General features: G+C 49.0%; 2 protein-coding genes across 3 annotated transcripts; one reads left to right on the top strand and one right to left on the bottom strand.

Moving 5' to 3' along the window:
- Positions 1-5200: 5200 nt before the first annotated feature.
- Positions 5201-25902, bottom strand: GLTP (glycolipid transfer protein). The gene is made up of 5 exons (XM_081036608.1): positions 25570-25902; positions 11417-11475; positions 10229-10362; positions 8318-8468; positions 5201-6407 (listed from the first exon to the last, which is right to left on the bottom strand). Exons 1-5 carry the CDS (start codon positions 25670-25672, stop codon positions 6225-6227), a joined length of 630 nt encoding a protein of 209 aa, XP_080892734.1. The 5' UTR covers positions 25673-25902; the 3' UTR covers positions 5201-6224.
- Positions 25903-39524: 13622 nt separating this feature from the next.
- TCHP (trichoplein keratin filament binding) lies at positions 39525-53371 on the top strand. 2 transcript variants are annotated; one of them, XM_081036828.1, is made up of 13 exons: positions 39525-39711; positions 40958-41151; positions 41941-42151; positions 42709-42765; positions 44455-44523; positions 45178-45351; positions 46277-46389; positions 46561-46627; positions 47629-47801; positions 48604-48685; positions 50026-50211; positions 50881-51024; positions 52053-53371. In XM_081036828.1, exons 2-13 carry the CDS (start codon positions 40958-40960, stop codon positions 52083-52085), a joined length of 1503 nt encoding a protein of 500 aa, XP_080892954.1. In that variant the 5' UTR covers positions 39525-39711; the 3' UTR covers positions 52086-53371. The 2 variants fall into 2 exon arrangements, with proteins under 2 accessions (XP_080892954.1, XP_080892953.1); XM_081036827.1 differs by lacking the exon at positions 52053-53371 and having other exon boundaries at positions 50881-51282.
- Positions 53372-59169: the final 5798 nt, after the last annotated feature.

Here is a 59169-nt window from a genome sequence, read left to right as displayed (position 1 = left end):
TCTATAAAATGGGGCTAGTACCAGCCCCTACCTTGCACGGAGGCGAAGATTAAGCAATAGTGCTCATGAGGGTTGGGCAGTGCTGGAAATTTGTCACTGCTCAGGAAGTAGCCCCATGAGGTCACTGCACTTCCCCAACCAAGACTAGCGAACATCCCCTCCAGAGTGCTCTCCCATTTACACAGCCTTCTCCCTTACACTACGAAACATCTTCCCAGCTTGTGAAGTTGGCAGTAGTGTCCCCATTTCTCATCTGTCCATTTTACAGATGAGAACTACTGAGTCAAGACAGCAAGCATCCTGGCTCAGCTCTACCCCACACTCCCAGGCAGAGCTTCTTTTCTCACCCTCCCCAAGCCCTCAGAGGGGTGGGTCTTCTGCAGCCCCTTTTGCAGATGGACAAACTGAGGTTCTGCATGTTGAAAGCCCTTTGCCCAAGGTACCTGTTGGTGGTACAGTCAGGATCTGAACTCAGGACCATCTGTGTTCACACAGCACCCTCCAGCCCCTATAGCAGCCACCTGGCACCGCTCCATGTGCCTCAGTCCCCTCACCTCTGATGTGGGAAGCCCTCCCACACCCACCTGGATGAGATCAGGAATGTGGGGTGGTGGGGGTGAGAAATTCTGCTTGGCCTTTTTGCTCTTTCTCCAGTGAGTGCCACAGATGGGCTCAAGTCATGAGGAGAAGAAGAAACAGGAAACACTTGGGGAAAGTGGATGGGGGAAGTACAAGGGCTAGTATGTCTGCCTTTACGCAGCACTTGCTGAGTGCCAGACGCTGTGTAGGGCTTTATCCTCAAGGTTTCCTTCCAGCTACAGGAGAGGAAGCACAGCCAGGGAGGTGAAGGAACCTGCCTAAAGTCACATAGCCAGGAGGGCGTGGGGTCTGACGATCTTCCTCTGGGATCCTGCCCCAATAGACAGCAGCGCTCTCGCCCCTCCGAAATCACATCCCCCCACATTTACAAAGAAGCCATGGAGACAGGATACAAAGAGGCTGGAGACAATCAGCTGGTTTGTCTACCTCTGTCCTGCAAATAGCTGGCCTTGGTCCCAGAGATTGGAGGCCCGCTCTGCCAGGGACCTTCAATGAGGCTCTTCTGGAATTCTCCCTGGGGCAGAAACCTGAGGCCAGGTGGAGAGGAAGACTTTCCCTCCCTCAGATGACTGTTGTCACGGGCACAGCCACTCAGCTGCTCAGCCACTGGCTGATTCCTGTTCTTTGGGCAGCAGGCCTAGTGGCCTGTGGGTGTGGCCGGCCCCCAGCTGGTCATGGGCACTTCAAAGATAGCCTTCATCTGAACTTGTGGCGTAGAGAGGGAGGGAGTTCCTAGGCCTTGGTGCCAGCAGGGTCCCAGTAATTCAGGGCTTCCTGGGTAAGCTATTGGGGGTCCATGGAGACCCCTAGAGTGGTGAGTAAAATTGTAAGCGGGGTCAATGAGCACTTTCTTGAAGCCCATGATTTGCACAGCACGTAAGTAACGAAGGCTTGATTTTCCCAGACAGGAAGAGGCAGACGTTGGATCAGGGTGTGGAGACAGCCCCTTTTCTGAGTGCAGGGTCCTAGCTAACAGCTTTTTAAATTGTGATTTGGCTTTGTCCCCCTCTCCTCATAGAGGCTTCTGACTTCCCCTGCTCTTAGAATAAAAAGCGAACTCACACTGGCCTCAGCCTCTCTAGGTTTCATCGCTCACTGTCCTCCCGCATTATCTCCAGGCTCCATCCACTTTGGCCTCTGTCTGTCCTTAGAATATGCTGCTTGCTCTCCTGTCTCAGGGCCTTTGCACTAGCTGCAGCCAGTCTCTTGCCATAGCCTGTTCTTTCTCCCTCTTCAGATCTTAGCTCAAATGTCACCTCCTCAGAAGCCCTCTCGCCCTCTCCCATCCAACCATCTCCCAGGGGACCACGAGCCCCTTGGCAGGTGGGATCTGACCTGTCTTGGTTCTGCAGGAGCCACCTGAGCCTAACCCAGGGTCTCAGACAGAGCAGATACTCCGCTAACAGGAGTGAATGACTCACCTTCCAGACAATCCTCTCTGGGTATGAACGAGAGGTCATTAAGGATTAATCATCATCACTGCTGCCCTTTATCAAGCACCCTGTAAGTGCCAGGCCCTTTGTTAAGCATTTTGCGTATGTGGTCCTATTAGATGTCACAAAGAGAGATGCATGGCCCTGCTTGGGGATAAAGTGTTGATTTCAGTGGAATTATGAATACAAACCAGGGGCTGGTTACGGTGACAAGAGGTGTCCATTGCAGTGTCAGAGCTGGGAGGGAGCTTGAAACTGTCCAATCCCCTGATTTTATAGATGAGGAAACTGAGGCTCCAAGCGGAGAAGAGACTCACCCAGAGTCACACAGAAGATCATGGCAAAGTGAGGAGTAGCATCCAGATTGCATGTCCTTTTCTGGGGTGTTCCTGTTGATGTGTTGACATGGGCCCTGCCATATCTTTAAGAGCAAGGAAGGAGTATGTGAACATGCTTTGGTTTAACCGCATTTGGGGCAGGGGTGCTCCTGCAGGAGCCGTAGCATCATAATACATACAAATATTAATAAAAGCCATTTATTGAACATCTTCTATGTGTTGGGCATTTTACACACAATATTTTATGTAATCCTACGAGAGGTCCTGTCCCATTTTACAGATGTGGAAACTGTCCCATTTTACAGATGTGGAAACTGAGGCTCAGAGTGGTGACTTGATCACACAGCTACAAAGTTACAGAACTTGGATGTGAACCCAAAAATTGTTAGGTGGTGGTAGTGGTAGCAGCAGCAGCAATAGTAAAAGTAACAGGACACACCTCTGAAGTCCCTTCACAGAGGCTGGCCTAAAGTCAGAACCCCAGAGCACCCGTTTGAGACGCTTCAAACTTTCCTAACAGTGTTCAAATAGGGCTCCTCGTTTAGCTCTTGGAAACCACCCCGAACATGTCAAGGGGTAAAGCCCCCGTCCCCGCCCCCAACCAACACACACACCTCGGGTGCAGGTAGTAGGCTGGGGGTGCGAGGAGGTAAGGACCAGCCGAGCTGTGGCGGGCTCGGCGCAGTGCAGACAGCGCCACCTACTGGGCCCTGCGGGAGCGGCAGGCAGTCAGCGCGCAGGCGCGAGGGCGGTTGGGTGCTCAGCTCGACGTGGGGCGACGTGAATCACGGGAACCCAACTAACCAGCAAACCCAAGGATGTGTTCCGCTTCCATTCTCTTATCCCCTCCCCGCCGGAAATAATGATTATTGGGTCAACACTAAACGATTATGCAGCCGAGCGCCTGCCCAGGCAGTTTCATGGACTCTCTGCTCGTAACAATTAGAATCCCCATTGTACAGATGAGGAAACTAAGGCTCAGAGACGTGAAGTGATGTGTTCTAGGCTACTCAGCTACTGAGTAACAGAGCCAGGACTCCCATACTTGATCACATCACCATACACCCCACATCACAGACATATATCTGTGCAATCCTATTTAACACTAAGACAGCTTTCCATGCTTCAGAAACTTCTAATTGCTTTACCAATAGTAATGTTTAAGCCTCACAACCTGTGAGGTGGGCATTAGCAAGACCCACACGTTATAAAGAAGGAAACTGAGGTTTTTTCACAGTAAAGTGAGCTTCAGTTCCTTGTCTGCATATTTTAATGGATTTGAACTATTGCTTTGTGAGGCTTAAGTGAGTGAGCTAAAGAGTAAATAAATAAGTCAACCCTTGTCAAATTTGGGAGCTTCTTTGGCTTTCTGTGCACTCTCAGGTTAACGTGGGTCAGATATGGTGGCTTCCCACAGTGAGACTGTCCTGGCTGGAAGGTGGGCTCACTGTCCTCTGGCACAGAAGTGGACCTGGCTGAGGGGAGATATGGAGTCAGATGTGAGACTCCGGTGCCCCTCAGTCCTGGCTGGGTCACCTTGGCTGAGTCCCCTTGCCTCACCCACAGACGATTGTTTCCTCCTCTGATAAATGGGGTTCCTGATGCCCACATCTCAGGGTGATTGTGAAATGAAGTGTGAAATGAAGTAAAGTGCTTCTGCAGGGCCTGGTATACAGCCGGCACTCAATGTGTTCCTCCCTGCTGCAGGCAGAACTCAGCCCCACTTTGATGAGGATAAAATAGGAAAGCTACCCAATATGCTCCCAGGGGGCTGGTAGGTACCAGCACAGAAGGCAGCTGTCCTGGGAAGAACCCGACCTTCCACAAGGAAATTGTCTTCTCAGTCTCATTAATGTTAGAGACACGAAGACAAGCTCTTTTTTTAAAGGAAGATGCAGAATTCTTTTAATTTGTTGGCAGAATTTTATATTTCTAGAAAACCCAAAGGGAAAAATCCTAAAAAGCACTTGGGGCTGAGATCAGTAGCATTCCTACTACCAGCAAAATGAGAAAATATAATGACATCAGACAGTAAAATCTTAGCTCAGGTGTCCATCCCTTGGCCATGCCAGAGGGAGCCTTCCAAACTGGATATCTGATTGGATTGTGCACAAGATGCTTGAAGGTGTTCCATAATTTTCAAGGTAAAGTTCAAATCCCTTGGTAGCATCACACACACAAACCTACTCTAGGTCAAGCTACCAGGTCTTTCCCTTTCCCTGGAAGTGTCCCCTTCCCCTTCTCCTCTGTCAGGCTCCCTCCTGACCCCTACCCCTTCCATCAAGGCTCCGTGCAAGCCCTGACTCCCTAAGATGCATCCCAGGATATGGCCCCTCAGCTATGGCCCCAGGCTCCCACTGGGCACGGACCACTCTCTATGGTCACTGTTGATTTATTAGTCCATCTTGCCTACTAGACTATCAGCTTTGTAGGAGCAGGAATGAAGTAAAATGAATATTCCCTCGACATTTAACTCTAGTATCAGAAAAAGCATCAGCCCATAAAAATGTGCAAATAACCATGGAATCACAAGCGTGGGGAGGCAACAGGGATTGGTAGAGACTGAGGCAAAGTGAAGAATATAAGCACCCACTTACCCTGTCTAGCCAAGGCGGCAGTCATCTTTCAGCTCCTGCCGGGCAATCTGATTTTTGAAAAGATGCTAGAAATCAAGATTTTTATGTGAAATTTCCCGTTTCTCAATGTGGCAACCAGTTCTATTTATTTAAACCCACAAAGGCTGGAAAACTGCTCCTTGGCTGGTCCCCAGTTGTAACCGCTAATCCAGGAAGAAAAAAAAGACTTCAAGAACCAAAACAGCACACAGATGTGATTTCAAAATAGAGATTTATTTATTAAGAATTATTTAGTTTCTGCATAAAAATCACCAATTATTCCATGTGGGTTTTTAACACACATCAACTCTTTGGGAGGGGGGGTTTCCTGTATTCACCCCAACACTTTCAAAAATACAGCTCTTTTTAGCGCCAGGAAGGACAGTTAAGGCAGCGAGGCGTTTCCTTGGGTGTCGGCCTTTGGAGGGGTTCGTTGTCTCCCTCTTGAGAGAATACATGATAGGTAGTTTCTTAGGTTGGAAAAGCTGTCCCTGAAGAAAATAATTATTCAGAAGAATGCAAATACAGTCATCTCTGGTCAATTATTTGTGCCCGGTAGCTTTAAAATCAAGTCCCCTTGGTCATGGTCATCAAAGGCTTGCTGGCTGTTTTCAGCTATAAAAAAAGTTGTCTGGAAACAGACAGTAAGAAAGAGCAGGGTCTGTAATGACAGTGCTGTCAGGCTGGCTGGGCAACCACATGAGAACACATACCAGTTTGCTTTAAAAAAAAAAATCCCACAATAGGGGTCCTTTATAATTTAAAATCAAACTCCCCATGGTCCTTAAAATACCCCAAACATCTTTGAGCCAGATCCTCAGAAGGACACGTGTTTATTTTTAAAGTGAGGTGTATGACATGGCTCCCCCAGAGTCATGCTCCGCGTGGGGGGGGGCGGGAAACAAAAACAAAAAAAAATCGTAGGACTTGATTTATTAGCCACGTCAATTGATTTTTACCACACTGAAATGAAGGTATAAAGTCAGTCTGTGCTGTTGTGAAATTCCAAGGTGATTCAGAAGTAGGCCCATTATTTATTGCTCCATGTGGAAAGACCCCAAAAATGACTTTAAAAAAACCAGAGCCGTCCCCTGCAGACCCTGGTCGGATTCTAGGACGCACTGGGGGTCGCAGGCAGGCCAGGGGCAGCCCGCCAGCTTGATTCACAGTGATTCAGGTTTGTCTGTTTCTGCGAGTCGGGGGAAGGGTGGCCTGAGTGTGCCCGCCACTGGGCACACCTACACCTTATAGTTGAGGTCGGCATTCATCTTGGTGTACATCTCATAGATGACATCGATGGTGGCCGTGTAGTTGACCAGGAAGAGGCGGATCTTCTCCAGGCACTCCTCCTCTGTCACGGTCTGGCCCTTGGAGAGCGCTTTCAGGAAGTCAGACTTATAGGGGGCCGCGTACAGCGCTGCCTTGAAAGGGCGACAGGGGAGGTGGCAGAGTTAGTAGGGGCCCGAGCTACCCAGCCAGGCACGGTGGGGCTCTGGGAGGGGACTTCCCCTGAGTTCCCTGCCGGACTGGCGTCTGCACTCTTCATGGCATTGGAAAGGAAAGGATAAGGCAAAGGGCAACGTGTGTTCCCTTCTACCCCCGTGAGGGACAGCAGGGTGGACACCAGCTTTGGGGACACACAGACCGGGGTTCAAATTGCAGCTTGGACCACTGACTAGCTGTGAGCGCTGAGCAAGTTACTTAGCCTCTCTGAGCTTTAGCTTCCTCATCAGCAAAATGGGGATGATCATGGCACCCATTTAATAGGGTGGCTTTTGTGAGAATTAAGGAGATCGTGCAAAGCGCTCAGTACAGCACCAAGCACACAGTAGGTGCTCAGCACAGTGCCAGGCACACAGTAGGTGCTCAGCATGGATGAGTCTCTTCCCTCTAGGTTCCCTGCTCTGGAGAAAGTAAACGGCTTCTTTGGAAAACTTACTTTCTGAGCAGGGCAGAAAGCTGTTAATCTGTGCTGTGGCCTCTTTGGTCCTTCAGGGGGCAACACTTCCCTAAATTTCAGGCTCTCCCTGACACTTGACAAGATCAGAGAATTACAAATTCACAGAATTTCAGAGCTGGAAAGAAAGAGATGCAACTGGATGGAAAGGCTACAAGTTTGACAGGGTGAGAAGATTACAAATAATATTACTGCCATTAAGAATGGAAATAGTAAATAGTTTTGATATACTGAGTGTAAAGCAAGTGCCACGCCCTGGATATACATTAACTTGTTTAATCTTCGCAGGGGTCCTCGGAGGCAGGCCTATTTTTACACCCATTTGAAAGATAAGGGTACTGAGGTTCAGGGTTGTAGAATCCCAGCCCCCATCTTCTTCCTGTGTGACCTTGAGAAAGGTACTTAATCTCTCTGAGCAGGTTTCCTCATCTGTGAAATGGGGATAAGGATAGTACCCACCTCATGGTGCACCGATGAAGGTTACAATCAGGGCAGCCCACCTAGGGCCAGGGACACAGGACATACTCTTCCTACTGAGGTGGTGGTTGTGAGGCCTTCACAGGGGCAACACATTCCCGGGAGGGCAGGGCTTTTGTGATGCCCACCCAGGACGGGCCCTGGCCCTGCCCTGCCAGGGTGGATGGTCCAGAAGTGGCCATATTTCCCACCTGGTGACTGGCTCTTCCTGCCCACAACCTGTGCCGTGTGGGAAAATTTGAGGATGGGCAGGCGGGGTTGCTGCCATGACAGGCTGGGCGAGATGGGGAGGCTGGGAGAGGCAGGGCAGCCAGCAGTGGTGCACAGGGCACCCTGAGGGCCTCGTGACTTCTCCCTCTCAGCCTGGCAAGCCTAGGGGCCCTCAGGTAATGAGGCCAGTGCTGAAGCCTGTTTCCAGGAGCCCTGACCAATGTCACTCCAACACAAGCCACCAAGAGCCCTCTGGGTCCGTGTCCTTTCAGCAGACACCCCCCCACGGGCACAGGGGTCCTTCTTCCGCTCCCTACTCAGGGTGAAGATCTAGGCCGCATCTGAGAGGCCAGCCAGACCAGCCCACCATCAATCTGAGGTCCTCAGAGCCTCTGCTGGGGTTTCTCCCATGGCCCCCCAATCTGGCCTCCCAGGATGAGGCACAACAGAACAGCATAGAGAATGGAGGAGGACACCCGCCATGGCCACCGGTGGGGCTGGGCAAGCACAGGTGAGTGAGAGGGCTCCTCAGTGCACCAGCCTCCCTCCACATGGACAGGGGAGCCCTTCCTGAGCCCAGGGGGGCAGACACAGCCTCCACGGGGCCACAGCTAAGAAGTGGCAGGGCGGGGAGCGGACCCCCCATGCTAGTGATTCTCCTGGGCCTGGGGACAAAACGGGGCTCACCTGGAAGATCTTCTGCACGATCCAGCCGTGGTACTTCTTGAGAGCCATCTCGTAGGCCTTGGTGGCATTGACGCGGATGTGGTTGGGGTGGCTCTCGTCCCGCTCCCCATCACAGATGCTCTGGAGAAAGACCTGGATGAAGCGGAGGCCCCTGCAACCCAGAAAGGAGACAGGTGGCTTTAGCACACCACCCGCTCCCGCCTGTGGACCAGCCAGCACCCCTTGCACGTGACAGACCCTGACGACTCTGAATGAAGCACCTACTGTGGGCCAGGAATATGTGCACACAAAAAGAGATGATTATTCTGTAGCTGTTATCTTTCCACTCAACTTCCATGCAATGTGACCACGGGCTCCATGCAGCACCTCGTCCACACCAGGCCTGGTGCCAGCCCCTGAGCACGGTCCCTGCTGGACTGTAAGGTCTACAAGGGCAGGGTCTGGGCCTTCCTTATCCATTTCTGTGTCCACGTGGTCTCCCACCGGCCAGCACGTGGCCGGCAGCCATCGGTGCTTGAGAACTGAAGCCACAGTGCTGGCACTAAATGGGCTCATGGACCGCAGACCACGGACACACTGGGCACACTGACGAGCCTGCCCCGGGCCCAAGCTCCCCACTTCTACCCCTGCCCTGAGCCACTGTCTATATCCTCCAAGGCCACTTGAGCCCTTCCTCCAGGGCTGATGCTTTGAGAGCCAGAATGGGTGGGGCATGGCAGGACGACCAAATTGAAATTCGGATCAATGCAAGTCCTTTAATCCAAATCATCTCATCTGCTCCCCTTAGACTCATGAACCTCAGCTCAGCACGATCTGCCCATTTCACAGAGGAGAACTGAGGTACTGCCCGAAAGGCTGTCAAAGGCTGGGATGTGAACAGACAAAGGTGGGTAGCTCGGTGGGGCAATTCCTAAAACATGCTATAAGGGGGTCAATTACAGGCCACCTACCCCAATGCCCACACGGCCACACACTCCAGGGAGAAGACCTTCCGTGTTCTGTTTTACCAAAGTACATGTTTAGGGGGAGGGAGGGCCTAGCTTCAGGGGAGGGGGACAGAGACAGGGAGGAAGTGGGACATCTATGAGGCAGAAAATGGGTCCCCAGCTTCACAGCTGCTGGGGGCTGTGGTGTTTGCACAACTAATGGAGCATTCTGTAGCTGGTTAAGAGCAGCCTGAGCTAAGAAAACAAGCTGACTGGCCTCTCTGAGCCTCGATGGCCTCATCTGTAAGATGGGAACAATTGCATGTGGCTTCACATGTTTGCTATGGAGACAACAGGTATAATGTTTACCAGCAGTGTCAACTCTGAGGTAAGATCATCCGGGTTCAAATCCCGTATCAGGGTACCCTGCCCCCAGCCCACAGGACGAATTTGTGCAAATCAGAGTTCCTTCTCCTCGAGATGCTATTTTTCTGTCAACACATACAAATCTACCTTGTGCATGATATGATGTGACGAGTCCTAGACAGGACATCTCTGTGCAGTGCACAACCTGTACAACTGTGCTCGGCCACTCGGTCTCAGCCCTGTCCCTGTAACCTGGGCCTGTGAGTTGGTCTCCTCTGTGAGATGGGGATAACACCACACTTAACTCACAGCACGTGAAAAACAATCAGGCTTACAAAGAGCTTGGCAAAATACCCAGAGTGTATGCTAGCTTCCTTGGCCTCTGATGGGACTGGAAGAAGGAAGCGTCACCATCAGGCAGTCCTCAGCCCCTGAGGTACTTTTTCTCAGACACTAACTAGCATCCCACAAGAAGGAGCGCCTGTGTGAAAGAAATGAAAATGACCTTCCTTCCCCACCACAGCAGACACAGTGGGGCAGTGGTAGGAATGGTCCGTTCTCTGCAGTGCAGACCCCCAGGCCCAACAGCCACCCACACCCTGCCGCCCAAGCCCATCACCTTTTCAGCCACATCAGTGCCAGTGTGGCCCCCACTTTGGGCCACTCTGCTCCATACATTTCCTTCTCTACCTCCAAGATGTTCTGCAGGGTTCGGAACTTGGCCGGGTCGGTGTCATACACAGCTTTGATTTTCTGAAATGGAGCACACGGGTTTTCCCCTTGGAAAGGCGGTCCACAGACGGCCAGCCTGCACGCTGAGTGGGGCACCCCGCCTGGGCCTCCGTCTCCTTCCCACCAGGAACCCCAGGAAGGCAGTAGGGCTGGTCGTAACATAACTACCATGTTCACATTTATGGAGCTGGGACATGCACAGTGCTTCGCTAGCGCTGCCTTTATTGGATGCTCACGGCAACCCGGATGTTGCTCTCTCATTAGCCCAATTTGCAGATGAGGAAACTGAGGCTCAGGGAGGGGCAGGGATGTGCCCAAGGTGACACTGCTGATATTGGTGGGAGCGGGGTCCCACACAGGCTAGCTCCAGAGTCCAAGTTCTCCAAATGCTCATAATAGGACATCAAAAACCAAGTATCTGAAGTTTTGCTTTTGTGGACAAGTAGAAATAGGCTCTTAGGGTTCAAAAACATCCAGGAACAAGGCACCTGAGTCGAGTAAGGCAGTTTGGGTCTGAATCCCACCTCTGCCACTTCTGTGCTGTGACTTCAGGGGAGTCCTTGAACCTCTCTGAACTTCAGCTTCCTCATGTGTAAAATGGGGATGAGAACAGAACCAGCTTCAAAGCGCTGCTGTGCTGAAGAAATGAAATAATGCAGTGGAGCCAAGCCCCCCCAGGCCGAGCCCTAAGTGGATCCACAGGGGGAGAGACTCAGTGCTGGGGGACAGTACCAGGAGCTCCCAGGATGGGGGAAGGGAAGGGCCAGCCAATGCACCCGGGGGCTTCAGAGTTACTTCTCATTTGGTGGGGTGGATGCAAGAACCAGTAGGTTCCTTCTCGGGTTGATCCTCAGACTGTGGTCCCAGTCAGGCTGTGACAGGGTGGCATGACCACATAGGAGGACAAAGAGCCAGGAGCCCCGAGTCAGGTGAGCTGGGGACCAAGCCCGTTTTCCAGGTCTCCTTCTTGATCCTTGGCCTGGGGAGCTTGTGGTGGGGAGCAGGGCCCCGGTGACGAGGGCGTTTAGATTCCTGATGCAGTACCAGGGCTGCAGCTGCCGGGCCAAGTACGTACCGTGATGTTGCCACTTATGTCCGCCTTGATGGGAGTAAACACTGGGGACCCGAGGCAATCTGGGGACAAAACAAGAGAGATTTAGATACCCAACAAGGATCATCGAGGCCTGGGGACAGGAGGAGAGATCACTTGATGTGCTTGGGGAAAGGCAGAGCTGTGTATAGGTGTTAAAAAGGTTCCTGGGCAAGTACATTTGGTGTGCTAGGCTCCAGGTAAGACCAGTTTCTTACTTCAGGACTTGTCAGAGCCTTTACAGTGTAACTGGGCTCTCTGGGGGGGCAAACCCTTTTGTCCACAGCACCCTTCCACACTAGAACTGTGTTATCCCCTAGAGCTTTCTGCAAAGATGGAAATGTTCTGTCTCTGCAGTATAGGCCAGAGGTGGCTACTGAGCACCTGAATTGTGGTAAGACTGAGGCACTGAATTTGTAATTGTATTTAACTCTCATTTGAATTTAAATAGCCACCTGTGGCTGGTGGCTGGTGTATTGGATAGTACAGCTGTGCGGTATCTTGCAGAACTAGTGGTCTGAGAAACCCGTCTTGGCCAACAAGGCAGACCACTACTAACCGACTAATGGGTGAGGAGGCACACTCTTACGAAGTGGGACTAGAGGGGCCAGATTTATTAAACATGACCTTCTCATTCACCGGCTTCTACAGAAGAAATGAGCTGACGACTCTGAGCTTCCATGGTTCTGAGACTCTGCGTAAGAGCCCAGGAGAGCACACCAGCAATGGGATCAGTCACTTAACAGAGTCTGAATGTGGCCTTCACACCCCACTCTGCACACCCTGGCTGTGTGGGCTCAGGCATGTATCCCTTTGCTCTCCAAGCCTCAGCTTTCCCATCTAGCAAATGAGGCAATGGAATCAATCCCCAAGGTGCTATGAGGATGGCTTATAACAATCCACTTCCAAGATGCTTATTGTGCTCATCTTTGGAATCAGAATGATCTTAATTGGAGGTGTTTTTCATTCCTTGGTGGTTCACAAAACAATAGGGTATCTTAAAACGGGTGACACATTAGATTTAATGAAATGTGGGCCTAGAAACTGGCAGTGCTTGGGAACTCTGGGCGCTGTGAAATGTGAGCAGCCTGTGGCCTGCCTCTGCTCCTTTCCCTCCTTTGTGACGGGTCTGGCAGGCTGTCACAGAGACCAGAGACATCCCAGGGGTCAGAGGTCCTTGCTAAGGACTTGGCACTGAGGAACCGCACACAGAACGGCCGGTTCTCTCCTGGGCTGGCTCAGTGTGACTTCACCTTCAGAGCCTTAACACAGACGACATCTGCTCACTATCTTCACTGCCGAATCCAGAGCCCATGGGACAAAGATGCTCGAGCAGGCCACAGTGGGTACCAAACCCACAAGAGGGAAATCCAGTGCCCACTTCCCCTGGCCTGCAGGCCAGGTAGGGGTCTCGGTGTGCAGGCCAACTGACCACATGGGAGTGGAGGACTAAGGGAGAGACATCTGCGGGCCAAATTCCACCCAAAGTGACGGAGCACACCTGACTGGCCATCTGGAACATTCTAATCGCAGCTGTTAAGAGAGGAGGATTGGGGAAACAGCATTAACACTATAAATGAAATGCCAGAGAGAGAGAGAGAGAGAGAGAGAGAACAAAATAAATAAAAGGCCCCATAACCCAAATGGCAAACGAGTGGGTTAGGGATCCCGACAGACTGGGCTTGACTCCTGGCCCGACCGTTCCCCAGTTGAACAAGTCTCCTCACCTGTGTGCCTCAGTGTCCTCCCATGGCAAATGCGGTGGTAATAATACTTTTTCATGGGCTTGTGGTAGGAATTAAAAATTGTGCCTTGAACGCATTTAGCAGAGCGCCCAGTGCATAAACACTCAATAGACAGACTTCCATCATTTTCGTGACTTATCACAACTAGGGTCAGGCTCCATGGTCTGGAAAATGTCACCCAAGAGCCACCAAGCTTGCTTGGAAGCCACCAGGCCCCCCAGAACCACCACTGAGTGGGAACACACTGGCCTGTGCCCCCTGCCACCTCTATTTCCCTCCTTCCTGAGGCCCGTCGTTGGGTCCAGGGCTCCCAGCACAGAATCCTCAGTCTGAGCAGTGGGCCCTCTCCTCTCAGCGACTGGTCTCTCCCCCATGCCTGTGGGGGGGCAAAGCTCACTCCTCGGGGCAACATTGGCGTCTCCCCTAGGGTGCCCCAAGGAGGTAGGCTGTGGCCACAGGCGGCCTGTCCCACGTAATCCTGGGCACTCTGGCTTTCCAGACAGGCCTGCCAAGGGCATTCGGGAGGTAACTACTCCCTCCCACTCTTGAAACTTGCCTGAATGTGTCACTGATCTCATCCTTCAGAGGCCAACCTGGGCAAGTAGTACCATTCGCTAGCCCTGGAATGTGTTCTGTCCTGGGACACTTACCATGGGCTCCCCCAGCGGTCATCACATTCTATCTAGACTTCAATAATAAAGCACGAGAGCCAAGATTTTCCTCCTCCAGTGACTATTTCCCTCCTGACTGTGCAGCGAGAGGTCAGGCAGGTGCCATGGATAGACTGCGTGGGGACTGGCAAAACCCTTCCAGAGAGATGGCTGCTCTTAGCTCCAGCCGATGGCTTTACATCCTCAACTTTCAAAAACATACACTATCCTTAGATATAAGGGAGATTGATGGATGGCTCCAGGGATACGTGGGTACAGTAAGATATTAGTGGTAGAATCTAGGTGGTAGGTGTATAAATATTTACTGTAAAATTCAACTTTGTTGTATGTTTGAAAATTTTCATATAAAATGTTGGAAAAAATATCAGGGTTTTTTTCTGCTCCTAAAAGTCATACTTCTTCCTTTTACTTTTTTTCTCCACGTCCATTTCAGTGTTACAGCGATTGTAGTTACATGTGTAACTCTGTTTTCCGTCTGTCTCCCCCACAAACTTAAGCTCTGAGAGGACAGGGACCAGGTTGCCTGGGTCCCCCACTGCGTCCCCAGTTTCTGGCACAGAGCTGGACCCCAGTGGGTGCTTAGATGACATCTGTGGCATGGATGAGTGAATGACTTGGGGAAAACGTAAATCTAGAGGTGTTATTTCCTGCCAGGCACTTTTTTCTATCTACTTTCCCATAGTTCGGATTGACCCAAAGCACTGGTTCTAAGCACCCATGCTTAGATGACAGAGGATATGGGAGGGGGCTTGGGCCTCAGTTTCCCTGTCTCTAAATGAGAACACTAGCAGAACCTCCCCTGTAGGGCTGCTATAAGGGGGGGGGGGAGGTGTCCTATGAGCAGAGAGTGCTCGGAGAGCTGGCCACAATTGTCACGACCACTACGGGCTGATTTTCAAGTAAAGCCTTAGACCAGGGCTTGGTAACCGTTCACCACCGGCCATGCGTGGCTGGTCTCTCAGCAATTCCTAATGACTCAGGTCATGCAATGTGCATTTCTGAGATGCAGGAAAATGTTATTTGGCTTTCTTGGCTCTGAAAACAGCTCTTGGGCAGTTCTGAGCAGCCCTGCCCTGATGGCGAGGAGAAAGGCTTTTTGTTTTGTGTTTTCCTGACAGTGCGTTACGTGGGTCACGAGGCCACCGTGGTCAGCGGGAGCCAGCCCAACGGCAGCTGTCATTGTATCGTGGCCACCATACAGGGACAGAGCTTCTGCTCAAGGGTGGGGTAAGAATGGGGGGCCGAAAGCATACTTCTGGAGCTAGGAGGGGAGCAGAAGCAGAGAGGGGCGTGAGGTAAGGAGGGTGAGGTGGACCCTAGAAGAGGGGGCAGTGAGGCCAACCCCAGACTTCATTTCCAAGCAGCACCCAGAGGGAGTTGCCGGCAGGAAAGGCACTTCTGTGTGCACATAAATGTGCACGCTGACGTCAGTCTGGAGTGTCTGTAAGTGGGCCACCTGTAAGTAGGGGGAAAGCAGTGCAGTGCTCTAGAGTCTGCCAGTCCCGGGTTCGAGTCTCAGCTCTGATGTGACTTGGACAAGTGCTCTTGGCTCAGGCCCCTCACTCCCCGCAGCCGAGAGGTGCAGCGGAGCTGAAACCCGCTTCAACGTGACCCACTGAAGGCTCTACGCTTAAGTTTGTCTTTGGTGCAGTCCAAGGCTACCGGGCCCAGAAAAGCCAAGTGACTTGGCCAGGACTACACAGTGAGAGCCAGGCACCCAGACACAATGACAGAGTCAAGGCTGGTTCCCCTGCTCCCTCGCTTTTCTTTCCAGAATATTTCCGTCTGTTTGTGTAAACTGCACAAAAACAAGAGGACTCTGAGAGAAAACCCAGAAGACGACTTTACTACCCAAGGAGATGGTGGCCTTTCTATCAGTTTAAACTCACGCTGACCCCTACTCTGGATAGAGCGTGACAAGTTTCCAGCAGGCTATCCAGCCGTACCTTTCATGCAGAATGCAGCGCTGCCCTAATATTACCTTTCTTGTTTTACCAGTTTTGCAGTTACCCCACACTTGTGTTTTTTTTACTGATGTCAGCAAAACAGGCTCTTTAAAATACCACCCAGAACCTGCCAGGAGGGCAGGAAGATGGCTTGGATGGTTTTCTAGTTCCCTCATCGTATGTCCAGGGAAAAAGGAAGTTGTCTCAAAAACAAACAAATGAAAAAGTAAAATCAGAAAACAAAAGAAAAATCAGATACAATCCTACTATCTTACTTCATAGAACCAACTCTGATGGGCACAAATTCTAAAGAATACGGTCAAGCCATGGTGATCTGGAACATGTGGCAAATGGCCCCTTATTTAGTGTAGGTTTTCCTAAGCATGCTGCTCAACCCAGAAGGCATATGAAAAAGCAAGAAATCTGATTACAAAACCCAGAAACTTTCTATATGGGGCAGAGGGGAAGAACCGTCACCAATCAAAGCCAAACGACAAACAGATGGTTGAGGGGTTGATCTGTGTCACAAAGATCACAGACTAAAGGCTCTTATCTCTAACATGTAAAGAGTGCTAACAAATCAATAAGGAAAAAAAACCCTGTAGAAAAATGGGCAATTCACAGAAGAAATGAAGACACTTAATCTCAATAATAAAAACAAAATAAAACAGTGAAACATTTTCCATCTACCAAATTTTATGACTGCACCAATGTCCTCTAGTGTGACCGTTCTGGATGGAACTCATCAAAACAGAACAAAAATGTCCCTGCTTTCGTACAGCAAGCCATTTGCAGTTTTCTAAACAGGGCTATCATCGAAAATAGGAATTATGAGAAAGGTGTGACCCAATAACATCACAAGCCCCCTCAACCCTTCACTAAATGGCTCCACATGGCATGTTTTCAGATTTTTAACACAGCTTTGTGTAGTTTAAAAAAAACTTCCTCACAGGTGATGGTCACTTCCTCCTGTTTTCATTCTGCTAGATACTTGGAAAACAAATAGCCAACTCTGTCAGCGTTACCTATGAAATACGGAGACAGGCACCAAGCAAGCATTTTGTGCATGACCTCTGTGACAGTTCTGACTGGATAAGGGACACCTAGTGCTTCCTGCCTGGACCTCTGCCATAGTTCAGATGGGCGAGGCTGCCCAGAGAGCAGAATTCTCCCACAAGCCAACCGTCACCGAATGCCACACAGAATCACCCATTTCCTCTTTTTCTGGCTTCAACATAGTGGGAAAGTACCGACCGTTATGCCCTGAGCAAGACCACAGCACACAGCTGGACATTCCATCCAACCTGCTCCTCAATGCTGCTCCTTCACACAACCATCGCCCAACACTGGGCATCGAGGTGACCAAATCACCCCTTCTGTGGCCCACCCTCTCATTTCACCTCAGGACTAATTTTCATTACAGAACAAAACGCATTTCGTTTTTTAAGATGCACAGCTTTACTTTCGGACTGTGTGATTCATAAATACTTATTTCAAAAAGGAAGTCCAGGATGCCTGGGTCGCAATGCTAAGAGCCTGGTGTGAAGAGGTTCTATTTCAAATTCAGTTTTGTTTTTTATTCCCAATAGCTGGATAATAAGGTTCCATTGTGAAACACATGGGGGCAGATTAACTTTACAGGTCCTGGGTTACAGAGATCATAATAGAAGGCACTCAAATTACAGCTGATGGAGATGAATCATTTATTAATCCACGGGTACGTGTGTGTGTGTGTGTGATGGCTCAGTTTCCAATAAAACATACCTAAAGAGGAAAGAATATTCACAAAAGAATCCAAAATGTTGCTTTTAAAAATCATCCACATGGCATGCCAACTCTCTGTCCCCTTTAGTAAAAACCAGCCTTGAATCAGGAAGGAATGCAGTAGGGAAATGATTTCTCTTACTTGCTGTGTGGCCTGGGAGAACTTAATTAAACTCTCTGAGCCCCAGTTTCCTCATTTGTAAAAAGATGATAAAAATGGACCCCATCTCTTAGGCTTAAAGGAGGTTGTATAAATAAAGGGCTAAGCTGTTTCTGGCATCTAGTAAATGCTCAATAAAAAAGAAAGTATTCTTTATGCTTTCTATTATTATAAATTATATCACCATTTTCATCTTTAATAGGCAAAGCTTTTCTTCAGAGACGAAATCCAGAAAAGAATGGTTCCAATGCTTAAGACATCAAAGGAGAGAGAAATCAAAAGAGGTAGGGAGAGAAAGCATTATCGATCAATTGATCGATTGATTGATATGAGTAAAATTAGCAGGAATCCTCTGTCATAAAATGATGACCTCAAATGTATTCCAGACCATTAAAAAAAAAGATCTCAGAAGTGGAGTAAGGAACTTGGGGGAACAGCAATGCAGAAAATGAATCATTTCTCAACATAAAGTGTGAGTTGGCTGCCTAACTGCATGGTGGAGAGCAGAGGTTTTTATAGGACCCTGAAGAGGACTGATACACTGAAATGACTTTTAAAAGCTTAGATACAGTTGACACTGTAACAATTAAAAAAATAGGCCCTGATGTAAGTAACACTGGAAGAATGTAACAAAAGGAGTTAACATCTACCCAGGCCCTTTTTAAACTGAAATAATAAAATCTAAGAATAGAGACCAACATTTCCATTCTAATAAGCTCATTGAAATAAATAAGCACATTGTCTTGCCAGATGGGAACTTCCTATCATTCCCCCACCCCCACAAACAGCATGAAAGGCTTTTTCTGCCCTGAAAGACTTCCAACATCTGAGTGTGCTCACCTCCTTGGTTACAGGGTCAGCCTGCTTCAAAGCCCTCTGGGCCACTTTCTAGCTGTGTGACCTGTCAAATCCCTTCACCACTCGGAACCTCAGTTTCTTCTTCTGTAAAATGGTGCCAATTCACCCTAATTCATAAGGTCATGATAAGGATTGGAAATGAGATATCAGTTATTTCAATGATTGGCACATGGGAGCCATTTAAAACAGGGGTTATACAAGCTATGATCCGGGTCATGTATTGTATTTTCCAAAGCCCTTTGTCATGCATTCTTTCCATTCCCTTTCAGTTCAACATTGGCTGGGCACCAGGCTCTGCCAGGAGCATTGCTGGGCTGTGGGAGGGCCCAACTCTGTCCCTAAGGGATTGCGGGGGGGGGGGGGGGGGCCCTGTTCCTCCAAGCAGCCCTGTGCAGTGGAGGCCACACAGATAAGGGACGGAGGCAAGGGGCTAGATGAGCTAGCAAGATACAGAGTGGACACTTGGGTCTTTTCCCTCTTGCTTCTCCACCTATTCCCTCCAGGAGCCGAGACCAGGCTTCTCAGCCCCTAACCTCAGGAGCAGACTTTTCTCAATACAGAGGATCAAGAGAATCTAATCACCGTCACTTGGGGGACAGAGCAAGTAGGTGCCATTGGTGTCATAAATGAAGGCGCTAAAGCAGTTCTCAGACTTCACCAGCCAGGCAGCTGGGCTGGCAGTTGGTCCCTAAGACCCACAGGCTACTTCTTTTTGGAAGTTACTTGTTTCCAAACGGCTGGGTGGCAAGAGGGGCAGTTTCTAAAGGCCTGAGGCGGTCTGTCCTACCTCTGCCAAGATGAAATGATTCCAGGCTTTAAGCACCAAAATCATTTGGGGAGATCACCTCCATTGGCCCTCCTGGGACGCCTGGCTTCCCTGCTTTACAGTTGGGGCACAGGCTCAGAGAGGGGAAGAACTTGTGTGTCGACACACAGCGTTGACCCCCCAGAGCCAGGACTCCAGCTCAAGCTGGCCCAGCTTGATGGATTGCCCGCATTTCTTTCCGTTTGTCCACAGTATTCAGGGAATGGAGTGCAGTGGACGACTGACCCAGGTCCAGAGCGACTTCTCCCTGCTGAGCCTCCAAAATAGCCTACTCACTTCTGGCTGTTACACAGACGGACAGCCTAACCCAATGGGGCCAGCTGGCGTCCTCTCATCAGCTGTTACTCAGATCTTGCTCAGGAAAGAAGAGACCATGAGTGTGAAGCACCAGTATGACATCAGGCACACAGTAGTTGCTTGTACAGGCTAATGAATCCTCTCTTAGGACTTGCAAAAGCATTTCCAACCGATGACAGGAGTCTGCAGGCTGTTTCAAAACGGCAAACTCCATTGCAGAAAGTGTACATGTGGCTTTTTTCCCCCGTAGAACATTGTTTCTTCCTCCTAGCAGTGTTGCCCCCCAGGCACACATGTCCCATTGCGAAAGACTCTAGCTCTTAACAGACACGCAACCAAAAGGATAACTGACCTGCTATAGGAAGAGGGTTCGTAGCTTCTTGTTTATCTTTCTTCAGGTATTCTCAACAAAATGAAAAATAAACATGTATTTGTAGAAACGTAAAAACAAAAACACTGCACAGATGTAACTGTCGGCTCCACGACCTGGGAGGTGCTTGTTGCAATGGCGGGAACAACTTCCCTTGAGGAAGGGAACTTCTTACTCATGGACCAAGAAGTGCTGCTGGGGCTGGTTTCCAGGCGATTAACATGATGTCCCAATGAAAGGAACACAGACTTGTTTGGGCCTTCCCACAGATGGCTTCCACACCCTCGTTACTCAGATTTGCATTCAAACATGCAGGAGTTAAGGGCCCAGCTAAGGGCCCAGCAGGAGTTACGGGCAGGCCAAATATGAGAAATATGAGGCACCCGCCTCAAAGGAAACGTGCATATCTTATCTGTGGCTCCCAGCATCTTGGACAAGTCGCTGCGGGGCCAGCAGGACCACTGGACTTCTTCAGTGGCCAAACAGGCTGGCTCCAGTGGAGGGCTTCTTCTCTGCTGGACAGGAAGCCAGGAAAGCAGGCAGGCACAAGGGCAAAAGCACTGCATGAGGAAGGAGTCCAGAGGCCTGAGTTCTAGTTTGGCTCTATGGTCACTCACTGGCTCTGTGAGGCTGGGCGAGTCACCTAACCTCTCTGGCTTCGGTTTCTTTGGCTGCATAACAAGAAGGTAATTCTGTGCTTCTGGGCTGCCATTGCCCCCGCCCCCAACCCACCCCCCAACAGTGCAAGCACTGAACAAAAGTGATAGAAAATCACTCTTTTGGGGGTTACTCGAGGACTAATTAAAGAGTGCCAGATACCTGTAGGCCGAATTCAATGATCATCCATTTAATTAAGCTAAAAAAAAAAATCACTCCCTGGAATTCGGATCTCAAGAATTCCGGATCTCAAGGCGGTAATGGAAACGTTGCCTTCAACTCCTGCTTCTTTGGTTTCTCCCTAAACACTGAGCGCAAACAGGTGTCATCTCACACATCAACTCTAACTGACCTGGAGTGGTTGGGTTAAGAAAGACACCAACGCTGTGTTTACACTCAAAGGGGAAAACAATATCATGATTGACTAATGTGTGTCATGGGTGCAGCATATGAATTATGCATTGTAATTTGGTCGCATATTTTAATTTAGGAGAGAGAAAAGCAAAACACTTGTAGAAAGAACACAGAAAAAAAATGGGAATGGAACGAAAAGCATTCACTCAGCAAATGGGGCACTAAAATAACTCAAAAGTCACAGAAAGCGATAGGTTCTATGGGAGTCAGGGAAGACTTTCTGGATGAGGTGACTCATCCAGAAATCAGCTAAGCTGATTCCTTAAGGATAATGGAAACCCAGCCAGGCAAAAGGAAGGTGGTGGGCTGCAGAGGAGTGGTACACCAGGCAGAAAGACCAACACGGGCTTCAGAGGCAAGTGATGGCCTAGTACCATTTGTGGGGCTGCAAGCCATTCAGAAAGGCTGCAGCACACATCTCAAGGTGGTACCCAACCCAACGGAGAGCCACTGAGGATTCTAGGCAGGGTGTGACAAGCCTAAAGGACATTTAAGTCTCTCCCTCCTTTTCTCCCCCTGCCCCCTAATTGGTCATGCTCTAAAACAGCTGGATAATTGACCTAACAGACAAGACAGCAGGCATCACAGAAGTCAGACGCAAGCTGATAGATCAGAGGTGAGATCCAATTACTAGGTCAAGGTGGAGAAAGAAGATGGACAAAGGACTGGCGTCTGAGTGGACACAGTAAAACCTGCACAACTTGAGCGACTCAGGCTGGAGATATGGAAGAAGGGCTAGCCCAAGATGTGGGTGCTCTAAACCACATCTGACCTGCACCCATAAAAACAGCATTCATCCAACCCAACCAACTCTGTCACAAACCACACCGGACAACAAGGTTTGAGAAATGTGGTTGCTCTAATGGGATAAAAGCCTTCACACCTTTTGGCCTGGCAATTTCACTTCTAAAAATTAGAAATAAGCAAAGAAGTATGCAAAGAAATGTACACAAGGATGTTTGCTGTAGTGTTGTTTACACTACAAAAAAGTGAGAAGCAATGTGAATGTCCAACAGCTGGGGACTGGTTAAATAAATTACAACCCCATTCAAAGAATGGGATTTTAAGGCAGCTATGAAAAATGATGATTGACATGGAAAGATAGTCATGCTATACTGTTAGGTGCAAAAAGCAGCCTATACATTCTCCCTTAAAGATTGATAAAAATGAGTCTGGAAAGAAAATACTCTGAAATGTCAGCAGAGAGTTTCTCTTTACAAAACACTACCTCAAAGGTTGTGAGACGATTAAGTGAACTAATCCACATAGAATACTTAGTATATAGTAAGTGCTCAATTAATGACAGGGAGATTTTATTTTTAATATATTTTATTGGGGAATATCGGGGTACAGAGTGTTTTTCCAGGACCCATCAGCTCCAAGTCAAGCCATTGTTTTCAATCTAGTTGTGGAGGGCGCAGCTAGCTCACTGGCACATGTGGGAATCGAACCTACGACCTTGGTGTTTTGAGCACTGTGCTCTAACCACTGACCCCACCGGCCGCCCCCTGACAGGGAGATTTTTCTTTATCATTCCTTCTTGCTCAATTTTCCTTCGAGAAACAGATCTTCCTTGCAAAACTAAATACTTTTCAAAAACACAAGCTTTCAGCCCTTTGTCATAGTTATATCGAAAGCAGTGGTTCTCAACCAGGGCGATTTGTCTCCTTCCAGATATTTTTGGTTGTCACAACTTGGGGAGAAGAGATGCTATTGGCATCTAGAAGACAGAGCCCAGGGATGCTGCTAAGCATCTTACAATGCACAGGACAGTGCCCATCCTAAGAATGACCCAATGCCCAGTGTCAGCAGGGCCACAGTGGAGAAAGGCTGATTTGGAGGAAACTGTCACTGCAATGCCTTTCAGACGTCTTCCATCCGTTATCCCAGACCTCCTCCATTCAAGAGACACACGCACCACCCAGATCACCCAGGTGAACAGACACTCCCAGGATCTAGACAAAGCCCATGTTAGACCTCATGGTAGATCTCACTTGACTCTGAGTCCCAGAGAAAAGCCACTGGTGAGAACATCCTTTTCAAACTGAAACTCTCAGGACAAACGCTCTCCCCAGAAGAGCGGTTTCTGGAAAAATGGCACTTCTGTCAACAGATGCGGCGCCCCAAAGCACGTGGCTCGCAGCAAAGACAAGGGTCCTTTGAGATCAGGGAAAGGGAGGAGGGGATGCTCCTCAGCCCTGTCACCAGGTCACTGCTGGTTCCAGCAGCCACCATCCCCTTTCCTCTACAACTAGCCCGATAATTGCGTCAAAGGATGGTGTCCCCAAATGCAGAACGGATGGGCAACCTTGCTGAAGATAAGGGAGGAAAAGGCACAGAGCTTATCTCAAGGTTTCTCCACCTCGGTCCTGCTCACATTTGGGGACACGGGGCTGTCCTGGGCCCTGTAGGATATTTGGCAGCATCCCTGGCCTCCACCCACTAGAGGCCAGTAGCATCTCCCACACCCACACATCCTGCCCTCAATTCAGAGCCACTAGCTTAAACATTCTGAATCCTTGTCCTGGGCAAGCTGGCTGTCCTGCAAATGTTCACAGAACCAAAGAGGGGAGAAAAACTGTCACAAAAATGAACCACTCATTCATGCTCAAGCCAGTTAGCTCCCAAACCGCTGCCTGGAGATTCAGTATTATTGCAACACTGTGACACCAATAATAGGAGTGTTTTGTACATTTAGCAAGTACTGGCTGAGTACCTACTATGTGCCGGGCACTGTTCTGGTACTAGGGATGGAGCAGTGGACAAAAGCGGCCAAGACCCCGCTCTCAGGTTGCTTATCCAGTTCTGAGAATCATACAGACGTGGCATTTGCTCCAACATTGATTAATCATCTACTATATGAAGGAACAAAAACTGGATCCAGTTATATAATAAGACAATACCCCCACACACACACATATCAGCCCCGCTAAGATCTATTTGGCACTAAGGCCTCAGACCCTTATAAACATCACTTCATTTACTCCTTACAGCTAGCCCTGGAGATCAGCATCCCCATTTCACAGATGGGAAAGCTGAGGCTCAAGAGGTGGAGAGAGCTAGAATCCGACTCCAGGTAACCACAATTATCCCAGAGCTCACAGCACTGCAGGAACTGCTGCCCACAACAAGCCCTGATCACCGACTAGGGGTAAAGTGAGTGACTGCCCTAGAGGCCAAATCTTGTCAGTCTGAGTCGGTGTTAAGGTTCTGTCAGTTTGCAGATTTCAGCTGGACTCTGCCCTGGTGACTAGTATCTTCCTGCAAGGCCACCAAGTGACCTCACAGGTCAGGGCACAGGAGAAGCCCACATGGAAGAGAAGAAAGCAGAGGCTCAGGTTGCATCTTTTACCCGTGAGCCAAAAGGCAAAGGGCATGCTACTGTCTTCTATTTCCCATTTTCCATCCAGAGTCTGGGCTGGGTTGAAGGAGGGGAGGAAGGAGGGTCTGAACCTGGCTTAGGGACCGCCTTCCCAGTGCTCCTGCAACCTTCCTGGACAGGACATACGGGGGAGGGAGCTTCTTCTTTCATAGCTCATGCCAATCACCCCGTGTCTGACATCACCCCACAAAGCAGACCCTGTCCCTAGTCCTGACTCCTGTTCTAAATGGAGAAAAAACTTTAGGTGGTTCCCTATAGAGTTTTGTGACTCATTTTCAAACCGTCCCCCTCCTCATCCTGCCAGGCTTCCGGCTTTGGAGTGTGTGTGTGTGTGTGTGTGTGTGTGTGTGTGTGTGTGTGTGTGTGTGTGTAGGGGTAGGGAGGGGGGCAACGGGTGTCTTTGGTCTGAATTGGGGGGATTCTGAGGGAAGAAGGGTGCACCGGGCCCATGAGGGAGACGCTGGGAGAATATAAGGAAAAGAGAGGGTTTATGAAAGGAGGGGAGTCATTTTCAGGGGAGGGAGTTGAAAGCCATTCTAAAAGGGCACAAGGGAGTGATGGGGTGAGGGATGAAGGACTTTGGGGGAGAAGCGGTGGATGCTTTCTGGGAGAAAGGGAATTGGGGATTTGGAAGAGTAAGAGGTGTTTGGGGGAGATGGACGACTGAAAAACCAAGGCAGTGGAAGACGGGGCGGGTGCACCTGATGGATACGGTGGAATGTGAGGTCTCTGAGGAGATGGAGGGTTGGGGTGTTTGGAGACGAAGACCGCAGTGTTTGGGGAAGATGAAGGATTTGGGGGTGTCTGGGAAGAGACGGAGGATGTGACATGTTGCTGCGTGGCGGGGAGAGGATTTGGGAGCCGTCCGGGGTAGGGAGAACCCGGAGTGCTTGGAGAGAAAGAGGGTTTGGGGTGCCTGGGGCAGTAGGATTCGGGGTGTGCAGGGGAGGGGTGGTTTGGAAACGCTCGGGAGACGCGGGATTCGGGTGCATCTGGAAGCGCTCTGGAGCAGAGCTGCGGACCGGCTCCCCCCTTCACCCCGGCTCACCGAAGAAGGGCGGCAGGTGGGACACCGCCTCGAGGAAGGGCCCGGTCTCGATCTGCTTGTCCGCGGGGAGCGGCTTCAGCAGGTGCTCCGCCAGCAGCGCCATTTCGGGGTCGAGGCCCGCGGTGATGCCCCAGCCGGCACCGCGGGCATCTACGCCGCCCCCTCGGCCGCCGCCGCCGTCAGCGCTGGGGCCGTCACTGCCGCCCGCCGCAGGCTCTGGGGACGCCAGCGTCGCCACTTCCGCTCTCGCAGCGCCCGCGAAGCCGAGCGCTCAGCGCCGCCAGCCGGCGAAGCCACTAAGCGGCCCGCCGCCCGGCAGCCCCGCCCCGCCCCGCCCCGCTCCGCCCACCTGCGCCCATCTCCGCGGACCTCCGCGCCCCTATTGGTCAGGGGGCGGGACCAGCCAGCACGGGGGCGGGACCAGCCAGCCCTGGCGCGGAATCGCAGACTGGTGGTCCAGGTCCGCCCGGGTGAGCCTCTCCCAGGTGACTCCTCCCCAGATGTGTTTCCCGCCCTCCTGACGTGGTCCCTCCAACCCGGGCGGGCTGGCTTGGACTAGTTCCTCGCCTGATGGAGGCGTAGAGCTGCCCAGATCATAACTCACAACCCACACACCAGCCCAGATCACAGCCCAACACAACCAGCGCCCCTCAGGACGCTGTTTTCCCCAAACAGCCTATTCTCCAACAGCCCCACGTGACCTGTTGGACACTCATCGGGTCACTTTGGCTACAACCAGTGGGGACACTTGATTCTTCTTCAATGATCTTATAGCTGTTGATTACTCACTGCTCAAGTCACAGGTTAATTCAGCTATGCCTAACTGGGATTCCTGTTTCCTGAAATTGGGTCCAGTCTGACCTCAGCTGCCCAGTTTACAGTCCAACTAACTCAACCACCACCTGGCTGGGCTCATGTTTCCCCAAACCTAACCTCGGAGGATACATGCTTGCCACAACCTGGCGCCCCAGTCGCCTCAGCTATAACCCACCGAGGCTTGTGTCCTAAAACCCAATGCCCACCTTCTCTAAAATCTAGCACACAGTTGTTGAGAGCTTCTCATTCATTCCAGAATAAATATTCATTGTGCCCCCACTATGTGCCTTGCACTGTGCTAGGCATTGAGGATAGGGTGATGAACAGTACAGAATCCCTGCTCTCGTGGAGCAGACATTCTAGTTAGGGAGACAACATAATACAATACGATACCCAAATACATAAGACAATTTCAGACATTGGTAAGTATAAATGAAGAAAATAAAACAGAGTGAAGTGACTGAGGGCATGGCTGAGATAGGATGTAGGGGGTTGGGACCAATAAGTACCCTTGAAGAGGCGACTACATCTGAGCTGAGACCGGAAGGAGAAGTAGGAGACAGAGTGGCTGGAACCTGTGCAAAAGCTTTAAGGTTGCAAAGAGCTTGGTGTGTGCAAGCAACCAGGGAGACCAGGGCAGGGAATGGGAGGGAATGCAGTGAATGGAGTGAAGCTCAGCAAGCTGAGCAGGGCTGGAGTATATTGAGTTATGTAGGGGGTGGTATAGAGTTTGGATGTTATTTTAAGGGCAATGAGAAATCACTAGTGCCAGAAAAATAATGGCCAAAGCTTATTAAATATCTTCAGTGTAACCTTTCCGGGGGCAGATGGGAGTAGAGATTGTTCCAAACTAAGAGCATTATCCAAGGACAGTCAGGAAGTGAGAGGGTCTGGGGAAGACCAAGCCATCATCTCTTCTTGCTCATCACCCAAACCCTGACATGTCCCATCAAGCAGGTCTCCCACTAATAGGTGCCCAAGTCATCAACTTTGGCTTGTTCCCACCACACCCAACCTCACTACCTCAGGCATCCTAAGATACCATCTCCTCGAAGCATCACCAGCCCGCCCAGCACCCTGACTCGGTGCCAGAACCCCACCCCCCTTTCAGACACCTCCATGAATTCCACAGAGAGATCACAAGCTACAGCATCAGACGACTTCCTGATTTCTCAAACTGCTCCATCCCAGCCAAACTACCGGAGACTACGGCCGATACAAGAAATTCAAGTTTAGAAGAATTCTCTTGCCATGGAACATTGTTTGACGTGCTGAGATAGGTCATGGCTCTGGGTTAATGGAGTGTCTTGAAAGTCATCCATCCATTCATTTGTCTACCCACCCATCCATTCAACAAGTGTTTTAAGTGCCTGTTCTGGGGCAGATTCTTACCTTCTCATAGCTCATGATAGGGATTGGGCTGGAAATGGATGCTGTGAGCTGGGTATTACACAGTCAGGAGTGATGGGAACTGTGGAGAATTGGGGAATCACACAGTTCACCGAAAGGGCACTGTGGCTATTCACCTGGCCACTCATTGCCCAGAGTGGTTAGGGTTTCAGATTTCTCAAGAGAAGCCAGAAACCTAGATTTAAGGGTAAAAACTGAATTTTAGATGTTGGCAACTAATTCAAATGTTTTAAAAAACACTAGGTAAGCTACACAACACATTTATTTTCCTTTTTTCATTTGACATAAGTTGCTGACACAATGCTCCTTTCACCCTAAATACTTTCATGTGTATTTCCTTCAAACAAGAATGTTCTCCTACGGAATCACAATCCGGGAAATTAAAACACGGATACAATTTTACCATCGAATACTCAGACCTCATTAAGTTTCACCATGTGTCCAAATAATGTCCCTTGTAGCAAAAGGGTTTGGTTCAAGATCTTCTGTTGAGTGTAGTCCTGTCTAGAGTCTCCTTCAGTCTGGAACATTCCTTGGTCTTTGACTCTCATGATCTGGACACTTTTGAAAGGACAGTTACTTTGGAGACTATCTTGCAATTTAGATTTGTCTGCTGTTTCCTCTCGAATAGTTGCTGCATTCAGGTCATGCATCTTAGATTAGATGAAGATTGTGGATTCTGTGCATCATGAAATATCACAGAAGTGATGCTGTGTTCTTCCCATTGCATCATAACAGATGATACATGACTTAATTTTTCCCATTATTGATTATGTCAATTTTGATCACTTGAGTAAGGTGCTGTCTCCCAGGCTTCTCCATGTGAATCTGCTCTATTCCTCCGAAATTAAGATTTCATAGGGAGTTCCTTTGAGAGTGGGTAAAATCTCACCTCTCATCCAACTTTCCATTTATTTCTTTCCCTCAGTACAGACTCTTGATTCCATGGGTTATAATCCATTACTTTGGGGGTGCTCAAGTTATCCTAGATTTGGCCTGTGATGGCCCCTTTAGTTGGCTTCTTTGCCCTTTTGCCATGTCACCGTCATTCTTAAAGCACTTATTTACTGTCTGGTACAAGATATTCCAGGCTTATCTTGTACTTTCTCTGCCCTAGTCCTAAAACCAGCCACTTCTTCAAAGAGCCCATGAAGCATGGTATTTGGGGTGCCTCTGCTCCGAGATCCTCTCAGTGGACAGTTACACACATGTGCACGCACACACACTTATATCTGTAAGTATTTGTTTCTATAGTCATCTATTTATATTGAAAACCATGAGTTCACCCTAATAGATCCAATTCCAATCTAAGTCATAGGATTAATTCTAGTTTTTTCCCCTTTCCATATTAATAACTCCCTTTTCTGACATGAGAAACCTGGTATTCTCATTATTTTTAATATAGTCACTGATATGACCTACCCCCATATGTAAGGAAGGGAAGGGAAAGGGGAGGAGCCGTATACACCTTTGGCAAGCTGGCTTTAGCTATGGGCCATCAGTTCCTACCTTTACTTAGAGTAGTGGGGCAGATATTTGCGCATATGTTTTTATTGAATGTTTACTCTGAATCAAAGAGGACAGGGGACTAAACAATAACTAATGTGTTGTGGGGAAAATGCTGCCAGACACAGAGAAGCCACTTCATTTGTTTGGACTGTTGGGCCATCATACTTGCTCCATCAGTTGCAAACCGCCTCTCAAATTTGCAGGACCAGCTTGGCCAGTAGAGTTCATTCTACTGGTTGGCAATGACGCAGTGGGAGTGAGGTGTTCGCCCTACAAAGTTTCATCATTTTCTTGAACCAGCTCCACCCAGTGATAATAGCTTCTTCCCCAAATGAATCATTAAATCCCGGTGACTCAATCTGTCTCTTCCCAACAGCAACTGTTGGAATGGACAAAGTAGACCAAGTTCATGGTCCTTCGACATTTCATGCCATAATGCAGCCTCCCCATGGGCGACAGAGTAATAATATAATAACAGGTAACATTTATTGAACATGGACTCTAAAGCCCAACCTTACACTTCCTAGCTGTGTGGCCGTGGGCCAGTCACTTCCTGTATGAGTCCTGTGGCCGCCATGACAATGACTCCAGACCTGAGGGTTCAAAACAACCGAAACCTATTCCCTCACAGTCCGGGAGACCAGAAGTCCAAATGTGTTTCACTGGAGCAAAGCCAAGTGCTGTGCTCCCTGGGAAGGCTCTAGAGGAAAATCTGTTCCCACCTCTCTCAGCTTCTCGTGGTTCCAGGCATTCCTTGGAATGCATTCCTTGTGGCTGCATCTCTCCAGTCTATGTAGCCATCATCACATGGCCTTCTCCTCTATGTGCGATGTCTTCCTCTGTCTCTCTCTTCTAAAGACACTTGCGATGGTATGCAGGGCCGCCCTGGATCATCCAGGATAATCTCTCCGTCTCAAGATCCTTCACTTCCTCACACCTGCAAAGACCCCTTTTTCCAAATAAGGTCCCATTGAGAGGTTCCAGGGATTCGGATCTGCTCTCTCTTTGGGGACCTTTACTCGGCCTACTACACTTCTGCTCTCAGAGCCTCACTTGTCTTATCTGTCAAAAGAGGATGGCAATAAAGATAAACTGCTCTCGGGGCTGCTGTGAGGTTTCAATGGGTTAATGTGACTCAGGCGGTTGGCACGCTGGCTGGCAGGCAGCCCTCGGTGAATGGCGTGCTTATTATGAATTGATTGCTGGAGTGATTTCTACCCACTCCTGGCAATTGTGGGGGTAATTGATTCCAGTGATGTCACCTCTCCAAGTGCCAGGTTTTCAGCAGGATTAAATGTGCCAAACGGGCTTTGTTGAGCCAACTCCTCTGGGTGTGAAGAGCTGCCATGCCAGCCCGCCTCGCTGTTTCACAGGACCCGTCTGCTGTTTCTCCCTAATTAACACAAAGGAGACACCCACCAGCAGCCCCACTTGCTGCCGTCCCCGGAAAACAGAGCAGCGACTACAGCTAAATATTTGAACATTTTTTTCCAGTTCCTGGATGAAAATAGTATTTTGGGCATTTAAACAGCACAAAGCAGAGAAGAGGGAGAAATGCCACCTCCTCCTTGTACCCACCTGGGCAGCCTCAGGGGGGAAAATACTCTAAAGAAACCCAAGTCTATCACTGACAATGTCACAGCCAATTACCCTTGTTATTAAATTGGAGAATATAAAAATCGAAAGCCGCCTTCTAGTCCATTTAGTTCTACAGTCGCTTCGTGAGCTTTTGCCTCAGACCAGGCTTTCCTAGGTACTGTGGCCTCAAAGATGGCGCTCCGTGAAGGCTTCACAGATCCCTGTATTGTTAACAGGAATGAACTACGTACTGAAGCCAAGTACCTGCAAACGAGGACACAAGGACACAGGAGCACAGACTGTGGAGTCTGACAGACAGACACGGGATCCAATCCTAGCCCTGCTACTTCTAGCTGTGTGACCTTCGGCAAAGGACATAATCCCTTTGCACCTCAGTTTTCTCATCTGTAAAATGGGGAGCCTAGTAGCCCCTCCTTCGAAGTATTGCGAGTAGTTAAGGATGTACCTGGGATACAGGTTGGCACGCGACGTAAGTCGTACGGGGATGCTGAAAGTGAGGATTATGGAAGGGGCCTCCCCGGCTCTCCGTAATTCTGGGTGAGAGCAGGGAGAGTCGAGTCAAGTGGATAACACCCAGCCTGCCTGTCAGGGGACCCAGGATCTGGTCCTGTTATTGACTGATTTCATGACTCAGTTTCCCTTTTTGAGCCTCACTTTCCTCATGTGTTCAGTGAGTGGGTCTGGCACGATGATTTCAGAGGCCCTTTCTACCTTCTAATTCTAGGAGTGGCTTTTGGGGGGTGTCCCTCACTCCTGCTGTCCCTGGCAGCTGGCCTTTCTCTAGGACCCAGGCCAGTAACGTGAGCCCCTTTCTGTCCTGATGAGGGTGGGGTGGAGATACACCTAAGGGGACAGGATGAGTGATGAAGCTCTTCTCGGGGACGTAAGCTCTTAAAATTCAATCGAGGAGTCTGGGAACATCCCAGCTGTTTGCTCAACGAGGGTTGCATTTAATTTTCAGGAACCGGTCCCGGCACACCGTCCAGGTCGTATGATGAACCTCTCTGGCAGAAGTGTGGCCTGCCAGCTCATGTTCCCATGCCCCAACGATGCAGGCCTTAGGCTCCTGCCCCACTGGATAGAGTGGCCTTAGGCTCCTGCCCCACTGGACAGAGTTTCATTCCTTCATGCACTGAGTATTTACTAAGTACCTACTATTTACCAATCTGTCCAACAGAGGCTGGGACACACAGTAGGAACAAGACAGTGAGGTCCCTGCTCTCATGAAGCTCACAGTCTTGTGTGGGCAGGATGCTAATTTTTAAAAATCATTTATTTAACACAACAATGAAAACCTTGGAGGAAAAATTCAGCGTGTCCTGAGGCCAGATGATCACAGAGGGCTTCTCAAAGGAAGGGGCATTTACACCTAGACCGGAAGGATGAGGAGTTAGACGGGAAAAGAGCCTTCCAGGCAGAGGTAACAACATGGCAGAGAGTTAAAGAAAAGGCAGTGTGATGGGGGAGGTCAGCCAGGGGTCCAGTGGATTGCTCATGGTGTGGGTTTCAGGCAGAGACAAATGGGGAGCTGAGGAAGGTTAAGCAGAGAAGGGAGCTGCTTCGACACCATGCACCAGTCACCTTGAACTTGGGAACTTAGGAAGTGGGGCTCTCTGCCATCCAAGAATGGTCAGTGGGTACCCATGTCCAGGAAAGGCATGGAAAACACAGGCCTGGCTTGATGCCTTCTCTTGGTGGACTGCACCCATATCTGACAACTCAGCAGAATGGAGGTAGTGTGGCTTTGGGATGGAGACCCTGACTCACTATACAGGCCATGAGAGTCCTCTGCCCAACCCCACTAAGCCTCAGTTTTCCCATCTGAAAAGTGGGGTTGCAATAACCCATCCTTCCTGGAGACACGGTGAGGATGAAGGGAAGTCACACAGGCACCAGACAGCAGACGTTCCATGACTGCTAAGCAGGTCCTGGCTGAATCTCCTTTTTTTGCAGCTTCCGGTTCCACCTTCGGACACTGAGGCCACCAGCTTCTCTCATTAGATACACTGGCTTTGCCACTTCGTTTGGACATGCCCTCCCTGTTTCTGGGACTCGGCTTCCCCCTATAAAGTAAGGGATTTGAATGGGTTGAGCTCCACCAAGCTGGGTCAGGTGGTTCCCTAACTGTGGTGAGATCAGACCCAGCAGCCAGACTTGTCAACCCTTGTCCCCCGACCCCCAGAGAGAACTGGGGAGGAACCTTTAACCTCAGTTCCCCAGCTGCTGTTATGGTTTAAGAGTTACACTTTGATTCTAAAAGTGAGGGTCTCACACACCATGCTTTTCCAGAAAGCATGCTGTTTGCACATGGTACAGACCTATCTTCATAATGTCAGCCATGGCAAAGGAAATGGGCCTGAGCCACGAAGGCTCTAATTGGGTCCCTGTGGCACTGAGGGAAAGCATTCTTTTAGAATTCCCTTGTGTGTGTGTGTGTGTGTGTGTGTGTGTGTGTGTGTGTGTGTGTGTGTGTTGGGGTGGGAGGGTCACAGCAAACCTGCCTGGGGAAATGAACATTTGAAGAATTATTTTGTTTTCTAGTGGCTTCTCTTGCCCATGATACCCCCGTCATGGAAATATCCATACTCACAGTATATGTGCTGCAGGATTATAATTGTTATCACTGATATTTCTAGGACCCGATTTTTCACATTCTGTAACAGTTTAAGATAGTTGCACACACTGTGAATGTTCTTAATGCCACTAAATTGCACACGTAAAAATTACGGTTAAAATGGTGGATTTTATGTTATGTGTATGTGACCCCCTTCCTCCCAAAAGGTCACATATTAATAAAAAGAATATGTGTAGTTTTAGCAATGCTGCTCTAGAAAAGTCTATTGATGGGAATGTTTGCTGTTGACTGAAAAAAGACTCAAACACTAAGACCCCTTATTTCCTCTTCTAACAAGGAATCCCATTGTATGTATATACCACGTTTTCTTTATCCATTAACAATTCTGTACCGGACATTTAAAATTTTGTTAAGAGGGTAGATCTCAATTTATGTGTTTTTCGCCATAAAAAAATCTTTTTAATCTTAAGAAGAAAAAAAAAAGGAAGTCCAAACTATGGTGTGGGGGTCTACGGAGTGGGTTAATTCCGTGTTTGACATCACCATGAAATTCTTCTCTCTTCCTGCCCTGTGATGGTTATAGTCAGCTGTGTCAGGTGGCTTCCTCCTGCTGAGATGACGGCTGCAGCAGAACCATGGACAGACAGGACAACACACAGCAAACACTACCCCGCCTCACGCAGACGTCCCCTCAAGGGTCATTGGGCAGAACTGGGCCACAGGCCCACTCTGGGCCCAGTCACTGTGGTGTGGGTCCTGCAGTTGGCTTAGACAAATCCGGATTTTCGCCTGAACCACGTAGAGGAGGGTCAATACCCCCCTGCAGTCAGGGTGAAGCTTGAGCGGGAAGCTGGGGGAATGGCTATGAGTTTATCAACAGGTGGTGACCCAATGAATTACAATTTCTCAGCTCCTTCTTTTAGGAGAGAGGGAGCTAAAGCCAGCACTTATGCCAGCAGGTACCAGGCAAAATATTGTCAGTATCAGGGCAATAATAACACCAACAGTTATCATTTACCAAGTCCTGTTAATGTGTCCAGCACTGGGTTAATAACAAGCTGGTACTGTTATCCTTATTGTACAGATGAGAAAACTGAAGCTCAGATATGAAATGATTTGGAGCTAAACGGAGGTTCCTTTCTTCATACCAGGCTGGCCTTGAAAGATAATATGAATACAAAAAAAAAGTGAGTGCCATTCCATCAGATAAATGCATTCCAGCATTGGAAGCAGGCTGAGCTACATGAGGACTCTGAATGGAAGGTTCTAGAACAGAATTCCATCGTCCAGCTTCCTCTGTATACAGAAGCAGGCCTGTTAGAATAAGGTCTGATGAGCTCACCTGATTTACAGAAGAGGCTCCCATGAAGGGGCAGTGGGAGGTCCCAGCCACACACTGGAAGAGGGCAGGCTTACCTGCATAAATTTCTTTCAAGGTGATGACCTCCACAGTGGGACAGATGAGGTGAGTGCCGTAGGCTAGGAGTGCTTGGAGGGATGCCACAGCATCCAGGTGGAAAAAAAACAATAACAAAGAAAACCGAATGACAAGAACTAAAAGTTAATCACGACGAAGGGCGTGTCCCCCTTTTCTCCAGTGGTAGATGAAACAGTGACCTCCAAAGATGTCGACCTCCTAATCCCAGAACCTGTGAATATATTACCTGACATGGTAAAAGGGGTTTTGCAGATGTGATTAAGGTTAAAAACCCAGAGATGGAGAGGTTATCCTGAGTTAGCCAGTGAGGTGCATGAATCCTTAAAAGTGGAGAAGCTTTCCCATCTGTGGTCCAAGCAGATGTGACTAAGGAAGGATGGTCAGAGGGAGCCTCGAAAAGCCCCAAAGGCAAAGAAACCTATTCTCCAGAGAGTCTCTAGAAAGGAATGCAGCCCTGCTGACACCTTGGACTGAACCCCTTGAGACCCGCGTCAGGTTTCTGTCCTACAGAAGTACATAATGTACACAGGGTGTTCTTAACGGGAAATTGGTGCAAAGTATATGGGACCTCTCTGTACTACCTTTGCAATTTTTTGTTTGAATGTAAAGCGAGTCTAAAATAAAACATTAATTTAAAAATACAGATGTCCAGGCCCCATCCCTGACCGATTAAATCAGAACCTCTATCTTGGGGATCAAGCCTCAGGATGTTTTAGAAGCCCTCTAGGTGAGTCAGACCTGCAGCCAGGGTTAAGAGCCACGCATGCATTGAAAGCACCTCGCAAAGTATAAAACCTGATGGAAAGGCAGGTTGTGATGAGATCAACAAGGCACTATTTTTCTTTTTAATGACACCAGTAACAGTGACCATCACAAAATTAAAACCCGAGAGAGAGCTAAAAATTAAAATCTCCCCTAATCCTGCACCTTAGTAATAGCCACTATTTTGGTGACTGCCTTTTCACACTTGTTTCTCATGGAATACCTACATTTATTATAATTCCTGATATTATTACTATGAAAACACAAAACTGGAGCTCTGAGAGGCAGCCCCATAGCCCCAGGGTCTTTGAACTCGTCTGTCTACTTCTGCATCCATCCTTTGTCTTCAGGGAGGGTAGGAGCCCCACCCAGGGGAGAAGGCTGATGTTGAAACGCTGTGAAAACCCAGCAGAGATGAATGCACCTTGGCAATGCCACCTGCTAATTAAGTGAGGGCATTGCACAGCCTCCGGTGCTGTCACATTTCAGCTAATGGGGAGTTGCTCCATGTTATCATGCCACCTCCCCATTCCTGTTTTCTCCTCCCACACTAGGACACCCAAAGATACAAGTCCAAGAACAGACCCTCATAACTGTGTGCGGGCCCAGGGCCCAGTGTGCACAGCGTCCACCTGGATGGTTTCCTGCCAGGGTTTCCCCCCTCAGCCCCTTGTGGGCCATTGTCATCAACCTGTCACTAAATATTTAATGTTGCTGAACTCTTTATATGGCCCAGCTGGTCCACATCTAGTGGCCTCTTTTAAGAGCTACACCTGCAAGCCACACGCTCCTGGAAAAGCAGACAGAGGAGAGATTCACAAGCCCTGGAGGATGGGTGTGAATCCTGCTCTCATGGTCCTTGCTGTGTGACCTCAAAGGAGTCGCTTGACCTCTCAGCGTCTCAGTTTCCTCATCTGCAAAATGGAGGCAGAAATCTCCACAGGGTGGAGGGAGCATTGGCACGTGGTAAGTAGTCAAACAATGTTAGTTCCTTTTTGTCATTCTTTTTGATTTCTTTCAATACCATCTCTTCCTTGTTCTTTTGGAGAAGGAGGAGAGGGACTCAAAGGTGGAAGAATCTACTCATTCATTCTCAACAAATATGTATTGAGTGCCTACTCTGTGGCAGGCGCTGGGACGACAGCAGGGAAGGGAATGATCCCTTATGCTGCTGAGAGGGCCCAGGCCCTCAGATCAGACCTGGGTTTAAATCTTGGCTCTGACACGTACAAGCTGTGGTTCCTTGCGCAGGTGATACCACCCATCTGAGGCTCGGTTTAGGCAACTCTGAAATGGGATAATAAAATGTCTCACAGGGTTCCTGAGAGGAACAAAGGAAAAGATACCAGTAAAGATGATTGATGACTCTCTTCCAGTCCCAGGGGCTTCGGCAGCAGCAGCGAGCTTCGGTGCAGACATGGCTAAGTCCAAGAACCACACCAAGCACAACCAGTCCCGAGAATGGCACAGAAGCAGGATTAAGAAACCCCGATCACAAAGATACGAATCTCTGAAGGGGTGGGCTCCAAGTTCCTGAGGAACACGCACTTTGCCAGAAAGCACAACAAGAAGGGCCTGAAGAAGATGCAGGCCACCAACGCCAAGGCCGTGAGTGCACTGGCTGAGGCTTCAAGGCCCTTGTAAAGCCCAAGGAGGTCAAGTCCAAGATCCCAAAGGGCAGCAGCCGCAAGCTCAGTCGACTCGCCTACATCGCCCACCCCAAGCTTGGGCGCCGTGCTTGTGCCTGCATTGCCAAGGGTCTTGGGCTCTGCCTGCCAAAATCCAAGGTCAAGGCTCAAACCAAGGCCCCCGGCCGTGGCTGCAGCTGCAGCTCCATCTCCAGCTCAGGCTCCGGCTCCCAAAGGTACCCCGGCTCCCATGAAGACTGCAGAGTAGAAGCCTCTAACTGCCGATACGAGGATGAAAGGACTGGTGGGACCACTGGGCTGCTGTCTGCATGGGGCTGGTGTCCTCCTGTGCTATTTGTACAAATAAACCTGAAGCAGGATCTGCTAAACAGACACACACACACACACACACACACACACACACACACACAACAACAACAACAAGATGCTTGATGAGCTACAGGCAGCTGTGTAATCATAAGGTGAGAAGTTGAACAGTGAGGGGCCAGTAATGATGGCCATCCAGCAGAAGAGGCTCAGAGGCTATGGCCTGCAGCCTCAGGCTTCTAGGACCAGGCCAGTCAAGCATGAGGCACTTGACTCCCACCAGTGGAGCATGTTTGGTCCTTTAAGGCCATTATACAGATTAAGAAACAGAGGCCCAGAGAGGAGAAGGTCCTCACGTAAGAGCTGCAAAATCAGGACTTGAAGCCAGGTCTCTCATGACCCAATTTACATATTTCTGAAGTTCCTACCATACTTGGAGAATCCCACCAATGATCATTTACGTATTGGGCTCTTTTGTTGGGTGGGCAGCTCTGCCTGGGCTGATCGCAGGGGAGGGGTGGCTGCCTCCCCTGCCCAATGGGGACACAATATGAAAAAGTGGAGGTGAGTTTAGCCAAAGGGGTAGGGACCATTAGGAGGGTAACTCCGGGGAGTCTCATGCACTGGGCAGACCCTGAGAAAACATGTGCCAAGTAAAGGGAAATGGGAAAGAAAGTGAGCTTCCCTGAGATGTACCAGGTGCTCTGCTTCTGGGCACTCGCTCTCCATTTAAACCTTCATTTCCTCTCACAAAGGCAACCCTAGAAAGCAACACTGTTGGTACCTTGTTAAAAAGTAAACTGAGGCACATAAACATTTTTCAAGAGTTTATTTGAGCATACATCAACTCAACCTGGGCAACACCCAAAGGTGGTTAGGAGCTAGAGGAGAGGTGTTCACGGAGAAGAAGAAACAGGGAAAAAGCAAGGAAACTATTTGATGGGCTTGTTTAAGCAGTTGCCTTATTTGGGAAAGGTTATTTGGCTGGTTGTGATTGGTTGTTCTTAAATTTAATTTTCTTGGATTCGGGAGCACTGCTTCTGGCTTTGCTTTTAGTTTGCCTGCACAGGCAACAGGTGGCATTACAGCCACCGCCATCGAATGGTCCCCTTGTTTAATTAATTTAGCATTCTTATTTCACAAATGAGGATGCTGAGAAACGACATGACATACCCAGGACCTCTACACAACTACCGAGGTGGAGGGTGAATAGAGGCCAGCCACGATGTTCAACAGGATACTATACTGCATTCAGGAAAAACAGAGAAGGGGAAGGGAAAAAAGGAAGAGAAGAATGGGAAGGTGAAAGCAAATGAATGAAAGAGTGGACATTTTTCATTATCTTTTTAATGGAACAGCTGAGACATAAAATAATACATGTAACAGATGTGAGTCATAAAATACACTAATAGAATGAACACGAACCTACAACCCATCTAAGACAGTAGAAAGCTACCGGTAATTTGTATCTACTTACACCAGGGGTTCTTCCAGTAGGTTGCACGTTGAACACTCCTGGGGCGCTTAGGCAACCACTAACGCCCTCAGAGAGACCGACGGGATTTGCTTCGAGTTTGGGCTGGGCCTCTGGATTTTTTGTAAGGCATCTGGATTTTGAAGTCCTGCCCAGGTGATTCTAACGTGCAGCCAGGTCTGAGAACCACTGGCTTATATTCTCCTCCCCTACTGTATCCCCCTGACTCCCTCCATCCTTACCTTTATCCACCCCCAGATGACCACCATCCTGAATTTTACGTCGTGAATGGATTCTCCCTTCATCCTTCGTTTCCAGGACAAGCGATAGTTGCGATTTACCTCCCGCCCACCACGAGGGGGCGCCAGAGAAAAAAAGGCCGCTTCCTTTCTGTGCCGTCGGCGTCGCGCTGGAGTCGGCGTCGCGCTGGAGTCGGCGTGGCCCCGGCGGCGTGCCGTCGCCGTTCTGTCGCCCGGGCAACGAGCCGGGAAACGGCGGGCTTTGCGCAGCGCGGCCCGGGAGGTGGCCGCGGGAGCAGCGGGCGCGGCTGTGGCCTGCGGGAGCTCGGGCCGGGCGCTCTGCGGACTGCGGGGCGTCGAGAAACGTGAGTCGGAGCTCGGGCTGAGCCAGGGGCCGCTCCTCCTGCCCTCACTCTGCCTCACCGCGCTCCGGGTCCCGTCTCTTTCCTCTGGGACCCCTCGTCCTCTGTGGATGTGGAGGCCGCGAGAGGGACACGACTTGTTCAGGGAGCAGCCCAGCTTGCTCGTGGCCGATCCGGGACCGGAATCTTAAATTTCGTAACTCCTGGTGCAAAGATTTCTCCACGGGCAGCTTGCAGGGCCAGGAAAAACGCATGTCAAGCCTTCCAGTCTCAAGACAGATTAGAAACAGGCCAGCCGCAGGCTACACTTGGCTCACAGACGCAGATTGTTTCCCCCAGGTCTGGATGACTCTGAATTTGCGATTGGCCTGGACCCAGGTCTTCTGCTTATTCGACAGACGTTCCTTAAGCACTGGCATAGCCAGGCCATGGGTAGACCCTAAACACGGGGGCGGGTGGGGGGCAGCGTTTGGGTCAGGGGAAGGGAAATCTGGAGTGAGACCACGCTGCTCTCAAGTCTCCAGTTGTGTCCCCCAGATTGCTATGTGACCTGGGAAAATCAACTCCTCTCTGGGTCACAGTTTCTCCGTATGTAAGATGGGGGCTCTGCCCTTCATGCCAACCCAGAACACTTCCAGGGGGGACACCAGGACTAGGTCCCTCCCTGGGGGCTGTCAAAGCCAGGGCATGCCTCTTGCAATCTACAGAGCTTGGACCCTGCGTGGTTTAGGATCCCAGCTCTCTTTATTTCCTCTGCTTCTTGGTTTTGTGGTCTTGGGCAAGTCACATTACCTCTTTGAACTTAAGTTTCCTCTCCTGCCAAATAATGGAGTGATTGTAATAAAAAAAAAAGGTCATATATATCAAGAGCTTGGTACATATGTTCCTTAAATTATCCGTTACTTTATGCAGAGCATACAAACCCCCAATATGCCTGATCTCCATTGCTAGGACTGGTTCTCTGTCTGCAGTGCCCTTGATGACGTAGGACACACAGCCAGGTGCAGTCCAGGCCTATTTAAAACCGATGATTTGCAGCCCTGATGGCAAATTATTAAAAAAGTGCTGATGTCTGGGGCCTATGTTCACACTTTTTGGATTTCATTGGTTTGGAGTGGGGCCGAGGTTCCGTCAGATGATTCCAGTGTGTAGCCAAGGGGTGAGGACTTCTTCCTAAAGGGGTGAGGCCAAGCTTGTGAGGGGTCCTGCGGTGACAGCCAGTTCATTTTCCTACTATTGCCGTTCTTAGATGGCACTCCCCACGCTGCCCTCCTACTGGTGCAGCCGGAGACTCCTGGATCAGCAGGTAGCACGACAGCGGCACCAAGAGCAGCAGGCCCGGCTTCGGCAGCAGTGGGATGAGAACAGCCGCTACTTCAGGATATCTGACATCTGCAGCTCCAAACAGGCAGAATGGAGCTCCAAGACTTCCTACCAGCGGAGGTAATGGTGCTGTGACCGCGACTGGATGGGAGTGGGCAGCCGCTTGCTGGTCAGGGAATGTGGCCTTAAGGACCTGGGGGAGTGTGGCTTGACAGCATGTTTTCTTGAAGGAATTGCTGGACAGCATGGATTGCCTATCTGGTGATGCTTTTCTAATTGGAAATTGAAAAACTGATCATCAGTGAAGTACTCCATTTGCATTGAAAAAGAAAATGATAAGAAATGTATGTAGAATCTGGAAATCTTGTAACTCCACGTCCCCAGAGGGAACCACAGTTACCAGCCTAATGCATATCCTCCCACACTTTTTCTCATTTGTGTTTGTGTATAAACATACGCACACACATACACCCATTTTCATAAAAAGATGTGTAAAAATAGGGGAGTTAAAAGCAGAGGTGTTGGAGTCAGACAGACCTAAATGGAAATTCTGTGTCACTTGCCGCATGAATGAGCCTCAGTTTCCTCATCAGTGAAGTGGGGCTGAAACAGAACCTACTTTGTAGGATTTACATGATGATTCATATAAAACCGTTCATGATTTTAGTTGGTACAAAAAATATTCTCTAGTACTGTGATCACTATAAGCGAATTAATATGTTTTCTTATTGCAAAAACAAGGTTTTGTTATACATAGTGTTCTGTGACCTGCTCTGCTCCCTTTGGCTGGAGGACCTTTTCCTGTGTCACCATGTGATACCCACCTCAGCCTCTTTACCCACACAGCAGAGCAGACTGGGCCATATGACTGTCGCGTGACTGATTTATGGTGGGCTCCTTCTCATCCAGCATGCACGCCTACCAGCGTGAGAAGATGAAGGAGGAGAAGAGGAAGCATCTGGAGGCCAGACGGGAGAGACTCCAACAGCTTCTGCTGGAGGAGCAGGACCTGCTGGCCAGAGAACTGGAGGAGCTAAGGCTGAGCATGAACTTGCGGGAAAGAAGAATCCGGGAACGGCACGGGAATCTCAAGTCAGCCCGGGAAGAGCAAAGGAAACTGGTAAATTCTCATCGCCCTTAGGAGCGTTCCTCAGCCTGTCAGTGACAAACACATGTGGGTCACCCCTGGACGCTCTGGTCTGATGAGACAGCACTTAACTGCAAAACCAGCTGGGAAAACTGCTACTCTTAAGTCATTCTTCACGTGTGTATTTTGCAGGAGTCATCTTTATTCTCTGTGGCCCTTTAAATCATTACATCCAAGTCCTTTTTCATTAGCCTGGGACTGGTATATTTTATCTTCCAAAGTGGTTGTGTGGAATGGCGAACCCCAATCTGTGTTTTTAAGCCTGCCGTACATTTTGAAATAGATCTGTAGCATCAGATTTTGCCCCGCTTTTGTCACCATTGTAAGAGTCATTTGTCAGTACCGTCCGGTCTCACTCAGGTGTCTGGCTGCCAGGCCTAGGTGCAAGGCGGGGAGGTTTGAAGGGCAGGTGCAGTGACAGTGTGCCGGTGGAGGAGCTCTTCACCAGCTGACTTCCATTGTGGGTTATCCAAAATGTGCGTGCACTTGAAAAGCAACATCAGGCTTCCTTCATTGTGTTTTCTTGGCAGATTGCTGAACAACTTTTGTATGAACACTGGAAGAAGAACGACCCCAAACTTCGAGAGGTGAACACCACATCCATTGATTTGCCTGACTAGATGAAATGAGGTTTCCTGACTTGTTTTTAAACTGGCATCTTGTGCTGGGTTGAGACAGTAGGGAACCCTCCACACCTGAAAAGAGCACCACGCGGAAGACCTGGTTCCTTTGGTTGTTTAACCACTGTATTGAACATCTGCTGCAGTGTCCATCTGTGGGGGCGTGGAGATTAGAGGTGGTCCCGTGGGGGAAACAGTGGGCAGCTCGTTATAGTAACGGATGCAGGGTGCTGGGCAGGCTGGGCAGACGGGCATCGGCGGTATCCCTAGCTCAGTCGGAGGTCAGGGAGGCGTCCCACGGGGGTTGCAGGGGTGGACGAGTTTGGAAGGACCTGGGCATTAACTTGATGGTGTAGAGTGAGCAGCACACATTCTAGTTCAAGGCAACCGTGCAAGAATCAGGCCTGAGTCATGAGAGCAGAGTGAGTGCAGGGACCTACAAGTGGATGGGAGGCTGGGGTGTTGGGGTGGAGTGGGTGGGTGGGCCAAGAGCGGCGGCTGGTGAGGCAGATGGGGCCACTCCTCGGGCAGCCTCGTCTGCTTCCCCAGAAGCCTGGGAGCGTCTGGAGGATTTTAAGCAGGGGTGCGATGAGATCCCAGCTGCATTTCAGGGAGCAGCAGCTCAGGCAGTTGAGGGGCTGCTACAGCAACCCAGATGAGTGATGGTGTGAAGGCCTAAACTGGGGTAGCAGGAGAAAGGACAAATCTAGAATGTGGAGGCAGGGAGGGGGGGCAGGCATCTTGGCTTGGGTGGCATTGTTCAGTAGAGATTGGGCCAGAGGGAGATAATCCCATCACTGCATCTCAAATTATTTCAACTAACAGTTTGTGTGTATGTGTAGTGGTATTAATGTATATGTTCATAATTACATGTAGAAATTGCCAGGCGCTAAGTAACGGAGCATCTCTGCTTTGGAGTGTGTGCAGGTTGCACTAACCACGGGAGAAAGCTGCTGCCGGGACGTGTGTCGGCTTAGTAGGTCCTCCCAAGTCATTTACTCAGAAAGGCTTATCTAAAACATGTAAGATAGTCACAAAAGTTCATATTTCTAAGTTGAGAAAGAAAATTTAAACTTGTATAAACAATTTCCCAAATGGAAGCTTTTGGACAGAGTACTGGAATTCATTTTCTGATCCCAAAGCTGCTCTACACCCAAATCTCTTATTAACCACCCAGACTTGTTCCATCCACGAGAGCATGTGCCTTCTGATCCAGGGACCACATGTTTCACAGCTACTGCTTTGCAGAGGAAGTGCTGGGCAGCCAGGCAGAGAGGGTTGGGTCTGTCCCTTACCAGCTCCTGCTGCCCTGGGGCCTGGCATGCTTCACACCAGCCAGGGTGGCCTTGAGATGGTATTTTCACATTGGTGTCTGCTGACCTGTTTCTGCTCAACTCCAAGGGACCTGGGAGAAAATTGTCTATTACTTCGTTCCAGTTCTTGAGCTTGGTTTAGAACTGTCTGGTCCTTTGGTTTTCTAATTGACTTGCAATCAGACTCTATATGTTGGGGTCATGATGTGCTCCCTTAGCAGATGGCTGGGCCCCTCTGAGTCCTCACCAGAGGAAGTCATGGTCACATTCCAGGTCATGACACTGTGCATATCTGTCAGAGGAACCAGCGAGGAAATTAATTTTCTGCCCCTTCTCCCCTCAGATTGAACTGGACCTCCACAAGAAGCATGTGATCAACTCTTGGGAAACGCAGAAAGAAGAGAGGAAGCAGGTGTGGTATGAGTGGGAACAGTCCCATGTGCTATGGCGGGAGACTGTCTCTGTGTCTTTGGATTTGTTTCTTGTTTTCTTTGTTTGTTTGTTTGTTTCTTGTTTTCAATGTTAATGATACCAGTCCAGGAACAGGCTGTTTCTCACTTCCAGTAACACATGTTAAAACTCAATGCTGCTCTTACACGTACCAGAATCCTGTCATTTCCGGGGACAGAATAACACCAGGTGACCAGGGCTGATCGATGATAGGGCGAATGTGTGTTTTAAAGGGCGTTTTTGTGGCTGACAGTCTCTTGTGATGTACTGTGCATCATACACTCGACCTTGGCCTTACAGCTGCACCTCTGGGCATAAAAGTCCACATCTCCATGAATCCATCATTTTGCCTCCAGGTTCATTTTGGAAAGTGTTTTGTTGAGCCCCTCCTCCGTGCCAGGCACCACGCTGCGTGTTTCCCCAGCTTTGTCCCTCAGGGAGCGTCAGCCCCACGGGTCCCACGGTCCCACACGGAGCGCCCAGGGTTCCATAGCTGAGAAGTGGCCTGCTCTGGAATGAAGAACCGGGCTGACGGCTGGCCGAGTGGCTGTGGGGGCTGGATCTTTGCTAGCCGCGTATTGCACATACTGACCTGGAATCATTTGGCCCCATGTAGCAAGAAGCCACGGAAAAGGAAGAGAACAAACGGTATGAAAATGAATATGAAACGGCCCGAAGGGAAGCGCTGGAACGGCTGAAAGCAGAAGAGGAGAGGAGGCAGTTAGAGGATAAACTCCAAGCTGAGGCGCTGCTCCAGCAGATGGAGGAGCTGAAGGCGAAGGAGATGGAGGTGAGGGCTTGCCCGCGGCCGCATGGCTGCCGCTCAGCTGCTTGTTACAAAATGGGCATTTCAAACACTGTTCTAAAAAGAGATCATATCAGGGAGGGGAGTCTGAAAAATACAGCAATCTGGGGTTCTCCCTTCTGATATTTATTCCCACCTGTGGTTTTTCCATACTCCTAGGCTGTGTCGGTGCCCAGATTCTAGAATGTTAGCGACATGGAGATAATACCTGTTCTCTCAGACGTGTTTTGAGACCTGCTGTCTGAGAGCCTTCTTAGAACTTGGAGTTCCCTGTGCACAAACTAGACTTGACTTGCTCTGATGTTCTAGCACACAGCTCTCCCTGGCGAGCAGGTTTGGGGTCTCAAGGCCCAAACTGAGAAGCTCTTTGGTCCAAGAGGCTGTTTCTGAGAACACTATGCAGTTTGCCTGCGGGGGCTGGACCTTCCCATTCAGATGAGGGGAGCACCTCCTCCCCTAGGCCTGAATGATTGAAGACCTGGACTTTTAGTGCCCACTCTTTATGCAGGGCGCTAAGCACTGGGCTGGGTGCTAGAGATACAGCCGGGAGCAAGGCCCACAGTCCTGGGCCTCACGGCAGGAGCAGTGGCAGGTGGAAGAGACAGACGGGAAGTCCCAGTGCGGCGTGGATGATACAGGGTCCTGGGGGAGCATGGAATATGAGGCTCATCCTTGTCCGCAGGGGTGGGCAAGGCTCTTGCAGGATTGGCTCCACTGTGTTGGGATGAATGAGTGAATTCAGCTGGGCCAAGGTGCCCGGAGTCCCAGAGTTGAGGGGATTATGATGGGGGGCGCAGGAGGGTACCAGGCCAGCCCTTGTCGCATAGTGTCTGTTGAAAGCGGAGATGAGGAATGAAGGAAGCTCTGATTCTTGTGATCTTAATTGGGGTTACTGTTGTCATAACCACAGGCCACCAAACTGAAGAAGGAGCAGGCGAATCTGTTGAGGCAGCGATGGGAGCTGGAGAGGCTGGAGGAAGAGAGGAAGCAGATGGCAGCCTTCCGGCAGAAAGCGGAGTTGGGGTGTGTGTGAGGAGGGCTGCCCCCACCTCTTTCTCAGAGCCTCTCACTTTCTGAGACTTGTGTTGGTAGCCTTGAAACCAGGAAGGATACAACCTGTAGTAAGTAGCTGTCTAACCTCCATTTAATTCTTCATCAGACACTGAAGGCGACCCATATTTTTCTCCTTTTTAGACGCTTTTTGAGACATCAGTATAACGTGCAACTCAATAGACGTACACAGCAGATCCAGGAGGAACTGGTAAGTTTGAAGAGACAGCCTGTCATTCCTTTCACACTTTTTAAAAAAATGTTTTCAAAAGAAAAAAGAAAGAAAAACATGTTTTCCATTGCTCTGTAATGAGTGCATCCTGGTAAGAAGTAGAACATGGAGTGAGATTTCCCCCTGGAGCAGCCCCTGCAATTCCATCCCCTCCCCAGAGGTGTCTGATTTGGCGTGTGCCCTTCTAGATACATGTACGTGTACATACCGGGGAGTGGTGCTTTTTAAAAATGTACTGGAAGTTGCATTCCTCGGCACATGTACCTAACAGTATATCTCATACTTTATAATCATTCTACGGAGACTGAGCTTGCTCCTTTTTACTAGCTGCTCAGTATTCCTGTCAAGTATTTTAATGGCCTCCCTCTCTGAGACCGGGACAAGGTGAGCAAGCAAACCGTTCCCTCCCATCCCTGCCTGCTAGTCAGGTGTCATTGTGGTCATCGGGTGGCAGCACCACTGCGGTTGTCCCTGTCATGCAGCTTTTCCTGCCCCTGCAGACGTCTCTCCCCTCTCAAGGTCTCCAGAGCGCCCTCATTCTATGTCCATGGACTGTGGAGATGTACATAATAGCTGAGTCCGTAGCCATGGCGTTTGCGTTGTTTCCGCTTTTTCCCTCTTCTGTTAACGGCTGCAATGAGCATATATCTCCGTGCATGTGTGTCCCTGTAGTCTGCTGTTAGAAGTGGAATTGCTGTCAAACTGTTCTAAAAACCTGTGCCACCAGACGTGTCTGCGGGCAGGGACATGTGTGGTGGCAGAGGGGTCTCCCCTTGGACAGGGAACAGCTCCTGGGTCTGTGCAGTGCCGTTGTTAACCTTCCCTAAGTGATGACACCCTGGCTCTTCAGAAGCAACCCAACGTCTTCCCATCTCTACGTGGAGCACACTAAGTGCCTGTGTTCAGTGCTGGGCCCAGAGAGGAGAGGGGCTGGTGGAAGTGGAGGCTGTGGCTGCCAGAGGGCTCCCTCCGTCCTCCAGGAGGCGGACAAGCGTATCCTGCAGGCGCTCCTGGAGAAGGAGGAGGAGACCCAGCGCACGCACTTGGCCCGGCGGGAGCAGGCCCTGGCTGACGTGGCGTGGATGAAGCAGGTCATCGAGGAGCAGCTGCAGCTGGAGAGGGAGCGGGAGGCAGAGCTACAGTTGCTGTTGAGGTGAGAGGTGGCAGCTGTCAGGGCTGGACACTCCTGGGTTCTATTCGGGTACCTGGGATCCCGCGGGTCTCTGCGAGGGTGGTTATTGACACACCTGTCCTCGGTCAGCTGTCCGTCGTCCAGGAGGAACACATGTTTGCTAGTGGGCCTGGCTTGTGGGAGTGTTTCCCTTCTGTTATTTAAGATGGAAATTAGGATTTAGAGTAAGGATCTGCTCATCTGAAATCTTAGAAATTGGAAAGAAAGTGTTCTAAATTATGGTGATGTTGAATGTTTCTTACGTCTACATAAATGGGTCTGCATACAAAAATTAATCTTGTAGATGGAAATAAATAACATTTATTTGTAACATTTATTGAGCACTTATTGTGTACCAGACACTCCAGCCAAGTGGTAGATACTTGGGTCACAGAGACTCGAGCAGGTCACTCATGTGCCTCAGGCCACAGGGCGGGCTAACAGGGACCCCAGGAGCCTGGTGACAGCTCAGGCACCAGCAGTGGCCCTCTGCCTCCCACATGGTTTCACTCACCTCAGTGTTTAAATAGCCTGGATACAGCTCATCACAAGTGTGTTTCGTAAGGAGACGGCGTTTCTAAAAAGGTAACTTAAGGTACTTACGGTAGGACTGCTGTCGGTGAACTTGTCCTTAACTCTGTCAAAAGTTCACAGGGTGGATAAGTTTATCTGAAGGTTGGCCCCCCCAGACGTGTGCTGCCAGATGCTTTGGAGCCCTGTTGATTCTTTAGCTCCCTTCTGCATTGGTGGTGGAGCCGGCTGACATCGCTTTGTGTTTCCCTAGGGAGGAAGCCAAGGAAATGTGGGAGAAGAGAGAGGCAGAGTGGGCCCGAGAGAGGAACGCACGTGACAGACTGATGAGCGAGGTAATCCTGTGACAGACACGGGCTGGCGGGTCCCCGGGCGGATGTTGGCAGTTAGTGGCCACGTACGGACCCTGCCAAGTGTACTGGGAACAGAGTCCTCGCGGGTGATTTTCAGTGGACCTATATCATAAAAGTAATATAAACTTATTAGGAAAAATGTCCGTACAGAACAGTGAAAACAGTCACCCAGATGTACAGAACCACTATCACTGTTTCCTTCTACCTCTCTGTCTCTGTCCAGAACTTTTTCCCTGCGCATTCCTTCCTAGACTGTGCAATTTGACGTCAAGCATTTTAAGAAACTATTACATCTTTGTGAATATCATTTTTGATGGCTGCATAATGTCATCAAGTAGGTATACCATAGTTTGTTTTTCCATTCCCCTTTTGTGGGCATTCCATTTTTTTTTTCTAATTTTGAGCTGTTACAAGAAACATTGCAGTGAACATCTCATGCATAAAGCTTTTCCACACTTAGGATTTTTTTTCCCTTGGGGTGCATAACCAGAAGTAGACTAAAGAGCATAAATGTTTTGTCAGTATTTAAGGAATCTGTATAAGACACATCCCAGCTAAAAGGAAATATTTTTTGGGGAAAAAGTCTTCGTTATCCATCTATTGAAAGTTATCTTACCGTGGTTTAAAATGGAAATTATATTTAGTGCATATCAGTATGCTGCATTTTAGAATCCATGGGAAATCGGGTCCCAGTTGGTACCTTTTCACTGTTGTGAATACCAGATATTCTCTAGTATCTTTTGATTTTCCCCATTGAAAACGTTCCTCTTGTAGCCACTTTATGTGTCCCCTCCAGAGACTTAACTGTTGAATATGGGGGGTGGCTTCTGGCCGTTCCTGCTTCCTGAGTCCTGACCGTGGTCTGGGCTGGTGGTCGACCATAATCCTGCTCTGTGGCCCAAATTCCAAAAAGTTGGGAGGATGACCCAGACTCTACCTCTGGTCATCTATGTGACTTGTGGCTTGCTTCTTTTTTCTAGAACTCACCAACAGGGAGTGAGACTCAGCTGCTTGCTGTGTTTGTGTGTCCCTGTGGAGGGAGCTCCAGCCTGCCTCCTCTGAGCTCTTTGGTGCTCAGCTGTCTCTCCATAAGGCACAACCCGCAGATATTCTGTGTGTGACCGGGGTGGGTGGGCTGCACGGGCAACAGTGTCTGGACGGATGCTGGAGTCGGGGCTTGCCTTCGTGCCGCGTCTTTAGGCTGAATTTAGGCTGAGGGTTCGGCTGGGTCCCGGTACAGCTGCAGCCTGTCCACGGCTTGCAGAACAGATATCTGTTGGAGTCAAACTAAAACTTTCCCTTCTCTTTCCTGCTGAGGTTAGGTCCTGACAGGTAGACAACAACAAATCCAAGAAAAGATTGAACAAAACCGGCGGGCACAAGAGGAATCCCTAAGACACAGGGAGCAACTTATTCGAAACCTTGAGGAGGCAAGAGAGTCAGCTCATCGTGAGAAAGAGGAGAGTGAAGAACTGAAATCGGCCCGGAAGCAGGAGCTGGAAGCCCAGGTGGGGCCAAGTCCGTGGGCGGAAGGCAGCCTCAGCAAGGGGGGGTGAGAGCTGTGGTTCCTGCATCCTCGCCGCACAGGGTTCAGGGGCCTTTGACTTCTTTCCACAGCCCGACAGTGGTACTCGTCCAAGAAGCCCACGTTGGGGAGCTCAGTGCAGCCCTTTTTATTTTCAGCTAATATCTTGATCCTCCTGATTAGTGGAGCCTTCACTTCAGGGCCTCATGTCACGTGGAAGCAAGGCTGTCATTACTGCCCGCCATCTCCTTTTCCTGTCTGCTTCTGAAAGCCTTCAACTCCCTGCTCCCCAATCCTCTGTTTATTCAATTTGTGTTAGACCGTAGGTAACACAAAATACCTTTCCTTCAGTTCGTAAGTTATAGAAATGTCTCATCACTATGTGAGACGCCAAAAACTACTATTATGGCGACTGTAATTGAAAAATGTTTTTAAATTAAAATGCTTCCAAACACATGGCCACCTCCGGAGCTTTTTACAAGGTCCGTATTACCACACGGTGAATGCCCTTCCCACTTATGGGCACTTGCCATCACTGTTCCTCTCCTCTGATTCTCCAGCTGGGGTAGATCCACAGGCTTTCCCTCTTCATCAGAGGCCGGCCTCTGCCCCTTGGGCCTTGCCTTGGGGTGACTCTGCTCTTTGTGCCCAGGTTGCAGAGCGCCAGCAGCAGGCGTGGGAAGCGGAGCAGCAGCAGGAGGAAGACGAGGAGGAGGCGAGGCAGGCAGAGCAGTTCACGAACGCCCTGCTGCAGCAGGAGGCAAAGATGATGGCTGAGCGGGGCCACCGGCCCAAGGTAGGGAGCCTGCAGGTGACGGCCCACCATTGCTGGGCCACTCAGCTAGCTCCTGCTCTCCAGGACTGGTCAGTGCCCAGCTCTGCGTCCCAGCCAGCTCGGGTTCTTCCTTGCTCTTGTGTTTTTCCTTTTCTTGACTAGTAGGGAACCTTGACACAGGCTATGTTTCAGTCCTTGGTTGGGCCTCATACAGCCTTTGAGGTGATTTTGCTTTGGCTCCTGTCACCCAAGGGACCCAAGGGCTGAGGTCCTGACTGTTAAGCTGCGTGCCTGTTGATCCCGTTTGGGGACGAAGCAATCTAAGAAGGCTCTGGCCACAGGTGGCAAGAGGTGAAGGAGTTAGCCCTGACTGTCCAAACTCAGCGCCCAGGTGACCAGGCCTGTGTCCTTCCTCTCGTCCTCTTGGCACCTCTGGTTGCCCTTCCCCATTGTCTGATCCTCCCTCCCATCCCCTCCCTTTTTTCCCTGTGTCTTGAAGTACGTGAGTGACCCCTTGTTTAGGGCACCATAGGGAACCCAGAAGCAAAGGCTGTCAGCCCCGCTCCTAGGGAGCTGACGGCTAAAGCACCTGGGAACTGACGTAGGACCCAGCAGGCATGTCGCCTCTGCCCCTCCTTTACCGGGGCCACCCAGGTGTTCTGAAGTGCTGCAAGACACAGAGGCTGGTTCCTTTCTAGTCAGATAACTGGGAAGCCGATGAAACAGTCAGAGCAGGTACTACACCTGCTGCAGAATGCTAATATCCTAACCGGCTGGGGCTCTTGAGCGGCAGGGAACAGTCTTTTCTAAACTTACTTGACCATGGGTCAGTGTATGTCACACAGCACCTGTGAAAATGTTACTTAGGGCTGCTAATTTAAAAAACCAAAGTCATCAAGTGCCTCATTTGTAGCTTCGGTTCAAACATCAGCTATAAATGAAAACAGCCATTTATACTGTGCTTTTGGCTCTTATTTAGAATGTGTTCATTCCCCAATGCTCCAGAGACTGCCAATCTGATCAACCTTGTGTTTTCTTTCTTTTCTTAGCCTTACGGACATCCCAAAATTGCTTGGAACTGACTTCGTTGGTACTCTGAGCACAGCGAACAAGGATGGGCAGGCCTTGGCTAGGCAGCCGCCAGGTGGTTTTACAATGTTCTAGTGTTCGGGTCCCTGTGAAGTAGTTCAGGGAGCGCGTTCAGGTCCGTGATCAAATGGATCAAGGTCTGGGCAGACTTGAAGGTGTTATAAAAACGCAGCACCCAGTAGGAGGCCCTTTCCTGCCTCTGTTACCCAAGAAAGTGGGGTTTTCGTAGTCACACGTTGACAGTGCTGTCACAGTCTTGGAATATATTTATGAATAATGTAAGATTCTAAATCAATGCTAGAGTTACAGGTTGTTCTCCACGAGAGGATTCATGGTCTCCTGTTGTCTTACCCTTAATTGTCAACCTCCTGTGAAGCCTCCAGTTCGAGATATGTGAGGGGAAGTTTTTTAATTTTTAGAATTGCCATTTAAATTTTAGCTATTCTGTTACAGACAGACTTGTAGGTCTTGGTGTAAGTTTATTTCAGGGCTTATTAATTTAGTGGTCCCAAAAGGATCACATCTTGTTTTGTGAAGAAAACTGTGAACCCTAAGGCAGTCTGATGTAGTCCACGGATGCTTTCCAGAAAGGGGGTGAAAAATGAGTCATTCCTGCTTTAGGAAGCATTTTGGTAGAATCTCCATAGAGCATTGTGTGGCGGGGGATTGATCCCAACATGTATGTTACTGAGCCTCAAAAGGGGACTTCAAAAGGTCACTTGGCTGGCTAACCTTTTGGCATGACACTTTGGGCCTCTCGTGTCTTAGGAAGGTCTCAGCTGTCAGCTTTCTGGGATTTATGTGCCCAGAGAAAGAGGCATCGAACCTGAAAAACTAGGTCAGACTCAACCACAGATCAGCCAAAAATTTCTCTTCCCACTGTTACATCAATGTGACATGGTTCTAGATGAATCTCTACAAATAGCTACAAGTTCCTTGCAGCAGTAATCCTATTTTTATGACTTGTATTTTTTTTCATATTCATTGTGTTCAGGATTCCACAGCTCAGTATATTATAGCTAATGACTCTTCCAGGTTATTAAAAAGCAGAGTTTATTAAAAAAAAAATCCTGAGTCTAAGGGCTGCATTGCCTTTCACTTCCATTGTGCTATAAAAACAAATTGAGCTGCAAACTGCATCCTTAATCTGTTTTTCATTTTCTTGTCTTGAATTTCTCCGCCTCTGATCCCCTGAGCACCACTTTCATTATGCTCGCTCATATTCACTTCCCCTGTTTCAGATGTTCATTAATTGGGAAATAAAGTTCTGGTTTGATGGCATCGCGTTCAGGCTGTTATGTTGCTTTTATTAATTGCTGCAAAGTGGGTTGTGTAGAATGACAGGCTTTTACTGATTTAACCCACGTCTCCTACAGGTTTGGATATTCTCTACGACTGGTCACATTTTCTAGGTTATATTCATTCTGCTTGTGAAAGTGGTGGTGTCTCCCCTCTCATTTCAATCGGATCCTCTTCTAAGCGAACCCCAGGGAATTAGGAATCATGCTCTCTGAGCCGTAGTATAGAATCGATGTGGAGAGAATGCCTGATAAATAGGCACAAATATTTACTGAATATTTTTAATTTCTTTGAATTTCTTGTTTTCACAGCCTGCTGGTAATCTTCCCTATTAGCTTTAAAGACTGTGTTGTTACACTGGTTCTCCACCATAATATGTTTAAATGTTTCCTCTCTGAAATATTTGCTTCTAAATTGAGAGCTTCCACTGTCGTACTATTTCTGGTGTATCCCACACTCCTCTTATCTCGTATATATTTTGATTGTGTTGTGGCTATTATACATATATTGGTTTTATTATTTTTAAGCACCTGCTACTTATTGTAAAATTAATGATTTTTAGACTATTCTGCAGACTCTTCTTACAAAGTCGCACTCGAGAGCAGATGGTACTGAAGCCACTAATATAAAATGATTCTTATTTTGTTCGGTATGTACGATTTTACTCTTTCGGCTCATTCAGCACATATTCTCCAGGGGAAGATGCAGCACTAGGTCTGGGGAAGTTACAAAGCTGAACGAGCACAGTGACAGGAATCCAACCAGTACACGGATGAGCAGATGTCATTGGCAGGCACAGAGCGAGCTGTAACTCGTGGGACCTGAAGGGACCATTTGTGCAATAAATTTATTCAGTACATCCATATTTTATGGATATAATGAATATTTTTTCACCATATGGGTTTTTAGGTAGTTTCAGTGTTCATAAAGTATAGAGCATCATATGAGGTCTGACATTGAAGTTCGTGAACTTGTCGCAATGATGTTGCTAACCTTTTTTGATATCAGAGGGATTATTCATTATGAATTTGTACCAACTGGACAAACAGTTCACCAAGTTCACTATTTGGAAGTGCTGAAAAGGCTGCGTGAAAACATTAGACGACCTGAACTTTTCACCCACAATTCACGGCTCTTGCATCACGACATTGCACCAGCTCACAGGGCACTGTCTGTGAGGGAGTTTTTAGCCAGCAAACAAATCACTGTATTGGAACACCCTCACTACTCCTGATCTGGCCCCCAGTGACTTCTTTCTTTACCTGAAGATAAAGGAAATAATGAAAGGAAGACATTTTGATGACATTCAGGACATCAAGGGAAATACGACAACAGCTCTGATGGCCATTCCAGAAAAAGAGTTCCAGTATTGCTTTTAAGGGTGGACTAGGTGCTGGCGTCAGTGCAAAACTTCGCAAAGGGAGTAGTTGGAAGGTGGCCGTTGTGATATTCAGCAGTGAGGTACGTAGCGCTTTTTCTAGGATGAGTTCGCGAACCTAATTGTCAGACCTCGTACGTCCCGTTTCCGGGTAGAAACACTTAGGGTAGAGAACATCGGAGTGTGGGGATTCCCATGGGTGAGATTACCTAAGCCTGTGGCACCGTCATTCATGCTGCTGTCTGGTAGTCCTGAGACAAACCAGGAGCCTTCTGGCTTACAGGTAGCAGTACACTTCTTGCTCCATGTAGGCTGACAATACAAATGCGCTTCTTTGGGCCCTTTTGCAGAGTGAGTTTGGCGTCTGCCAGTCATAACCTGAGGAGTTTCAGCCTTTACACCCAGGCGTCTCCCCACCTCGCAGAACTTCCTTCCTAGTGATGTGAGCCCAGGCTCTGGCTTCCAGCGCCACCTCCACATCAGTAACTCGTGGATCTGTACCTCCAGCCCAGACTCCTATATGCACCACCACTTTGACATCTCCACTGTGTCTCAACGGTGCCTCAAGCTCAGCACAAGACGATCAAATGATCTCTTCTAAATTCCCATCATTAACCTAAAACAACAGCAACCACCATCTGGCCCTTCCCCAGTGTTCTCAGATGAGTGTATGGCACCACCATGCGTCCTGCCCGCTGCAGGAGCCATAAGCCTAGGGGCACTTAGTCCTGTCACTTTGACCTCCTGGAATCCCCGAATCTATCCACTTTGCCTCCTCTCACTATCCTCTTTCTTGGCTACCACTGACTTCTGCCTGAACTCACCCATCTACCTCACTTTTTTCTCCAACCTGCAGTCAGAGATCTTTTACACACACACCTGAAATGGAAATCTTCCGTCCGCTTCAGTGGTGTCCCTCTGCACTTAGGACCAAGCCCCAAATGCTTCCCTGGCCGACGGGCCCCACACAGGCTGACCGTCCAGGAGCCCTCCCTGAAGACATCGCGCTGCCTCTGGGCCAGGAAATACAAATACTAAGCACATTGGTCCAAAGATGTTCCTCCCAGAGTTCGTTACAGTAGCAAAAACTGATCATCTAGATGTCTAACATTGGGAGGCTGTTTGAGTTTGGGATTTTATGCAGTGCATTAAAATGAAATGCTTAAAAAAATTTTAAAAAGTTCTGGAGAAATGTTCATGCTGTGTTAAAAAGGTGTTGAAAAGCAGTATCTCCATAATTTCATTTTTAAGGAAACAAAATATTTTGTGGGTATTCCTAAAAGTTGGGATAATGGATATTTTTTATTTCGCTTTTCTAGATTTTACCCAGAGAATATAACCTTTGAAATGAGGGGGAAATGTTATTTAAAAAAATAAAAAGGCAAATACCAGATATAATTAATAAACTACCAGATAAAAATAAACAACTCGATTCCTTAACGAGGTACTTCCCACCCTCAGGCAGGGAAAATTAGGGACCCATTCCCAGATATGGTTGTGGGAGGTTTCTTGTCAGGGCACAGTGCTGTGATGATCTCTGGGTCCCTTCTCTGGGATCTCAGTGTCTAAACAACTTGGATGGATATTATGAAAAAAGCCGGGCTCAGAAGGTTACATGCTATGATTCTATTGATATAACATTCCTGAAAGGACAAAATTGTGGGGATGGAGAACAGATCCGTGGTTGTCAGGGAATAGGGTGTGACTAAAGGGGCAGCACGAGGGACATGTCTGTGGTGACGGAGCAGATCTGCACCTTCATGGTGATGGTGACAGGAACCTACATGTGCAGTAAAATGGCACAGAACTACACAAACACACACACACACAAGCGCATATAAAATCCATGACATCTGAGTAAGGTATGTGATTGTACCAGTATCAGTGTCCTGATTTTGATACTGTTACCATTGGGGAAAATTGAGTGAAGGGCGCAGATAACCTCTCTACTATTTTTGTAACTATTTTGTGAATCTGATTATTTCAAAATAAAACATAATAGTAATCTAGTGTAGGGGAGGTTCTTTAAGACACAAAGAAAACTACCCATACGGAAAAGATTGATAAGTTTGACTACATTTAAAAAGTTTACGGGAAATGACATGCCACAAACTGGGAAAGAATGTTGTTTGTAACAGAAAATCAACAAAGGACTACTGTTCAGAACATTTTAAAAACTCCTATGAATAATTGTAAAAAAGAAGAAAGAAAAGAAAACCCCAGAGAACCTAGTGGAAAAATGAGTAAATACTCAAAACAGGCACTTCACAAAAGAGGAAAGAAATTTAAATGGCTAATAAACATGGAAAAGTATACAACCATATTAATCAGAGAAATGCGGATTAAAACTACCAGATTCTATTATAATACCCAGTGGACTGGCAAAATACCCAGATTCTACTAGAATATCCAGTGGACTGGCAAAACTAAAATGGCTTATTACACCAGTTGTTTGTGACGATGCAGAACCACCAGAAATCACACACCCTTCTGGTACAACACTTTGGAAAACAGCATGAAAACAGTGTTACAGGTTTGGAGAGGCACATACTCTATGACCCAGGAGCTCCACGTCTAGGTATAGACCCTACAGAAATATAGTCCCACCATGTTTCTCTGAAAATAAGACCTAACCGGAAAATAAGCCCTACCATGATTTTTCAGGATTTACCCTGAACATAAGCCATAATGTGTCTTTTGGAGCAAAACTTAATATAAGACTTGGTCTTATTTTCAGGGAAACACAGTATATGCACCAAAAGGCAATTTTCATAGCAGGTATTTTCATAAAACCCAATACCTAAAAATAACTCAAATACCCAACAATAAAATATTAGATAAATCAATCGTGTTGTATACATTCAATGGGTACTACACGACATGGAAAACGTAGTACTAGCTGGAGGTACGTGCACCAACTTAGTTGAATCTCATGATGCTGAGAGAAGGCTCCATTCACATGTTTGAAAACAAAGCTCTGACGTAGGGGTGCGTGTACAGGTGTTGACCCAAAAGCAAGGAAGTAATACTAAAATCTAGAAGGAGGGGTCCAAAGGACCGGGGTGGTGGGTACACAGGAGACCCCTGTGTGGATGTGTCAGACACATTTCTGCATTGAGAGTTCACCAGTGGGGGCAGAATTGGAGGGGTGAAGAGCAAGGGCTGTGGCCCAGGCTGGCACCCCACCACTCAGAGGCCGGGTGACCCCTTTTGGGGCCCTGTGATTCATCTGTGAAATGTACAGAACGGTGATGTGTGGGTGTGGTAAGACAAATACAGAAAGCTCAAAGCTCAAACATTTTTCCTGTCAAGAGGGTGCCACCCCCCCCCCCCAGGAAATAACCTGCCTACGTGGAAGGACCCTTGTCTGTCCTTGGACTTGGGCAGGATTTGCATCTTGTATTAATTGATAGAAAGAAGCAGGTCAGACAGGCTCCACCCCTCAATGAGTCAGGCTCCCACCCTCAGTGAGGGGAGCTCTCCCCCTACTCTGAGGATGGGGGGGGTCCCCCCCATACTGTACCCTGAAGGGAGCCCTCCTGCTTCCAGCAGCAGGCACAGGGCTGTTCCTTCCAGAATGGCCAATTTGGGGTCAGTCAGTGTGCCATGTAGAATCTGTGAAGTCCCCAAATCACTCAAATAGTTGAACTGGGCAACGTCCTCCACTCATAGATCAGTCTCATTGAACAGTGGTTGCCAAGTATCTCAGTTTGAAACAGAGAAGAGGAGGAATATTTGTGGCAAAGAGAAGGAACTGGAAGACAAACACAACTTGGCCACCCAAGCACCCCCCACACCCTGCAAGGTGGACAGAGGACCACACGGAGACCAGCATCCCAGCCTTCCTGCTCTGACACACCAAGTCTGCTCCACGTCTCCCTCCCACCTTACCTCTGCTGAGGTCGCGGCCATAGCCATTCCTCACCCTCTTCTGCTTCCACAAGTTCTGCAGTCTGCCACGTTCCTCCAGCCCTTCTCATCCTGGATTGTCCCCTGTGCCGGTGGAGGGCTGTGGTTAAGAGCACAGGTCCTGTGATCTAACTTTCCTACCACCACTAACTGAGCTCTAAGGGCTGAACCTCAGTTTCCTCATCTGCAAAATGGGGGTAGTTTCAGTCGCTCCTTTATGAAACTGTACTTAGCCCAGTGGTGCTAAGAAAGTGAGGGTGGAGAAGTATTGAAAGAATGAGGTCTTGGGAAGGAGAGGGCTGGAAGATGTAACAGGGATGGCTAAGAGCCCAACCTTAGATCCCAGGGTGGGGGTGGGGTGGTCCATGTTGGATTTCAAAACTTCCCTGTCCATAACGTGTCCTGGGGCTCATGAGGAAAAACAAGACCTGGGGTGGGGGAGATGGGGCTCATAGGACTGAGCCAAGAGAGGAGGTGATGGATAATTACTT

The sequence above is a fragment of the Rhinolophus hipposideros genome, assembly GCF_964194185.1.
Source record: "Rhinolophus hipposideros genome assembly, chromosome: 24".
Lineage (NCBI taxonomy): Eukaryota > Metazoa > Chordata > Mammalia > Chiroptera > Rhinolophidae > Rhinolophus > Rhinolophus hipposideros.
This window is presented reverse-complemented; position numbering and strand designations above follow the sequence as displayed.

Coding starts and splice junctions, on each gene's coding strand:
- GLTP (XM_081036608.1), bottom strand. CDS start 25,672: ATGGCGCTGCTGGCGGAGCACCTGCTGAAGCCGCTCCCCGCGGACAAG. Junction 11,476..25,569: donor CCACCTGCCGCCCTTCTTCG/GTGAGCCGGGGT, acceptor TTTTGTCCCCAG/ATTGCCTCGGGTCCCCAGTG. Junction 10,363..11,416: donor ACATAAGTGGCAACATCACG/GTACGTACTTGG, acceptor GCTCCATTTCAG/AAAATCAAAGCTGTGTATGA.
- TCHP (XM_081036827.1), top strand. CDS start 40,958: ATGGCACTCCCCACGCTGCCCTCCTACTGGTGCAGCCGGAGACTCCTG. Junction 45,352..46,276: donor TGAAGGCGAAGGAGATGGAG/GTGAGGGCTTGC, acceptor TCATAACCACAG/GCCACCAAACTGAAGAAGGA. Junction 50,212..50,880: donor AGCAGGAGCTGGAAGCCCAG/GTGGGGCCAAGT, acceptor CTTTGTGCCCAG/GTTGCAGAGCGCCAGCAGCA.